General features: G+C 50.3%; 1 protein-coding gene across 1 annotated transcript; it reads left to right on the top strand.

The window, feature by feature from the left end:
* Positions 1-12,583: 12,583 nt before the first annotated feature.
* On the top strand, positions 12,584-44,113 carry LOC138252811 (endonuclease domain-containing 1 protein-like). Its single transcript, XM_069205769.1, has 2 exons — positions 12,584-12,916; positions 41,848-44,113. The coding sequence occupies exons 1-2, from the start codon at positions 12,608-12,610 to the stop codon at positions 42,394-42,396; spliced, it is 858 nt and encodes a 285-aa protein (XP_069061870.1). The 5' UTR covers positions 12,584-12,607; the 3' UTR covers positions 42,397-44,113.
* Positions 44,114-71,544: the final 27,431 nt, after the last annotated feature.

Here is a 71,544-nt window from a genome sequence, read left to right as displayed (position 1 = left end):
CTCTGCCAGGGTACTTCTTGCCCTGTACCCCCAGCTCCCTGCCTCTGCCAGGGTACTTCTTCCGCTGTACCCCAGGCACCCTGCCTCTGTAAGGGTACTTCTTCCTCTGTACCCCCCAGAACCCCAGGCTCCCTGCCCCTGTGAGGGTACTTCCACCCCTGTACCCTCAGGCTCCCTGTCCCAGACTGTACTTCTTCCCCAGTACCCCAGGCTCCCTGCCACAGCCAAGGTACTTCCTCCCCTGTACCCCAGGCTCCATGCCCCAGACAGGGTACTTCTTCCCCTGTAGCCTAGGCCCCCTGCCCCTGCCAGGGTACTTCTTCGCCTGTACCCCAGGCTCCCTGCCTCTGCCAGGGTACTTCCTCCCCTGGGAACTTCCTCCCCTGAATGCGGGCTCCCTGCCTCTGCCAGGGTACTTCTTCCCCTGTACCCCAGGCTCCCTGCCCCGGCCAGGGTACTTCTTCCCCTATACCTCAGGGTCCCTGCCTCTGCCACGGTACTTCATGCCCTGTACCCCAGGCTCCCTGCCCCTGCCAGGGTACTTCTTCCCTTGTACCCTGGGCTCCCTGCCCCGCCAGTGCACTTCCTCCCCTGCACTCCAGGCTCCCTGCCTCTGCCAGGGTACTTCATCCACTGTACCCCAGGCTCTCTGCCTCTGCCAGGATACTTCCTCCCCTGTACCCCGGGCTCCCTGCCTCTGCCAGGGTCCTTCCTCCCCTGTACCCAGGGCTCCCCGATTCTGCCAGGGCACTTCCTCCCCTCTACCCCAGGCTCTATGCCTCTGCCAGGGTACTTCCTCCCCTGTACCCCAGGCTCCCTGCCTCTGCCGGGGTACTTCTTCCCCTGTACCCCAGGATCCCTGCCCCCCTGTCAGGGTACTTCCGCCCCTGTACCCCAGGCTCCCTGTCCCTGCCAGGGTACTTCTTCCCCTGTACCCCAGGCTCCCTGTCCCTGCCAGGGTACTTCCTCCCCTGTACCCCAGGCTCCCTGCACCCCCGCCAGGGTACCTCATCCCCTGTACCCCAGGCTTCCTGTTCCTGCCAGGGTATTTTCTCCCCTGTACCCCAGGATCCCTGTTCCTGCCAGGATACTTCCTACCCTGTACCCCAGGCTCCCTGTCCCTGCCAGGATACTTCCTTTCCTGTACCCCAGGCTCCCTGCCTCTGCCAGGGTACTTCTTCCCCTGTAACCCAGGCTCCCTGTCCCTGCCAGGGTACTTCCTTCACTGTACCCCAGGCTCCATGTCCCTGCCAGGGTACTTCCTTTCCTGTACCCCAGGCCCCTTGTCCCTGCCAGGGTACTTCTTCCCCTGTACCCCAGACTCCCAGCCTCTGCCAGGGTACTTCATCCCCTGTACCTCAGGCTCCCTGTTCCTGCCAGGGTACTTCCTTTCCTGTACCCTAGGCTCCCTGCTCCTGCCAGGGTACTTCTTCCCCTGTAACCCAGGCTCCCTGCCCCGCCAGGGTACTTGCTTCCCTGTACCCCAGGCTCCCTGCCTCTGCCAGGGTACTTCCTCCCCTGTACCTCAGGCTCCCTGTTCCTGCCAGGGTACTTCCTTTCCTGTACCCTAGGCTCCCTGCTCCTGCCAGGGTACTTCTTCCCCTGTACCCCAGGCTCCCTGCCCCGCCAGGGTACTTCCTTCCCTGTACCCCAGGCTCCCTGCCTCTGCCAGGGTACTTCCTCCCCTGTACCCCAGGCTCCCTTTCCCTCCCAGGGTACCTCTTCCCCTGTACCCCAGGCTCCCTGCCTCTGCCAGGGTACTTCCTCTCCTGTACCCCAGGTTCCCTGTCCCTGCCAGGGTACTTCTCCCCCTGTACCCCAGGCTCCCTGTCCCTGCCAGGGTACTTCTTGCCCTGTACCCCAGGGTCCCTGCCCCTGCCAGGGTACTTCTTGCCCCGTACTCCAGGCTCCCTGCCCCCCCCAGGGTACTTCCTCCCCTGTACCCCAGGTTCCTACCTCCAAACCAGGGTACTTCCTTCCCTGTACCCCAGGCTCCCAGCCTGTCCTGCTTTCCTTCTATTATCTTATGACCGAGCTTACAGAACCTCTCTGGAATGCACTTCTTAGTTTAAAGAAGACATTTATTGTTATTAAGTTTCCACCACGAGGTTCCTGAAAGACGAAATTAGTAGATTGGAAGCCCACGTTTAAAAGTAGTTGCAGCAGTGAAAGCAAAATATATCAAAGTACTTCTCAGTTGCAATGTACACAGCAAATACATGTGATTATATTATAGCATAACTTCAAAGCAAGCATAAAAGTCAAAATTGCATCACCGTAGGGCCTATCCCTCTGCTTCATCTTTCTGGGACCTGCAACTTGATGACTCCGGTTCAACTGAGAGAAAGAGATTTTCTACCCAAACGGGGACAGGCAACTGACGTCCTTTCCTGTCTGAAGTCAAGATATTTCTCCTTTGCTGTTGCCCAGGGCCATCTTTCCAAAAACGTGCCCCCTCCTCTCAGACTCGGGAAAGGAAGGCAAGCCTTTGGAGACTGGCCAGATCTCCTAGACCCCTCCTCTTTCCAAGGGTGAGCAGAAAGGAAAACACCAAATGTGCGCTCTCTTATCAGCTAGACTTTGGTGTGAAAAACACAGCTTGGTCTATCATGTGGACAACACAGCTTGGAAAAACACAGCTCATCTGCAATGTCTCAACTGCAATGTCTAACTCCACGTTAAAGCCAATAGGCAGCTAACCTAAATACCAAATGTAATGTCTAATGCCATGTTAAAGCCAATAGGCAGCTAAACTGAATACAACATGTAATGTGCTACTGGTGAACATTGTGCAACTAATATGCGCAGTGGTGAAACACAAAGTCATTGGTCAAACACAATTAATAGCATACCACTGCCGCAGATAGGGTACTTCTTCCCCTGTACCCCAGGCTCCCTGTCCCTGCCAGGGTACTTCCTTCCCTGTACCCCAGGCTCCCTGCCCCTGCCAGGGTACTTCCTCCCCTGTACCCCAGGCTCCCTGCCCCTGCCCCTGCCAGGGTACTTCCTCCCCTGTACCCCAGGCTCACTGTCCCTGCCAGGGTACTTCCTTCACTGTACCCCAGGCTCCCTGCCTCTGCCAGGGTACTTCATCCCCTGTACCCTAGGTCCCTACCCCCACACCAGGGTACTTCCTTTCCTGTATCCCAGGCTCCCTGCCTCTGCCAGGGTACCTCCTCCCTGCAACCCAGGCTCCCTGCCTCTGCCAGGATACTTCCTCCCCTGTACCTCAGGCTACCTGTCCCTGCCAGGGTACTTCCTCCCCTGTACCCGAGGTCCCTACCCCCACACCAGAGTACTTCTTCCCCTGTACCCCAGGATCCCTTCCTCAGACAGGGTACTTCTTCCCCTGTACCCCAGGCTACCTGTCCGTGCCAGGGTAGTTCCTCCCCTGTCCCCCAGGCTCCCTGCCTCTTCCAGGGTACTTCCTCCCCTGTACCCCAGGCTACCTATCCCTGGCAGGGTACTTCGTCCCCTGTGCCCCAGGCTCCCTGCCTCTGCCAGGGTACTTCTTCCCCTGTACCCCAGGCTCCATGTCCCTGCCAGGGTTCTTCCTCCCCTGTACCCCAGCTCCCTACCCCCACACCAGGGTACTTCCTTCCCTGTACCCCAGGCTCCCTGCCTCTGCCAGGGTACTTCCTCCCCTGTACCCCAGGCCCCCTGCCTCTGGCAGGGTACTTCTTCCCCTGTATCCCAGGCTCCCTGCGTCTGCCAGAGTACTTCTTCCCCTGTACCCCAGGCTCCCTGCCTCTGCCAGGGTACTTCCTCCCCTGTACCTCAGGCTCCCTGCCCCCACCAGGGTACGTCTTCCCCTGTACCCCAGGCTCCCTGCGTCTTCCAAGGTACTTCCTCCCCTGTACCCCAGGCTACCTGTCCCTGGCAGGGTACTTCCTCCCCTGTACCCCAGGCTCCCTGCCCCCACCAGGGTACTTCTTCCCCTGTACCCAAGGCTCCCTGTCCCTGCCAGGGTACTTCCTCCCCTGTACCCCAGGTCCCTACCCCCACACCAGGGTACTTCATCCCCTGTACCCCAGGTCCCTACCCCCACACCAGGGTACTTCCTTTCCTGTATCCCAGGCTCCCTGCCTCTGCCAGGGTACTTCCTCCCTGCAACCCAGGCTCCCTGCCTCTGCCAGGGTACTTCCTCCCCTGTACCCCAGGTCCCTACCCCCACACCAGAGTACTTCTTCCCCTGTACCCCAGGATCCCTTCCCCAGACAGGGTACTTCTTCCCCTGTACCCCAGTCTACCTGTCCCTGCCAGGGTAGTTCCTCCCCTGTACCCCAGTCTCCCTGCCTCTGCCAGGATACTTCCTCCCCTGTACCCCAGGCTACCTGTCCCTGGCAGGGTACTTCCTCCCCTGTACCCCAGGCTCCCTGCCCCCACCAGGGTACTTCTTCCCCTGTACCCCAGGCTCCCTGTCCCTGCCAGGGTACTTCCTCCCCTGTACCCCAGGTCCCTACCCCCACACCAGGGTACTTCCTTCCCTGTACCCCAGGCTCCCTGCCTCTGCCAGGGTACTTCCTCCCCTGTACCCCAGGCCCCTTGCCTCTGCAAGGGTACTTCTTCCCCTGTACCCCAGGCTCCCTGCGTCTGCCAGGGTGCTTCTTCCCCTGTACCCCAGGCTCCCTGCCTCTGCCAGGGTACTTCCTCCCCTGTACCCCAGGCTCCCTGCCTCTGCCAGAGTACTTCCTCCCCTGTACCCCAGGCTCCCTGCCCCCACCAGGGTACTTCTTCCCCTGTACCCCAGGCTCCCTGCCTCTTCCAGGGTACTTCCTCCCCTGTACCCCAGGCTACCTATCCCTGGCAGGGTACTTCGTCCCCTGTGCCCCAGGCTCCCTGCCTCTGCCAGGGTACTTCTTCCCCTGTACCCCAGGCTCCATGTCCCTGCCAGGGTTCTTCCTCCCCTGTACCCCAGCTCCCTACCCCCACACCAGGGTACTTCCTTCCCTGTACCCCAGGCTCCCTGCCTCTGCCAGGGTACTTCCTCCCCTGTACCCCAGGCCCCCTGCCTCTGCCAGGGTACTTCTTCCCCTGTATCCCAGGCTCCCTGCGTCTGCCAGAGTACTTCTTCCCCTGTACCCCAGGCTCCCTGCCTCTGCCAGGGTACTTCCTCCCCTGTACCTCAGGCTCCCTGCCCCCACCAGGGTACGTCTTCCCCTGTACCCCAGGCTCCCTGCGTCTTCCAAGGTACTTCCTCCCCTGTACCCCAGGCTACCTGTCCCTGGCAGGGTACTTCCTCCCCTGTACCCCAGGCTCCCTGCCCCCACCAGGGTACTTCTTACCCTGTACCCAAGGCTCCCTGTCCCTGCCAGGGTACTTCCTCCCCTGTACCCCAGGTCCCTACCCCCACACCAGGGTACTTCATCCCCTGTACCCCAGGTCCCTACCCCCACACCAGGGTACTTCCTTTCCTGTATCCCAGGCTCCCTGCCTCTGCCAGGGTACTTCCTCCCTGCAACCCAGGCTCCCTGCCTCTGCCAGGGTACTTCCTCCCCTGTACCCCAGGTCCCTACCCCCACACCAGAGTACTTCTTCCCCTGTACCCCAGGATCCCTTCCCCAGACAGGGTACTTCTTCCCCTGTACCCCAGTCTACCTGTCCCTGCCAGGGTAGTTCCTCCCCTGTACCCCAGTCTCCCTGCCTCTGCCAGGATACTTCCTCCCCTGTACCCCAGGCTACCTGTCCCTGGCAGGGTACTTCCTCCCCTGTACCCCAGGCTCCCTGCCCCCACCAGGGTACTTCTTCCCCTGTACCCCAGGCTCCCTGTCCCTGCCAGGGTACTTCCTCCCCTGTACCCCAGGTCCCTACCCCCACACCAGGGTACTTCCTTCCCTGTACCCCAGGCTCCCTGCCTCTGCCAGGGTACTTCCTCCCCTGTACCCCAGGCCCCTTGCCTCTGCAAGGGTACTTCTTCCCCTGTACCCCAGGCTCCCTGCGTCTGCCAGGGTGCTTCTTCCCCTGTACCCCAGGCTCCCTGCCTCTGCCAGGGTACTTCCTCCCCTGTACCCCAGGCTCCCTGCCTCTGCCAGGGTACTTCCTCCCCTGTACCCCAGGCTCCCTGCCCCCACCAGGGTACTTCTTCCGATGTACCCCAGGCTCCCTGCGTCTGCCAGGGTGCTTCTTCCCCTGTCCCCCAGGCTCCCTGCCTCTGCCAGGGTACTTCCTCCCCTGTACCTCAGGCTCCCTGCCCCCAGCCGGGTTCTTCTTCCCCTGTACCCCAGGCTCCCTGTCCCTGCCAGGGTACTTCCTCCCCTGTACCCCAGGTCCCTACCCCCACACCAGGGTACTTCCTTCCCTGTACCCCAGGCTCCCTGCCTCTGCCAGGGTACTTCCTCCCCTGTACCCCAGGCCCCCTGCCTCTACCAGGGTACTTCTTCCCCTGTACCCCAGGCTCCCTGCGTCTGCCAGGGTACTTCCTCCCCTGTACCCCAGGCTCCCTGACTCTGCCAGGGTACTTCTTCCCCTGTACCCCAGGCTCCCTGCCTCTGCCAGGGTACTTCCTCCCTGTACCCCAGGCTCCCTGCCTCTGCTAGGGTACTTCCTCCCTTGTACTCCAGGCTCCCTGCCTCTGCCAGGCTACTTCCTCCCTTGTACCCCAGGCTCACTGTTCCTGCCAAGGTACTTCCTTCCCTGTATCCCAGGCTCCCTGTCCCTGCCAGGGTACTTTATCCCCTGTACCCCAGGCTCCCTGTCCCTGCCAGGGTACTTCCTTCCCTGTAGCCCAGGCCCCTTGCCTCTGCAAGGGTACTTCTTCCCCTGTACCCCAGGCTCCCTGCGTCTGCCAGGGTCCTTCTTCCCCTGTACCCCAGGCTCCCTGCCTCTGCCAGGGTACTTCCTCCCCTGTACCCCAGGCTCCCTGCCTCTGCCAGGGTACTTCCTCCCCTGTACCCCAGGTCCCTACCCCCACACCAGGGTACTTCCTCCCCTGTACCCCAGGTCCCTACCCCCACACCAGGGTACTTCCTTCCCTGTACCCCAGGCTCCCTGCCTCTGCCAGGGTACTTCCTCCCCTGTAGCCCAGGCCCCTTGCCTCTGCAAGGGTACTTCTTCCCCTGTACCCCAGGCTCCCTGCGTCTGCCAGGGTGCTTCTTCCCCTGTACCCCAGGCTCCATGCCTCTGCCAGGGTACTTCCTCCCCTGTACCCCAGGCTCCCTGCCTCTGCCAGGGTACTTCCTCCCCTGTACCCCAGGCTCCCTGCCCCCACCAGGGTACTTCTTCCCCTGTACCCCAGGCTCCCTGCGTCTGCCAGGGTGCTTCTTCCCCTGTACCCCAGGCTCCCTGCCTCTGCCAGGGTACTTCCTCCCCTGTACCTCAGGCTCCCTGCCCCCAGCCGGGTTCTTCTTCCCCTGTACCCCAGGCTCCCTGTCCCTGCCAGGGTACTTCCTCCCCTGTACCCCAGGTCCCTAACCCCACACCAGGGTACTTCCTTCCCTGTACCCCAGGCTCCCTGCCTCTGCCAGGGTACTTCCTCCCCTGTACCCCAGGCCCCCTGCCTCTACCAGGGTACTTCTTCCCCTGTAACCCAGGCTCCCTGCGTCTGCCAGGGTACTTCCTCCCCTGTACCCCAGGCTCCCTGACTCTGCCAGGGTACTTCTTCCCCTGTACCCCAGGCTCCCTGCCTCTGCCAGGGTACTTCCTCCCTGTACCCCAGGCTCCCTGCCTCTGCTAGGGTACTTCCTCCCTTGTACTCCAGGCTCCCTGCCTCTGCCAGGGTACTTCCTCCCTTGTACCCCAGGCTCACTGTTCCTGCCAAGGTACTTCCTCCCCTGTATCCCAGGCTCCCTGTCCCTGCCAGGGTACTTTATCCCCTGTACCCCAGGCTCCCTGTCCCTGCCAGGGTACTTCCTTCCCTGTACCCCAGGCTCCCTGCCCCTGCCAGGGTACTTCCTCCCCTGTACCCCAGGCTCCCTGCCCCTGCCAGGGTACTTCCTCCCCTGTACCCCAGGCTCCCTGTCCCTGCCAGGGTACTTCCTTCCCTGTACCCCAGGCTCCCTGCCTCTGCCAGGGTACTTCATCCCCTGTATCCTAGGTCCCTACCCCCACACCAGGGTACTTCCTTTCCTGTATCCCAGGCTCCCTGCTTCTGCCAGGGTACTTCCTCCCTGCAACCCAGGCTCCCTGCCTCTGCCAGGATACTTCCTCCCCTGTACCCCAGGCTACCTGTCCCTGCCAGGGTACTTCCTCCCCTGTACCCCAGGTCCCTACCCCCACACCAGAGTACTTCTTCCACTGTACCCCAGGATCCCTTCCTCAAACAGGGTACTTCTTCCCCTGTACCACAGGCTACCTGTCCGTGACAGGGTAGTTCCTCCCCTGTACCCCAGGCTCCCTGCCTCTTCCAGGGTACTTCCTCCCCTGTACCCCAGGCTACCTGTCCCTGGAAGGGTACTTCGTCCCCTGTGCCCCAGGCTCCCTGCCTCTGCCAGGGTACTTCTTCCCCTGTACCCCAGGCTCCCTATCCCTGCCAGGGTACTTCCTCCCCTGTACCCCAGGTCCCTACCCCCACACCAGGGTACTTCCTTCCCTGTACCCCAGGCTCCCTGCCTCTGCCAGGGTACTTCCTCCCCTGTACCCCAGGCCCCCTGCCTCTGCCAGGGTACTTCTTCCCCTGTATCCCAGGCTCCCTGCGTCTGCCAGAGTACTTCTTCCCCTGTACCCCAGGCTCCCTGCCTCTGCCAGGGTACTTCCTCCCCTGTACCTCAGGCTCCCTGCCCCCACCAGGGTACGTCTTCCCCTGTACCCCAGGCTCCCTGCGTCTTCCCGGGTACTTCCTCCCCTGTACCCCAGGCTCCCTGCGTCTTCCCGGGTACTTCCACCCCTGTACCCCAGGCTACCTGTCCCTGGCAGGGTACTTCCTCCCCTGTACCCCAGGCTCCCTGCCCCCACCAGGGTACTTCTTCCCCTGTTCCCAAGGCTCCCTGTCCCTGCCAGGTTACTTCCTCCCCTGTACCCCAGGCTCCCTGCCTCTGCCAGGGTACTTCCTCCCCTGTACCCCAGGCCCCCTGCCTCTGCCAGGGTACTTCTTCCCCTGTACCCCAGGCTCCCTGCGTCTGCCAGAGTACTTCTTCCCCTGTACCCCAGGCTCCCTGCCTCTGCCAGGGTACTTCCTCCCCTGTACCTCAGGCTCCCTGCCTCCACCAGGGTACGTCTTCCCCTGTACCCCAGGCTCCCTGCCTCTGCCAGGGTACTTCTTCCCCTGTACCCCAGGCTCCCTGCCTCTGACAGGGTACTTCCTCCCTGTACCCCAGTCTCCCTGCCTCTGCCAGGGTACTTCCTCCCTTGTACTCCAGGCTCCCTGCCTCTGCCAGGGTACTTCCTCCCCTGTACCCCAGGCTCACTGTTCCTGCCAGGGTACTTCCTCCCCTCTACCCCAGAATCCCTGCCTCTGCCAGGGTACTTCCTCCCTGTATCCCAGGCTCCCTGTCCCTGCCAGGGTACTTCATCCCCTGTACCCCAGGCTCCCTGTCCCTGCCAGGGTACTTCCTTCCCTGTACCCCAGGCTCCCTGCCTCTGCCAGGGTACTTCCTTCGCTGTACCCCAGGCTCCCTGCCTCTGCCAGGGTACTTCCGCCCCTGTACCCCAGGCTCCCTGCCCCTGCTAGGGTACTTCCTTCCCTGTACCTCAGGCTCCCTGCCAGGGTACTTCTTCCCCTGTACCCCAGGCTGCCTGTCCCTGCCAGAGTACTCCCTCCCCTGTACCCCAGGCTTCCTGCCTCTGCCAGGATACTCCCTCCCCTGTGCCCCAGGCTCCCTGCCTCTGCCAGGGTACTTCTTCCCCTGTACCCCAGGCTCCCTGCCCCCACCAGGGTGCTTCTTCCTCTGTACACCAGGCTTTCTGCCTCTGCCAGGGTACTTCATCCCCTGTACCCCAGGCTCCCTGCCAGGGTTCTTCTTCCGCTGTACCCAAGGCTCCCTGCTCCCCCGCCACGGTACTTCTTCCCTTGTACCCCAGGCTCCCTGTCCATGCCAGGGTACTTCATCTGGTGTACCCCAGGCTCCCTGTTTCTGCCAGGGTACTTCCTCCACTGTACCCCAGGCTCCCTGCCCCCACACCAGGTTATTTCCTCCCCTGTACCCCAGGTCCCTCCCCCCACACCAGGGTACTTCCTTCCCTGTACCCAAGGCTCCCTGCCCCCACCAGGGTGCTTCTGCCCCTGTACCCCAGGCTCCCTGCCTCTGCCAGGGTACTTCCTCCCCTGTACCCCAGGCTACCTGTCCCTGCCAGGGTACTTCTTCTCCTGTACCCCAGGCTCCCTGCCTCTGCCAGGGTACTTCTTCCCCTGTACCCCAGGCTCCCTGCCTCTGCCAGGGAACTTCTTCCCCTGCACACCAGGCTCCCTGACCCTGCCAGGGTACTTCTTCCCCTGTACCCCAGGCTCCCTGCCTCTGCCAGGGTACTTCTTCCCCTGCACACCAGGCTCCCTGTCCCTGGCAGGGTACTTCGTCCCCTATACCCCAGGCTACCTGTCCCTGCCAGGGTACTTCTTCCCCTGTACCTCAGGTGCCCTGCCCCTGCCAGGGTACTTTTTCCCCTGTACCCCAGGCCCCCTGCATCTGCCAGGGTACTTCTTCCCCTGTACCCCAGGCTCCCTCTCTCTGCCAGGGTACTTCTTCCCCTGTACCCCAGGCTCCCTGCCTCTGACAGGGTACTTCCTCCCCTGTACCCCAGGCTCCCTGCCTTCATACAGGGGAGCAGTCAGTGAAATAAGAGCCCCCACGAGGGTGTGTGAGAGACCCAGCCCTCTCCATGTGGACCGCTGAGCATTGTTGGAGATGGAAAAATACTGCAAAATGGTGCTTTAGGGGAGAGTTTTAAACTCATTCACCAGAGTTTGCTTCTTCCCTCTCTGCGTCCTGACATTGGCGCCTCCTTCCTTCCGTCCTCTCTCTTTTCTTTTACTCTTCATCGTTTCTCCATCTCACTCTCTCGTTCATATTTCCTGCCTTTGTTTTCTCTTCTTTCTTTCTTTCCTCTGTTCTTTATTAATTTCTGTGCTTCTTGCTATCTTTCCGCCCTTCTTTATTTTATTTCCTTTCCTTCTCCCATCTTCCCTGCATACCTTTCCTTCTTTAATGTGTTTTTTCATTATTGTCTCTGCTTTTCATTGCTCTTCCTTCTTTGTTCCTTTGCCTCTCATTCCTCCTCTCCATGTTTCTTTTACAATATTTCATCTTGTTTTCCTACTTTCCTTCTTTCTTTCTCTCTTTCTAGTTTTCTTTTATATCTTTGTTGTTACTTCTCCTCCTTCCTGCCTCCTCCTTTCTTCTTACTTTCTTTCCCTTTAGTTTTTTATTTTTCTTTCTCCTATTTTGCTCCCTTTCTTTTTCGCTTTCCTCTTGTCCACCTCCCTTTTCTTCCATTCTTTGTTTGTGCCTTGTTCCAGCTGCGCTTCTTTTCCTTCTGGACCTGTTTCCTTCTTTGCAGTCTTCTTTCCTTTCCTCTTTCTTCTTCTCTGACTCCATTACCCTCTCCAGTGGCATCCTTGCTTCCCCTTTCTCTCACGCATGCGCCCCTTTGGGACCCCTTTGCTCGACCCCAAAGCTTTGCTAATTATCTTCTTCCCTTTGGCATGTATTGGCTTCCATCTTGTGGCCTAGAAATCACAGATAAAAGACAATAATGGAGAATACAAAACAAGTAACTCTGGCCCCCGCTGAAGCTGCTATAGCGGGGGTCGCTCCGCCCCCAGTCTCCGCCTCTTCACAGCAGGGGGTGAGAGGGAGGGTTTAACCCCAGGGATTGGGATGCTCAGTGCTGGTTACCCCCAGTAAACCCGGTCCGCAGAGTTGTTCCCCATCCCATGGCGCGTAGCTCATATTTGCACGTCACTGCCAGGGGGCTACCAGGCAGCACAGGTAATTATGGGGGCAGAGTTTGCACCCCACACTTCAGAGGCACTGAAATAGCCGGATTTCTGTCATTCCTTCCATCAGGGCGATCAGGACCCTGTCATGTCACAAATACCGACATCAGATGTGAGTTGCCCGGGGTTCTCCTTGTCGCCAACGCTACTCTGCATCTACTCCAGCTGAGGAGGCTGGTACCCCACGACTCAGCTACATCCAACCACTGTGTCATGACCTGTCATCTAGAGCACCTGTGAGGGACTCATGACACAAGTCACCGGCACACACAACATACCAGGTCAGTCAGAATGAGAAGCAGATGGTCAGAGGCCTTAGCACAATGACCCTTCAGCTAGCAGGGGCCATGATCAGGGGCAGAGAACAGGGCAGACAAGCTGACCATGGAGCTGACCCTGCAGTATCTCAGAGGAGAAGACTGGTCTGGGAGATGGGAACGGGTTATACAAGGACTGCCGTAGGGTGAAGCCAACACCAAGGACCACAGATCACGTGCAAACCTTCTCAAGAGCACAAGCCGCTCGCCAACTTTGCAGCAACAGTCGAAGGTCTCTGTTTGCTCTCAGTATCTCCAGAAGGTCACTTGATGTTACTGTGGACCAAGCCAAGGCTCGCTGGTGGGAAATGCTGCTGCTTGAGCACCTGCAATGGAGATAACTTACAAAAACTGATATCTTTCCACGCTAAGGTCTGCACGAAAGAGCTGTGAGTTTGAATCTAACCAGGGGCAGCGAAGCAGGATGAACTCCTCGTTCTTGCAGGCATCGCTTCTTCTGGCGGCTCTCGCTGCCGGGTGCACTAACGCTGAGGTTGTTGATAATTTCCTTGAGATACCAGAATGTGTCAGATCATTTCACCAGAAGCTGGAGCCCACAGGCCTCAGTTCCAACCGCACTGCAAGCATCTGTCAGCGCCTTGATGGGCTCTACTTCTACGCCACGCTTTACGATGTCAGCAGACGGATCCCCCTCTACTCAGCTTATGTCTTGGAAGTGTCCAACACTTCCCGACCAGACATCTCCTCCAGCAACTGGTATCTGGAGCCAATGGTAGGTCTTCTGTTCTTTAATCCACTGTTGTTAAAAACATGAGGGCATGTACACTGGCGCACAGCTTAGAGGACAGAGGGAAAGGAAGCAGAATCTCATCTCTAGGGCTTAATGGGCAACAATACACTGATGATCTAGCCCACATTCATGACTCCTGCAGCATCACGGGAGAACCCAGTGCCCTCTTCATGCACAGATAGACTCCTTGAGAGTTGGGACTGAACTCCAAGATTCAATGCATCGTCAGATTAATGTGCTCTAGAACCTCCGGGAGATTCCAAACCCCAGGATCTAGGGCGGGAGAATTGAAGCACAATGATGATGCACACCAATATTCATTATTTCTAGAGCTTCAAGAGTCATTCTGAAACCGAGGCACCCTCATATTTAGTTTGAGGTGAGAAGATACTTGTAAAGATTTCCAAAGGAGTGGTCATTGGGATTTCGGGAGGATCCCAATATCTTGGTGATACACACCCAGATCCATAATTCCTGGAGCGTCAGGGGATACACCCCAATACCCTGATGATGTGTACCCAGGTTCATCATATATAGAGCTTGAGGGATTAAAGGAGAGGAACACTAGTCCCTCTTACAATACACATATTTGTACGCTGTAAAGCCTCAAGGGAACCCTGTTACCTGTAATGGCGCCAATATTCATGATACTTGGAGCTTCAGTGGTTTCAGGTGGGAACCCCAAAACCTATTATCTAACCCAGTCCATTATCTGAGGAGCTTAAGGTGGAACCCAGCAGCTTCATCATGTGCAACTAGATCTGTGACCTCCACTTCAGGGGTGGTCTAACAACTTCATTATTCGCAACCAGATTCGTAATCTGAGCTTCGGGATGGTCTAACACTTTCATGTTGTGTACCGAGATTGAGCATGGTGGAGACTGCAAGGCATATTCTAAATCAGACAGCTGCGCACTTCTAAGATGGTGCATTTTGATTGGCTGCAGGTGGGTTTAGAGCAACCAAGAGATTCAGTGCTAGTGCCTGAGACAAGCCTAATCACAGCATCAATCGGCTATCAGTGCACCCTGTCCCCGAGAGCAGCCTGTGAAGATCAGAGCTTTATCAAGAACTAGAACGTTCACCTCACTCGCAGGATGTGCCTGGAGTGGGCGTCATGACATTGGAGAAGACAACTCGAGAATCACTGACCCCCATAATGCTCATTCACTTCATCCTTCTCTATAAGAAAGGCTTTACATGCATAAGATTCCATTGCAGAAAAATGGCGTCCTGGGCACCTCAGCTTTGCCATGAAGTTAGAGAGTTAGCGCTCTAGCTGTTCATTTGGACTCCGATGAAGTTAGGGTCCCAGTAGGATAATGGGGAATGAACTTACAAGTGGTTGCAGCTGTTGAAAATACATGTCACTCCTGCAGGCCATTTGTCCCTGACATGAATGAGGAAGATGTTTGAGAGGTTATAAAAATGTGTCCTCATTAGAACACTGTCTCCAGGGAAACCCCTTTATAGGCGCTCCTTCTTGTGACTTTCCAAAACCAAACCAACCCATTTCAATAGGATAAAGATGACAGAATATAATCACCAAAAATCCCACCAGGTGTACTTCTTGAAACCTTGCATGTAAATAGTCCTCTGAAAAACAAACCATTGAACCAGCAATCTCATAATAGATTTTAAAACTCTCGCTGATTCCAGATCCCAAGTAAACATTCTAGATTTGTAATGTTTGTGATTCTTGGAGATAGAGGACTAGGCAAATAACCAGTTTTCACTCCACCCTGCATGGCCACTTCAATGGTCTGATTTTCAATTCACTATTTCCAAGTGCGGAAGCCACCTCTAGGTGGGTGTTGACGCAGTAGAGTAGTGTAGGAGGCTAGACTGGCTTGTAGTGGGTACCAGAGGTACTTACACCTTGTGCCATGTCCAATTATCCCTTATTAGTGTAGAAGAGGTGTTTCTAGCAGCTTTGGCTGATAGAAGGTAGCTTAGCAGAGCAGCTTAGGCTGAACTAGGAGACGTGTGAAGCTACTACAGTACAACTAGTGTCATATGCACAATATCATAAGAAAACACAATACACAGATATACTAAAAATAAAGGTACTTTTTTTATGACAATATGCCAAAGTATCTCAGTGAGTACCCTCAGTATGAGGATAGCAATTATACACAAGATATATGTACACAATACCAAAAATATGCAGTAATAGCAAAAGGAAGTAATGCAAGCAATGTAAAGTTACAGTAGATTGGAATAGGAGCACATAGGTATAGGGGCAACACAAACCATATACTCCAAAGTGGAATGCGAACCACGAATGGACCCCAAACCTATGTGTGCTTGTAGAGGGTCACCTGGACTATAAGAAAACAGTGAGGGTTAGAAAAATAGCCCACCCCAAGACCCTGAGAAGTAGGTGTAAAGTCCACCTATAACCCCCAGAGAGCACAGAAGTCGTGATAGGGTTTTTTTTGCAAGGAAGACCAACACCAGCAAAGCAACAACAGTGGATTTCCAGACCTGAGTACCTGTGAAACAAGGGGACCAAGTCCAAGAGTCGCGACAATGTCAAGAGTGGGCAGATGCCCAGGAAATGCCAGCTGAGGATGCAAAGATGCTGCCACCAGATGGAAGAAGCTTTGGTTTCTGCAAAAACGAAGAGGACTAGGAACTTCCCCTTTGGAGGACTGATGTCCCATGTCGTGAAGGAGCTTGCAGAGGTGTTCCCACCCAGAAATACCACAAACAAGCCTTGCTAGCTGCAAGGGTTGCAGTTATGGTTTTTGGATGCTGCTGTGGCCCAGGAGGGACCAGGATGTCGCCACTTGGATGAGGAGACAGAGGGGGCATCCAGCAAGTCAGGGAGCCCTCACAGAAGCAGGCAGCACCCGCAGAAGTATGGGAACAGGCACTTGGAAGAGGAGTAAACCAGAGTCCACCCCAAGTCAGAAAAGGGAGTCCCACAACGCCGGAGGACAACTCAGAAGGTTGTGCACTGCAGGTTAGAGTGTCGGGACCCAGGCTTGGCTGTGCACGAAGGAAATCCTGGAAGAGTGCACAGGAGCCGGAGCAGCTGCAAATCGCGGGGTACCCAGCAATGCAGACTAGCGTGGGGAGGCAAGGACTTACCTCCACCAAACTTGGACTGGAGAGTCACTGGACTGTGTGAGTCACTTGGATAGAGTTGCTGAGTTCCAGGGACCACGCTCGTCGTGCTGAGAGGGGACCCAGAGGACCGGTGATGCAGTCTTTTGATGCCTGCGGTTGCAGGGGGAAGATTCCGTCGATCCACAGGAAATTTTTTCAGAGATCCTGGTGCAAGAAGGAGGCAGGCTACCCACAGAGCATGAACCACCAGGAAACAGTCGAGAAGGCGGCAGGATGAGCGATACAAGGTTGCAGTAGTCGTCTTTGCTACTTTGTTGCGGTTTTGCAGGCGTCCTGAGCAGTCAGCGGTCGATCCTTTGGCAGAAGGTGAAGAGGGAGATGCAGAGGAACTCTGATGAGCTCTTGCATTCGGTATCTGAAGAATTCCCCAAAGCAGAGACCCTAAATAGCCAGAAAAGGAGGTTTGGCTACCTAGGAAGGAGGATAGGCTAGTAAGAAAGGTAAGAGCCTATCAGAACGAGTCTCTGACGTCACCTGATGGCACTGGCCACTCAGAGCTATCCAGTGTGCCAGCAACACCTCTGTTTCCAAGATGGCAGAGGTCTGGGGCACACTGGAGGAGCTCTGGGCACCTCCCCTGGGAGGTGCAGGTCAGGGGAGTGGTCACTCCCCTTTCCTTTGTCCAGTTTCGCACCAGAGCAGGGCTGGGGGATCCCTAAACCGGTGTAGACTGGCTTATGCAGAGATGGGCTACTCCTCCCCAGCCTTCACACCTATTTCCAAAGGGAGAGGGTGTCCCACCCTCTCTCAGAGGAAATCCTTTGTTCTGCCTCCCTGGGCCAGGGCTGCCTGGACCCCAGGGGGGCAGAAACCTGTCTGAGGGGTTGGCAGCAGCAGCAGCTGCAGTGCACACCCTGAAAAGGCAGTTTGGCAGTACCCGGGTTCTGTGCTAGAGACCCAGGGGATCATGGAATTGTCTCCAATTCCATGATCTTAGACATGTTACATGGCCATGTTCGGAGTTACCATTGTGACGCTATACATAGGTAGTGACCTATGTATAGTGCACACGTGTAATGGTGTCCCCGCACTCACAAAGTCAGGGGAATTTGCCCTGAACGATGTGGGGGCACCTTGGCTAGTGCCAGGGTGCCCACCCACTAAGTAACTTTGCACCCAACCTTCACCAGGTGAAGGTTAGACATATAGGTGACTTATAAGTAACTTAAGTGCAGTGGTAAAGGTTGTGAAATAACGTGGACGTTATTTCACTCAGGCTGCACTGGCAGGCCTGTGTAAGAATTGTCAGATCTCCCTATGGGTGGCAAAAGAAATGCTGCAGCCCACAGGGATCTCCTGGAACCCCAATACCCTGGGTACCTCAGTACCATATACTAGGGAATTATAAGGGTGTTCCAGTATGCCAATGTGAATTGGTGAAATTGGTCACTAGCCTATTAGTGACAAATTTGGAAAGCAGAGAGAGCATAACCACTGAGGTTCTGGTTAGCAGAGCCTCAGTGAGACAGTTAGTCACTACACAGGTAACACATTCAGGCACTCTTATGAGCACTGGGGCCCTGGCTGGCAGGGTCCCAGTGACACATAACAAACATACTGAAAACATAGGGTTTTCACTATGAGCACTGGGCCCTGGCTGGCAGGATCCCAGTGAGACAGTGAAAACTCCCTGACATATACTCACAAACAGGCCAAAGGTGGGGGTAACAAGGCTAGAAAGAGGCTAGTTTCTCACAAGTAGCCCCTCTGCTTTGCATCCGGTCCTCTGATGCTACCCTGGCCAATACCTACCAAGCTGTGCCCCCCGGAGTGCTCAGTTATGGTACCTCAAGTCTGGATCTCCAGAGTCTGAGTGGGGATCCAGTTGGCTTAAGATACAGGCCCATGTTCATGTTCTCAAGAGCCTTGGGGGGGGTAGAGCCATCTACACTCTAGTGATGCCTTCTTCTGACTATCTATATTTATTTATCTATTGAGGTTTCGTTTCAGCACGGAGAAGGCTCGAGGGGTGCTTTACAAATTAATATTCTGTAGATGGAAACCAATTGTTAGGCACAATTGAGGGGAAAAGGTAACTTGGAAGACAACATATTAACACCAGTTGTACAACAGAAAATGAGATCTCTTAGGACACAACAAAGGAACAGATTGAGACAGTGGCGACAGCACCGGTCGGTGTTTGGGAGAGCTTATCATGCTCATGCAAGTCTGGAAGTGATGCTGAAAAAAAAAGATTTTAGGTCTGAAGGTTGACATTGTTGTGATGGCTGCTGGGGCTACACATACCCTAGGGGCACTTCCTGAGAATTAAGAGATATTTAAGAGGTTTTATGGCAGATATATTCCCGGAGCTGCAACAACCTAAGATGGTCAGGTTCTCTGCAAACAGTTTGGAGTTCCTCTAAATGAGGTTTTGTGCTTGATGCATGCTCGTTTGGAAATGTTTCCTGATCCATTAGAAACACTTAAGAGAGACATGGATCAGAGAGTTGAATTTCTTATAGCGAGTAGCTAACCTGTGCAAGGTTGCAGCACGTTGTGTGGATTTCGGTCGAGATGCATCACAAATCGGTGCTGTTGCATGGTTCAGAGATGCGGCAAGCCGGCAGTGTGAGATCTGGATGCATTGAGTAGCCTAACTGCACAAGGTTGTGGCGCATTGCGTGGATTTGAGTCAATGCATCATGCAGCGGAGCCGTTGCGCCAGTTTTGAGCTGGGGCAAGCCTGCGGTGTGAGATCCGGATGCGTTGAGTAGCCAATCTGTGCAAGGTTGCCCACATTGCGTGGATTCGAGTCGAGATGCATCATGCATCAGAGCCGTTGCGCCAGTTTTGAGATGGGGCAAGCCTGCGGTGTGAGATCCAGATTCGTTGAGTAGCTAACCTGCACAAGGTTGCAGCACGTGTGTGGATTTGGATCGAGATGCATCACGCAGCGGATGCAAGATGGGGAAGGCCTGCAGTGTGAGATGGATGCATTGAGGAGCTAACCTCCACAAGGTTGTAGCACGTTGCGTGGATTTTAGTCGAGGTGCGTCACACATTGGTGCTGTTGCATGGTTCAGAGATGGGGCAAGCCTGCGGTGTGAGATCAGGATGCATCGAGTAGCGTAACTGTGCAAGGTTGCGGCGCATTGCATGGATTAGAGTTGAAATGCATCACGCAGCAGAGTTGTTGCGCCAGTTTCGAGATAGGGCAAGCCTGCGGTATGAGACACGGATACATTGAGCAGCCAACCTGTGCAAGGTTGCAGCACGTTGCGTGGATTTGGGTCGAGATGCGTCATGCAGCAGAGCTGTTGCGCGGTTCGAGATGGGGCAAGCCTGCGGTATGAAATCCAGATGCGTTGAGTATCCAACCTGCACAAGGTTGCATTACGTTGCGGGGATTTGGGTCGAGATGCGTCATGCAGTGGAGCTGTTGCATGGTTCTGAGATGGGGCAAGCCTACGGTGTGAGATCCACATGCCTTAAGTAGCCAACCTGACAGCAAAATGAAGTGCCGCTTTGAGAGACGCAGCTTCAGAGTTCATTCTGTTTGCTCTTACAATAGCTTCCAGTAGCTCTTCAGGCATATATCATACCTTAAGTGTTCCATCTTTGAAATGTACCTTAGATTCAGTGTGCGATTGTTAGTTCTGAGGAACAGACATCTTAGCTGCCTGCAGACAGACCTATTGATGTCAATACACTGAGTGGGCTTTGGGTCAGCCCCTTGCACGTGATTGGATGAACTGCACCGAGTGGGCTTTGGATCAGCCTCTTCCTCATGATTGGAGGGTTTTGTGGTCTATTTCAGCTGTGCGCTCCATGTTCTTGTGCTTGTCCCGCCCAGAAGCGTCACATAGTTCCAATCAGATGAGTTATGTGCTGACTTGAGAGGAGCCTAGAGGCAGTTTTAGCTCCATCGCCAAAGAGAGGGGGAGGCGGGGGGGCTTCCCATCAGCCCTTTGCTTACATTGTCTGTTCTTGTTTCTCACACTTTTCACTTTCTCACTTTTCACTTAACAGCAGAGACAGTGGGTCGCTCCCTTCAGTCACTTGCAAAGACTGCATCTCATGTGTGCATCCGCCTAAAGGGTAACCAGGATGAAGGGTAACCATCCTAAAGGGTAACCAGCCTGCCAGGCTCAGAAGTTTGAAGGCCCTTGTGTTTGTCAGTGATTGACAGCACCTATGTCTGCTTTAGGGTCACCACAGTCTTCCAGAACAATCAAGACCTCTCTTCAAAGCTTTATTGCACTCACAACTATAACCCACCTTTGCTATGTTTATTTGGCCTCTTGAAAGTAAGCACCATTTGTCAGAGCAACAAAACTGCATATTCAAATGTGCATGTGGAAGCCAGGCCCTTCAGCTGGTGAGGGATCCTTCAGGGACTTGTATCTGACTCAAGAGAGACACCAGGGAACACCTGAGGGTCTGCAGCTCTGCCTAGGACTTTAGGGACTTCAGGTAACGTCTTGGGGTGCTGCAGCTTATCCAAAGCCTTGTTTTCAAGCTCTTATGTGACTTTGTGGATTACAGGTTTGTGACTCAAGAGGGACTATCTAATAACTTGCAAAATATTGTGAAAGACTCTTCAAGCAGCTGCGTCAGACTCGGGAGGGACATTCAGTACCACCTTGCAGTACACCTCTCCATGGCGGGGCATGTGCTTCTTTGCTCTTTCCCTCTGTTTTCCTGCAAGGCCGCTTAATCCCATGTCTGTTCACACCTGTTTTTACATTTTTATTCCCTGTTCTAACCTGGCTGCGTGCAAGGTGAGAACAGTAAAATGGGCAGTGCATCAGGATGCATGCATGAGTATCTGCAGCCATCTTTGAATTGTGTTTTTTTATGTGCAAAACCCATTGTAAGATGGCCAGCCATGCGTGCATAATCAGCAAAAACCATTGCCAAAACCAATAGCCTTGGCAATCCGAGCCCTGTTGGATTTACCAATGCTTGTTTAAATCTCTATTATCGTTAGTGTCAATCTGTTTTCTGTTTCTTTGAATAACAGATGCAATATCACACATCACAAACACCCACTGCTGGTTTCTTGTGTGTGTTTGACTTCAGCCTATTGGGAAGATAAAATGTATCCACAATAAAAAGTTTAAAAATCCCTGGTAGGAAGTGCCCAAGACATGCACCGCTATATATCCCAAATTACACAAACGTGTTCCTAATGATATTTGCTTAAAAATATAGAAGGGAGAACTTCCTGTACCTAAAGCTTCTCACTCCTGTCTCTGGTGTGGGAAGGTTATTTTGTAACTTCATGTAAGAGCAGCCATGTTGAACCCCCCCTGACCTGTGCCATGTCTGCTCTTCACTCAGTCGCTCCACGCGTTCCTCTGCATTAGTCTTACTTAGACGTCATGACATAGATATATAGATTTATATAGATTACCTGGTGGTGGTCGCCACTAGGTAATATAGTTAGGACCTAGTTTCTATATAAAAGGCCTTTTTTTTCTCACCTATATCTTTGGCACTGCTTGATAAATCTTCACGAAACTTACCAAAACAAATTGCCTGTCCCATCAGATGCTGACTAGTAAGTTTCAGGGAGATCGGTCCAGGGGGTGAGAAAAAAGGGGGGGTTCCAAAACCCGTTTTCCAAATTCTTTTCCCATAGGGATTTTGAACAGCGATAACCCAAAAACTACTTGATGGAATTTTACTAAATTTTGCAGGAAGGTAGGTTCTTGTCCAAAATGAGTGCTGTTTTTGTTTTGGTGTAATTCAGCTCAGTAGTTTTAGAGAAAATCCAAATTGTATATCTAGGGACCTGAAGGATTCGCAACCACTCCCGATCGTGTGCAGAGATATGATTAACTGACAACACTTCAAAAACAGAAGTCACAGTGTTGTCCCAAAAGCCGAGTCCCCAAAAAAGTTAAAAGGCTAAAAAATATATATTTTTATTTTACGAGTGGAAGTGCGGTGAATCCGTGACTCCGCTCATAACATTTTTTTTTAAAAACAAAGCACTGTCTCCCGTGGTTCATTAGTCTAATGCCCCTGGGTGGTCCAAGTGGGCTCCGAGCCTCCTCCCTGCAGCCCTTGGACCACCACCTCCGCAGGGTTTTGTTTTGATATGTGCAGGGTGGGCGCTCAACGCCCTCCCACTGGCCCGGGGACCACCACATCCCCAGGGCTTTTAGAATGTGAGATATTAAAGCCTCAATAAACTCTATCTCTTTCCCTCTCACTTTCTATATCTCCTTCTCTCTTTCAATCAGTTTCTTACAGTCAGACACTTACACATCCACTCACAGACCCACTGACTCTCTCATGCACCCACTCACAAACCCGCGCACACACTGATGCACCCAGTAAAACACTGTTCTACGTGCTCTCACACGCAGACAGACAATCTGACAGCTACTCTCACCCCCAGATATACCCTCTCTGACCTATTCTCACACCCATAGAAGCCGCAGCCAACCCCTGCCGTGCACGGCCAAAGCGCTGTGCACATCGAGGTTTTGAGTGATTAGGGGGTGTTGGCCGCAGGGTTTGGCTGCAGGCCAGGTGTAGGAGGCTGGACTGGCTTGTAGTGAGTACCAAGGGGTACTTGCACCTTGCACCAGGCCCAGTTATCCCTTATTAGTGTATAGGGTGTCTAGCAGCTTAGGCTGATAGATAATGGTAGCTTAGCAGAGCAGCTTAGGCTGAACTAGGAGACGTGTGAAGCTACTACAGTACCACTTAGTGTCATATGCACAATATCATAAGAAAACACAATACACAGTTATACTAAAAATAAAGGTACTTTATTTTTATGACAATATGCCAAAGTATCTTAGAGTGTACCCTCAGTGAGAGGATAGGAAATATACACAAGATATATATACACAATAGCAAAAATATGCAGTATAGTCTTAGAAAACAGTGCAAACAATGTATAGTTACAATAGGATGCAATGGGGAAACATAGGGATAGGGGCAACACAAACCATATACTCCAAAGGTGGAATGCGAACCACGAATGGACCCCAAACCTATGTCACCTTGTAGAGGGTCGCTGGGACTATTAGAAAATAGTGAGAGTTAGAAAAATAACCCTCCCCAAGACCCTGAAAAGTGAGTGCAAAGTGCACTAAAGTTCCCCTAAGGACAAAGTAGTCGTGTTAGAGGAATAATGCAGGAAAGACACAAACCAGCAATGCAACAACTGTGGATTTCCAATCTAGGGTACCTGTGGAACAAGGGGACCAAGTCCAAAAGTCACAAGCAAGTCGGAGATGGGCAGATGCCCAGGAAATGCCAGCTGCGGGTGCAAAGAAGCTTCTACTGGACAGAAGAAGCTGAGGTTTCTGCAGGAACAAAAAGGGCTAGAGACTTCCCCTTTGGTGGACGGATCCCGCTCGCCGTGGAGAGTCGTGCAGAAGTGTTTTACCGCCGAAAGAACGCCAACAAGCCTTGCTAGCTGCAAATCGTGCGGTTAGCGTTTTTGGACGCTGCTGAGGCCCAGGAGGGACCAGGAGGTCGCAAATTGGACCTGAAGAGAAAGGGGACGTCGAGCAAGACAAAGAGCCCTCACTGAAGCAGGTAGCACCTGGAGAAGTGCCAGAAACAGGCACTACGAGGATGTGTGAAACGGTGCTCGCCGAAGTTGCACAAAGGAGTCCCACGTCGCCGGAGACCAACTTAGAAAGTCGTGCAATGCAGGTTAGAGTGCCGTGGACCCAGGCTTGGCTGTGCACAAAGGATTTCCGCCGGAAGTGCACAGGGGCTGGAGTAGCTGCAAAGTCGCGGTTCCCAGCAATGCAGCCCAGCGAGGTGAGGCAAGGACTTACCTCCACCAAACTTGGACTGAAGAGTCACTGGACTGTGGGGGTCACTTGGACAGAGTCGCTGGATTCGAGGGACCTCGCTCGTCGTGCTGAGAGGAGACCCAAGGGACCGGTAATGCAGCTTTTTGGTGCCTGCGGTTGCAGGGGGAAGATTCCGTCGACCCACGGGAGATTTCTTCGGAGCTTCTGGTGCAGAGAGGAGGCAGACTACCCCCACAGCATGCACCACCAGGAAAACAGTCGAGAAGGCGGCAGGATCAGCGTTACAGAGTTGCAGTAGTCGTCTTTGCTACTATGTTGCAGGTTTGCAGGCTTCCAGCGCGGTCAGCAGTCGTTTCCTTATCAGAAGGTGAAGAGAGAGATGCAGAGGAACTCGGATGAGCTCTTGCATTCGTTATCTAAAGTTTCCCCAGAGACAGAGACCCTAAATAGCCAGAAAAGAGGGTTTGGCTACCTAGGAGAGAGGATAGGCTACTAACACCTGAAGGAGCCTATCAGCAGGAGTCTCTGACGTCACCTGGTGGCACTGGCCACTCAGAGCAGTCCAGTGTGCCAGCAGCACCTCTGTTTCCAAGATGGCAGAGGTCTGGAGCACACTGGAGGAGCTCTGGACACCTCCCAGGGGAGGTGCAGGTCAGGGGAGTGGTCACTCCCCTTTCCTTTGTCCAGTTTCGCGCCAGAGCAGGGGCTAAGGGGTCCCTGAACCGGTGTAGACTGGCTTATGCAGAATTGGGCACATCTGTGCCCAACAAAGCATTTCCAGAGGCTGGGGGAGGCTACTCCTCCCCTGCCTTCACACCATTTTCCAAAGGGAGAGGGTGTCACACCCTCTCTCAGAGGAAGTTCTTTGTTCTGCCATCCTGGGCCAGGCCTGGCTGGACCCCAGGAGGGCAGATGCCTGGCTGAGGGGTTGGCAGCAGCAGCAGCTGCAGTGAAACCCCAGGAAGGGCAGTTTGGCAGTACCAGGGTCTGTGCTACAGACCACTGGGATCATGGAATTGTACCAACAATGCCAGGATGGCATAGAGGGGGCAATTCCATGATCATAGACATGTTACATGGCCATATTCGGAGTTACCATTGTGAAGCTACATATAGGTAGTGACCTATATGTAGTGCACGCGTGTAATGGTGTCCCCGCACTCACAAAGTTCAGGGAATTGGCTCTGAACAATGTGGGGGCACCTTGGCTAGTGCCAGGGTGCCCTCACACTAAGTAACTTTGCACCTAACCTTTACCAGGTAAAGGTTAGACATATAGGTGACTTATAAGTTACTTAAGTGCAGTGAAAAATGGCTGTGAAATAACGTGGACGTTATTTCACTCAGGCTGCAGTGGCAGGCCTGTGTAAGAATTGTCAGAGCTCCCTATGGGTGGCAAAAGAAATGCTGCAGCCCATAGGGATCTCCTGGAACCCCAATACCCTGGGTACCTCAGTACCATATACTAGGGAATTATAAGGGTGTTCCAGTAAGCCAATGTAAATTGGTAAAAATGGTCACTAGCCTGTTAGTGACAATTTGGAAAGAAATGAGAGAGCATAACCACTGAGGTTCTGATTAGCAGAGCCTCAGTGAGACAGTTAGTCACTACACAGGTAACACATTCAGGCACACTTATGAGCACTGGGGCCCTGGGTTACCAGGGTCCCAGTGACACATACAACTAAAACAACATATATACAGTGAAAAATGGGGGTAACATGCCAGGCAAGATGGTACTTTCCTACACAACCCCCCCCAAACGAAGGACAATAAGACTAGCCATGACCTGATGAGTCTTCATTGTCTAAGTGGAAATATCTGGAGAGTCCATCTGCATTGGAGTGGCTACTCCCAGGTCTATGTTCCACTGTATAGTCCATTCCCTGTAGGGATATGGACCACCTCAACAATTTAGGATTTTCACCTTTCATTTGTTTTAGCCAAAGTAGAGGTTTGTGGTCTGTCTGAACAATGAAGTGAGTGCCAAACAGGTATGGCCTCAACTTCTTCAGAGCCCAGACCACAGCAAAGGCCTCCCTCTCAATGGCAGACCAACGCTTTTCTCTAGGGGTCAACCTTCTACTAATAAAAGCAACAGGTTGATCCTGGCCCTCAGAATTAAGTTGTGATAGGACTGCCCCTACTCCTAATTCAGATGCATCAGTTTGGACATAGAATTTTTTAGAGTAACAAGGGCTTTTCAGGACAGGTGCAGAGCACATGGCCTGCTTCAGCTCCTCAAAAGCTTTCTGACAGTTTGCTGTCTATAATACCTTTTTAGGCATTTTCTTGGATGTGAGGTCATTAAGAGGGGCTGCAATGGAGCCATAGTTCTTAATGAACCTCCTGTAATACCCAGTGAGGCCTAGGAAGGCTCTCACCTGAGTCTGAGTGGTAGGGGGAACCCAATCAATAATTGTTTGGATTTTCCCCTGAAGTGGTGCAATCTGTTCCCCACCAACAAGGTGTCCCAGATAAACCACCTTACCCTGCCCTATCTGGCACTTTGAAGCCTTGATAGTGAGGCCTGCCTTTTGCAGGGCCTCCAAAACTTTCCATAGGTGGACCAGGTGATCATCCCAGCTGGAGCTAAAGACAGCTATATCGTCCAAATATGCTGCACTGAAAGCTTCCAGCCCTTGCAGGACTGTGTTCACCAACCTCTGAAAAGTGGCAGGTGCATTTTTCAAACCAAAAGGCATTACAGTAAACTGGTAATGTCCTAAAATGGTAGAAAATGCAGTCTTAGGTTTAGCATCTTCTGATAATTTGATCTGCCAATACCCTGCAGTCAAATCAAAAGTGCTTAGATACTTGGCAGATGCCAGTGTATCTATAAGCTCATCTGCCCTGGGTATAGGGTGAGCATCAGTTTTGGTTACCAAGTTGAGACCTCTATAATCTACACAAAACCGCATTTCCTTCTTTCCATCTTTGGAATGGGGTTTTGGTACCAGTACCACAGGAGAAGCCCATGGACTGTCAGAGTGCTCAACTACTCCTAGTTCTAACATTTTCTGGACCTCTTGCTTTATGCAGTCCCTGACATGGTCAGGCTGCCTATAGATCTTACTTTTGACAGGTAAACTGTCTCCAGTATCTATAGTGTGCTCACACCAAGAAGTGGTACCTGGCACAGTAGAGAAGAGTTCAGAGAATTGATCTAGGAGATTTATGCAATTATCTTTCTGCTCAGCAGTAAGACAATCAGCCAAAACTACACCTTCCACAAGAGCATCTTGTTCTGTGGAAGAGAAGAGATCAGGTAGAGGATCACTGTCTTCTTCCTGTCCCTCATCAGTTGCCATGAGCAGGGTGAGATCAGCCCTGTCATAGTAGGGTTTCAGGCGGTTGACATGGAGCACCCTAAGGGGACTCCTGGCAGTGCCTAAGTCAACTAAATAGGTGACTTCTCCCTTCTTTTCAACAATTGTGTGGGGACCACTCCACTTATCTTGGAGTGCTCTTGGGGCCACAGGCTCCAAGACCCACACTTTCTGTCCTGGTTGGTACTGAACCAAAACAGCCTTCTGATCATGCCATTGCTTCTGGAGCTCTTGGCTGGCCTGAAGGTTTTTACTGGCCTTTTTCATGTACTCAGCCATCCTTGATCTGAGGCCAAGTACATAGTCCACAATATCCTGCTTAGGAGCTTTTAAAGGTTGTTCCCAACCCTCCTTTACAAGTGTGAGTGGACCCCTAACAGGGTGTCCAAAAAGAAGTTCAACGGGGCTGAAGCCCACTCCTTTCTGGGGTACCTCCCTGTAGGCAAAAAGGAGGCATGGTAGAAGGATATCCCATCTCCTGCGGAGTTTTTCAGGGAGACCCATAATCATGCCTTTGAGAGTTTTATTAAATCTCTCCACCAGTCCATTTGTTTGTGGATGATAGGGTGTTGTGAACTTGTACGTTACACCACACTCCTTCCACATGGCCTTTAAGTATGCAGACATGAAATTGCTTCCCCTGTCTGATACTACTTCCTTTGGGAAGCCCACCCTGGAAAATATTCCCAGGAGGGCTTTTGCCACTGCAGGAGCTGTAGTGGTCCTTAAAGGAATAGCTTCAGGATATCTTGTGGCATGGTCCACTACCACCAAGATAAACCTATTGCCTGAAGCAGTAGGAGGGTCAAGGGGGCCAACTATGTCAACCCCTACCCTTTCAAAGGGAACCCCAACCACAGGCAGTGGGATAAGGGGTGCCTTTGGGGTGCCACCTGTCTTGCCACTGGCTTGACAGGTTTCACAGGACTTACAAAATTCCTTTGTGTCCTCAGACATTCTAGGCCAATGAAACAGGGGAACAAGCCTGTCCCAAGTTTTCATTTGTCCTAGATGCCCAGCTAAGGGAATGTCATGTGCCAGTGTTAGGAGGAACTTTCTGTACTCCTGAGGAATCACTAATCTCCTGGCAGCTCCAGGTTTAGGATCCCTATGCTCAGTGTACAAGAGGTTGTCCTCCCAGTAAACTCTGTGAGAGTCACTGACATCCCCATTAGCCTGTTTGACAGCTTGCTGTCTGAGACCCTCTAATGTGGGACAGGTTTGCTGTGCCACACTCAGCTCCTCTCTGGCAGGCCCCCCTTCACCCAAAAGCTCAGCAGTGTCTGCTTCCAGCTCCTCTGGTGTAGGTTCTGCACAGGGAGGGAATTCTTCTTCCTCAGAAGTAGAATCCACTGTAGAGGGAGGGATAGTAGGAAGTGGTTTGCTTCTACTAGCCCTAGCTTTAGGGAGCACTTGGTCCATTGTTCCAGGATCCAAGCTTCCCTGTCCTTTTTGCTTTTTGGCCTGAGCCCTTGTCAAAGCAAAAATATGCCCTGGGATGCCCAGCATTGCTGCATGGGCCTCCAACTCCACATCTGACCAAGCTGATGTCTCCAAATCATTCCCTAATAGACAGTCTACAGGTAAATCTGAAGCTACCACAACTTTCTTTGGACCAGTAACCCCCCCCCAGTTGAGATTAACAACAGCCATGGGGTGGCTAAGTGTGTTGTTGTGAGCATCGGAACTGGTGACCAAGTAGGTGTTGTTCAGGGTGGACCAGTTTCTCTATGACCATAGTCACACTGGCACCAGTGTCCCTGTAGGCCTGAACCTCAACACCATTTATTAGGGGTAGCTGCTTGTACTTATCCATATTAAGGGGACAAGCAACTAAGGTGGCTAAATCAATAGCCCCCTCAGAGACTAACACAGCCTCTGTGGCCTCCCTAACAAGGCCAACCCCAACTAAATTACCAAAAGTGAGCCCAGCTACTCCCTTGGATTGGCTATTAGTAGGTTTGCTCCCACCACCACTGCTATTAGTAGGGACACTAGGTGTAGCAGTAGGGGTTGTAGTGGTAGGAGCATTGGTGCCTTTCTTTGGACAACTGGGATCTGTTGTCCAATGGCCTTTTATTTTACATAAATAGCACCATGGTTTCTTTTCCTTGTTCTGATTAAAAGAGGATTTGGACCCACCACCCCCACCAGAGTGTTTTTGTGGGCCTGATGAAGACTCATTTTTAGATTTGTCCCCACCCTTGTCTGAAGACTTACCATCCTTCTTTTTGTTGCCATCTTTGTCACCCCCTGTATGAACTTTTCTGTTCACTCTTGTTCTGACCCATTTGTCTGCCTTCATTCCCAATTCTTGGGGAGAGGTCAGATCAGAGTCCACAAAGTACTGGTGCAACAAATCAGACACACAATTATTAAGAATATGCTCTCTCAGGATTAAGTTATACAGGCTGTCATAATCAGTAACTTTACTGCCATGTAACCACCCCTCCAAGGCCTTCACTGAATGGTCAATGAAATCAACCCAGTCTTGTGAAGACTCCTTTTTAGTCTCTCTGAACTTTATCCTGTACTGTTCAGTGGTTAAGCCATAACCATCCAGGAGTGCATTCTTAAGAACTTGGTAATTATTAGCATCATTTTCTTTCACAGTAAGGAGCCTATCCCTACCTTTTCCACTAAATGATAGCCATAGGATAGCAGCCTACTGCCTTTGAGGGACATCCTGTACAACACAGGCCCTCTCAAGTGCAGCAAACCACTTGTTAACGTCATCCCCCTCCTTATAAGGGGGAACTATCTTGTGCAGATTCCTGGAATCATGCTCTTTTGCAGGATGACTATGGGGAATACTGCTGCTGCCACCATGGGTATCTAAACCCAACTTCTGCCTTTCCTTCTCTAATTCAAAAGACTGTCTATCCAAATCCAGCTGTTGCTTTTTAAGCTTCAGTCTGGTTTGTTCCACCCTCAACTTATTGAGTTCCCTCTCTAACATTCTGTCATCAGGGTTGGTGGGAGGGACATTCCTAGAAACAGAGCTATGATGGGAATGAACAGAAGGAGACCTGTCCCTTACAGAAGCCACCCTAACAGCTTGGTTAACAGAAACATTACTACCAGTATGGTGAGAATAAATGCTTTTGCTATGATGTGAGACAACACTATTTGTGTGGTGTGGCTCATCATCATTCCCAACTATGCTAGACTGTCTAGTAATGGGCAGGCTAGGAAGTTTCTTTCCTGAATCTTTTCCTGGGGGAGTCCCTGAATCAGATTGAGAACTATTAGGTACTTTTTCAACAGATGAGGCACCTATGGCCTTATCCTGTTCTCTAAGCATGTTAAGTAACAGTTCCAAGGAAGGATTCTTCCCTACACTCAAACCTCTCTCTATACAGAGACTCCTTGCTCTTTTCCAGCTAAGGTTGTCATATGCAAGTTTGGACAGATCAACATTTTGGCCTGTGCCAGACATTTTTAGAGAGAGTTAAAGTGATAGAAAAAGAGAAAAAAGTTTTCAGAACTTTTTGGAAAGACAGAAAAAAACTTTTTAAACTTTTTAGAACTTTTTAGAAAGTTAGAAGTACTTTTCAGCACTTAGAAAAGAGTGAAAAGAGGAAATGCAAAACTTTTTGGCTATGTGTATATACACTGACCTTGTTTTGTATATTTTTCTCTTATGAAAAGTACAATGACAAGAGTGGTAAGTAGTCTCAAAGCACTGATCCCACCACTGCACAACCAATGTAGGAGGCTGGACTGGCTTGTAGTGAGTACCAAGGGGTACTTGCACCTTGCACCAGGCCCAGTTATCCCTTATTAGTGTATAGGGTGTCTAGCAGCTTAGGCTGATAGATAATGGTAGCTTAGCAGAGCAGCTTAGGCTGAACTAGGAGACGTGTGAAGCTACTACAGTACCACTTAGTGTCATATGCACAATATCATAAGAAAACACAATACACAGTTATACTAAAAATAAAGGTACTTTATTTTTATGACAATATGCCAAAGTATCTTAGAGTGTACCCTCAGTGAGAGGATAGGAAATATACACAAGATATATATACACAATAGCAAAAATATGCAGTATAGTCTTAGAAAACAGTGCAAACAATGTATAGTTACAATAGGATGCAATGGGGAAACATAGGGATAGGGGCAACACAAACCATATACTCCAAAAGTGGAATGCGAACCACGAATGGACCCCAAACCTATGTGACCTTGTAGAGGGTCGCTGGGACTATTAGAAAATAGTGAGAGTTAGAAAAATAACCCTCCCTAAAACCCTGAAAAGTGAGTGCAAAGTGCACTAAAGTTCCCCTAAGGACAAAGTAGTCGTGTTAGAGGAATAATGCAGGAAAGACACAAACCAGCAATGCAAAAACTGTGGATTTCCAATCTAGGGTACCTGTGGAACAAGGGGACCAAGTCCAAAAGTCACAAGCAAGTCGGAGATGGGCAGATGCCCAGGAAATGCCAGCTGCGGGTGCAAAGAAGCTTCTACTGGACAGAAGAAGCTGAGGTTTCTGCAGGAACGAAAAGGGCTAGAGACTTCCCCTTTGGTGGACGGATCCCTCTCGCCGTTGAGAGTCGTGCAGAAGTGTTTTCCCGCCGAAAGAACGCCAACAAGCCTTGCTAGCTGCAAATCGTGCAGTTAGCGTTTTTGGACGCTGCTGAGGCCCAGGAGGGACCAGGAGGTCGCAAATTGGACCTGAAGAGAGAGGGGACGTCGAGCAAGACAAAGAGCCCTCACTGAAGCAGGTAGCACCCGGAGAAGTTCCAGAAACAGGCACTATGAGGATGCGTGAAACAGTGCTCGCCGAAGTTGCACAAAGGAGTCCCACGTCGCCGGAGACCAACTTAGAAAGTCGTGCAATGCAGGTTAGAGTGCCGTGGACCCAGGCTTGGCTGTGCACAAAGGATTTCCGCCGGAAGTGCACAGGGGCCGGAGTAGCTACAAAGTTGCGGTTCCCAGCAATGCAGCCCAGCGAGGTGAGGCAAGGACTTACCTCCACCAAACTTGGACTGAAGAGTCACTGGACTGTGGGGGTCACTTGGACAGAGTTGCTGGATTCGAGGGACCTCGCTCGTTATGCTGAGAGGAGACCCAAGGGACCGGTAATGCAGCTTTTTGGTGCCTGCGGTTGCAGGGGGAAGATTCCGTCGACCCACGGGAGATTTCTTCGGAGCTTCTGGTGCAGAGAGGAGGCAGACTACCCCCACAGCATGCACAAGCAGGAAAACAGTCGAGAAGGCGGCAGGATCAGCGTTACAGAGTTGCAGTAGTCGTCTTTGCTACTATGTTGCAGGTTTGCAGGCTTCCAGCGCGGTCAGCAGTCGTTTCCTTATCAGAAGGTGAAGAGAGAGATGCAGAGGAACTCGGATGAGCTCTTGCATTCGTTATCTAAAGTTTCCCCAGAGACAGAGACCCTAAATAGCCAGAAAAGAGGGTTTGGCTACCTAGGAGAGAGGATAGGCTACTAACACCTGAAGGAGCCTATCAGCAGGAGTCTCTGATGTCACCTGGTGGCACTGGCCACTCAGAGCAGTCCAGTGTGCCAGCAGCACCTCTGTTTCCAAGATGGCAGAGGTCTGGAGCACACTGGAGGAGCTCTGGACACCTCCCAGGGGAGGTGCAGGTCAGGGGAGTGGTCACTCCCCTTTCCTTTGTCCAGTTTCGCGCCAGAGCAGGGGCTAAGGGGTCCCTGAACCGGTGTAGACTGGCTTATGCAGAATTGGGCACATCTGTGCCCAACAAAGCATTTCCAGAGGCTGGGGGAGGCTACTCCTCCCCTGCCTTCACACCATTTTCCAAAGGGAGAGGGTGTCACACCCTCTCTCAGAGGAAGTTCTTTGTTCTGCCATCCTGGGCCAGGCCTGGCTGGACCCCAGGAGGGCAGATGCCTGGCTGAGGGGTTGGCAGCAGCAGCAGCTGCAGTGAAACCCCAGGAAGGGCAGTTTGGCAGTACCAGGGTCTGTGCTACAGACCACTGGGATCATGGAATTGTACCAACAATGCCAGGATGGCATAGAGGGGGCAATTCCATGATCATAGACATGTTACATGGCCATATTCGGAGTTACCATTGTGAAGCTACATATAGGTAGTGACCTATATGTAGTGCACGCGTGTAATGGTGTCCCCGCACTCACAAAGTTCAGGGAATTGGCTCTGAACAATGTGGGGGCACCTTGGCTAGTGCCAGGGTGCCCTCACACTAAGTAACTTTGCACCTAACCTTTACCAGGTAAAGGTTAGACATATAGGTGACTTATAAGTTACTTAAGTGCAGTGAAAAATGGCTGTGAAATAACGTGGACGTTATTTCACTCAGGCTGCAGTGGCAGGCCTGTGTAAGAATTGTCAGAGCTCCCTATGGGTGGCAAAAGAAATGCTGCAGCCCATAGGGATCTCCTGGAACCCCAATACCCTGGGTACCTCAGTACCATATACTAGGGAATTATAAGGGTGTTCCAGTAAGCCAATGTAAATTGGTAAAAATGGTCACTAGCCTGTTAGTGACAATTTGGAAAGAAATGAGAGAGCATAACCACTGAGGTTCTGATTAGCAGAGCCTCAGTGAGACAGTTAGTCACTACACAGGTAACACATTCAGGCACACTTATGAGCACTGGGGCCCTGGGTTACCAGGGTCCCAGTGACACATACAACTAAAACAACATATATACAGTGAAAAATGGGGGTAACATGCCAGGCAAGATGGTACTTTCCTACACCAGGTCTTGAAGGCAACCTCTCCTGCGCACGGGTGAAAGCTGTGCACAGTGCAAGGTTCGGTGCTTATAAGAGGTTGGCATCAGGGCAAAGGCCGTGCACATCGGTGGTTCAATTAATGTATTGTAATTAAAATTACTATATGCTAAAAAAACAAAGGTTACAGGGACGTTATAGCGAGGCTCATATTTTAACCGCAGCAAACCCAAACTCACCAGTTGTAGTTAGAGTTACCTCAATTACCTAAACCTCACGCCCTCCCCGTGCATTGCTAATTACCCTACAAATTACGGCACCCATGGCATCTTTCATAACAACATTGATAATATCAATGTAATATTTGTAGTAAAAAAAATTATGAAAACAATGTGCATGGTGAGGGTGCTAGTTATAGTTACCTCAGAGCATGAGTTATAGGTACTTGAGATAACTCTAACTATAACTGGTGAATGTCTGTGGTTTGGTACGGTTAAAATGTGAGCCTAACTAGAACGTCCCTGTAACCTTTGTTTGTTTCAGTGAATATATATATAAATCGGTAAGCCCATAATTTTTTAGTTTTCAATAGCAACAGTTCCCTTAGGGAATCAGTCAAAGTACAAAAAAGAGGAAAAAAGTCTTAACTAGTTTTAAGACCAGATCATAATTTCGAAAACCAGGAATGAGAATTGAGCAGGGAATGAAAGAGGGTTATCATGCAATTAGTTTATTAATTGCATATTATTAGAGAGACTCAGCGATACAGTGGTCACAACTGGGTGACAGAGCGAGCAGTGATAAGTGAGTGAAAATAAAAAAAGTGCATCAGATAAAAGCACAAAGACATTTGGCTCCTTTATTTAAATTTTGTAGAATATAATGTTACTCAGTTACTGTACTCATTCTTCTCAATTAGTCTTGCTAGGACGTCATGATGTTGATGCACATCTCATGTTCCCTCCACCGACCCTTACCCTGTCTGCTCTTTACTCAGTTACTGTACTCTTTCCTCTGCATTAGTCTTTCTTGGACGTCATGATGTTGCATGCACATCTCATGTTCATTCCACCTACCCTTACTCTGTCTGCTCTTTACTCAGTCATTGTGTAGGAGGCTGGACTGGCTTGTAGTGAGTACCAAGGGGTACTTGCACCTTGCACCAGGCCCAGTTATCCCTTATTAGTGTATAGGTGTAGGAGGCTGGACTGGCTTGTAGTGAGTACCAAGGGGTACTTGCACCTTGCACCAGGCCCAGGTATCCCTTATTAGTGTATAGGGTGTCTAGCAGCATAGGCTGATAGATAATGGTAGCTTAGCAGAGCAGCTTAGGCTGAACTAGGAGACGTGTGAAGCTACCACAGTACCACAAGTGTCACTTGCACAATATCATAAGAAAACACAATACACAGTTATACTAAAAATAAAGGTACTTTATTTTTATGACAATATGCCAAAGTATCTTAGAGTGTACCCTCAGTGAGAGGATAGGAAATATACACAAGTTACATGTACACAATACCAAAAATATGCAGTATAGTCTTAGAAAACAGTGCAAACAATGTATAGTTACAATAGGATGCAATGGGGACACATAGGGATAGGGGCAACACAAACCATATACTCCAAAAGTGGAATGTGAACCACGAATGGACCCCAAACCTATGTGACCTTGTAGAGGGTCGCTGGGACTATTAGAAAATAGTGAGGGTTAGAAAAATAGCCCTCCCCAAGACCCTGAAAAGTGAGTGCAAAGTGCACTGAAGTTCCCCAAAAGACAAAGAAGTCGTGATAGAGGAATAATGCAGGAAAGACACAAACCAACAATGCAACAACTGTGGATTTCCAATCTAGGGTACCTGTGGAACAAGGGGACCAAGTCCAAAAGTCACAAGCAAGTCGGAGATGGGTAGATGCCCAGGAAATGCCAGCTGTGGGTGCAAAGAAGCTTCTACTGGACAGAAGAAGCTGCAGTTTCTGCAGGAACGAAAAGGACTAGAGACTTCCCCTTTGGTGGACGGATCCCTCTCGCCGTGGAGAGTCGTGCAGAAGTGTTTTCCCGCCGAAAAAACGCCAACAAGGCTTGCTAGCTGCAAATCGTGCGGTTAGCGTTTTTGGATGCTGCTGCGGCCCAGGAGGGACCAGGAGGTCGCAAATTGGACCAGGAGATAGAGGGGACGTCGAGCAAGACAAGGAGCCCTCTTTGCAGCAGGTAGCACCCGGAGAAGTGCCCGAAACCGGCACTACGAGGATGCATGAAACGGTGCTTGCCGAAGTTGCACAAAGGAGTCCCACGTCGCCGGAGACCAACTTAGAAAGTCGTGCAATGCAGGTTAGAGTGCCGTGGACCCAGGCTTGGCTGTGCACAAAGGATTTCCGCCGGATGTGCACGGAAGCCGGGGTAGTTGCAAAAGTTGCGGTTTCCAACAATGCAGTCTGGCGTGGGGAGGCAAGGACTTACCTCCACCAAACTTGGACTGAAGAGTCACTGGACTGTGGGAGTCACTTGGACAGAGTTGCTGGATTCAAGGGACCTCGCTGGTCGTGCTGAGAGGAGACCCAAGGGACCGGTAATGCAGCTTTTTGGTGCCTGCGGTAGCAGGGGGAAGATTCCGTCGACCCACGGGAGATTTCTTCGGAGCTTCTAGTGCAGAGAGGAGGCAGACTACCCCCACAGCATGCACCACCAGGAAAACAGTCGAGAAGGCGGCAGGATCAGCGTTACAGAGTTGCAGTAGTCGTCTTTGCTACTATGTTGCAGTTTTGCAGGCTTCCAGCGCGGTCAGCAGTCGATTCCTTGGCAGAAGGTGAAGAGAGAGATGCAGAGGAACTCTGATGAGCTCTTGCATTCGCTATCTAAAGTTTCCCCAGAGACAGAGACCCTAAATAGCCAGAAAAGAGGGTTTGGCTACTTAGGAGAGAGGATAGGCTACTAACACCTGAAGGAGCCTATCAGAAGGAGTCTCTGATGTCACCTGGTGGCACTGGCCACTCAGAGCAGTCCAGTGTGCTGGTAGCACCTCTGTTTCCAAGATGGCAGAGGTCTGGAGCATACTGGAGGAGCTCTGGACACCTCCCAGGGGAGGTGCAGGTCAGGGGAGTGGTCACTCCCCTTTCCTTTGTCCAGTTTCGCGCCAGAGCAGGGGCTAAGGGGTCCCTGAACCGGTGTAGACTGGCTTATGCAGAATTGGGCACATCTGTGCCCAAGAAAGCATTTCCAGAGGCTGGGGGAGGCTACTCCTCCCCTGCCTTCACACCATTTTCCAAAGGGAGAGGGTGTAACACCCTCTCTCAGAGGAAGTCCTTTGTTCTGCCATCCTGGGACAAGCCTGGCTTGACCCCAGGGGGGCAGAAACCTGTCTGAGGGGTTGGCAGCAGCAGCAGCTGCAGTGAAACCCCAGGAAAGGCAGTTTGGCAGTACCAGGGTCTGTGCTACAGACCACTGGGGTCATGGAATTGTCCCAATAATGCCATGATGGCATAGAGGGGGCAATTCCATGATCTTAGACATGTTACATGGCCATATTCGGAGTTACCATTGTGAAGCTACATATAGGTACTGACCTATATGTAGTGCACGCGTGTAATGGTGTCCCGCACTCACAAAGTTCAGGGAATTGGCCCTGAACAATGTGGGGGCACCTTGGCTAGTGCCAGGGTGCCCTCACACTAAGTAACTTTGCACCTAACCTTTACCAGGTAAAGGTTAGACATATAGGTGACTTATAAGTTACTTAAGTGCAGTGTAAAATGGCTGTGAAATAACGTGGACGTTATTTCACTCAGGCTGCAGTGGCAGGCCTGTGTAAGAATTGTCAGAGCTCCCTATGGGTGGCAAAAGAAATGCTGCAGCCCATAGGGATCTCCTGGAACCCCAATACCCTGGGTACCTCAGTACCATATACTAGGGAATTATAAGGGTGTTCCAGTAAGCCAATGTAAATTGGTAAAAATGGTCACTAGCCTGTTAGTGACAATTTGTACAGAGAGAGCATAACCACTGAGGTTCTGGTTAGCAGAGCCTCAGTGAGACAGTTAGGCACCACACAGGGAACACATACATATAGGCCACAAACTTATGAGCACTGGGGTCCTGACTAGCAGGGTCCCAGTGACACATAACAAACATACTGAAAACATAGGGTTTTCACTATGAGCACTGGGCCCTGGCTAGCAGGATCCCAGTGAGACAGTGAAAACACCCTGACATACACTCACAAACAGTCCAAAAGTGGGGGTAACAAGGCTAGAAAGAGGCTACTTTCTCACAATAGGGTGTCTAGCAGCATAGGCTGTTAGATAATGGTAGCTTAGCAGAGCAGCTTAGGCTGAACTAGGAGACGAGTGAAGCTCCTACAGTACCACTAGTGTCACTTGCACAATATCATAAGAAAACACAATACACAGATATACTAAAAATAAAGGTACTTTATTTTTATGACAATATGCCTAAGTATCTCAGTGAGTACCCTCAGTATGAGGATAGCAATTATACACAAGTTATATGTACACAATACCAAAAATATGCAGTATAGTCTTAGAAAACAGTGCAAACAATGTATAGTTACAATAGGATGCAATGGGGACACATAGGGATAGGGGCAACACAAACCATATACTCCAAAAGTGGAATGCGAACCACGAATGGACCCCAAACCTATGTGACCTTGTAGAGGGTCGCTGGGACTATTAGAAAATAGTTAGGGTTAGAAAAATAGCCCACCCCAAGACCCTGAAAAGTGAGTGCAAAGTGCACTAAAGTTCCCCAAAGGACAAAGAAGTTGTGATAAGGGAATACTGCAGGAAAGACACAAACCAGCAATGTAACAACAATGGATTTCCAAACGAGGGTACCTGTGGAACAAGGGGACCAAGTCCAAAAGTCACAAGCAAGTCGGAGATGGGTAGATGCCCAAGAAATGCCAACGGTGGATGCAAAGAACCTGCTACTGGACAGTAGAAACTTAGGATTCTGCAGGAACGACAAGGGCTAGAAACTTCCCCTTTAGAGGATGGATCCCCCACGCCGTGGAGAGTCGTGCAGAAGTGTTTTCCCGTGGAAATACAGCCAACAAGCCTTGCTAGCTGTAAATTGTGCGAAAAAGGTTTTTGGACGCCGCTGTGGCCCAGGAGGGACCAGGATGTTGCAAATTGCGTCAGGAGAGAGAGGGGACATCGAGCAAGACAAGGAGCCCTCTCAGCAGCAGGTAGCACCCGGAGAAGTGCCAGAAACAGGCACTACGAGGATGCGTGAAACGGTGCTCGCTGAAGTTGCACAAAGGAGTCCCACGTCGCCGGAGACCAACTTAGAAAGTCGTGCAATGCAGGTTAGAGTGCCGTGGAACCAGGCTTGGCTGTGCACAAAGGATTTCTGCCGGAAGTGCACAGGGGTCGGAGTAGCTGCAAAAGTCGCGGTTCCCAGCAATGCAGTCTGGTGTGGGGAGGCAAGGACTTACCTCCACCAAACTTGGACTGAAGAGTCAGTGGACTGTGGGAGTCACTTGGACAGAGTTGCTGGATTCAAGGGACCTCGCTCGTTGTGCTGAGAGGAGACCCAAGGGACCGGTAATGCAGCTTTTTGGTGCCTGCGGTTGCAGGGGGAAGATTCCGTCGACCCACGGGAGATTTCTTCGGAGCTTCTAGTGCAGAGAGGAGGCAGACTACCCCCACAGCATGCACCACCAGGAAAACAGTCGAGAAGGCGGCAGGATCAGCGTTACAGAGTTGCAGTAGTCATCTTAGCTACTATGTTGCAGTTTTGCAGGCTTCCAGCGCGGTCAGCAGTCGATTCCTTGGCAGAAGGTGAAGAGAGAGATGCAGAGGAACTCTGATGAGCTCTTGCATTCGTTATCTACAGTTTCCCCAGAGACAGAGACCCTAAATAGCCAGAAAAGAGGGTTTGGCTACCTAGGAGAGAGGATAGGCTAGCAACACCTGAAGGAGCCTATCAGAAGGAGTCTCTGACGTCACCTGGTGGCACTGGCCACTCAGAGCAGTCCAGTGTGCCAGCAGCACCTCTGTTTCCAAGATGGCAGAGGTCTGGAGCACACTGGAGGAGCTCTGGACACCTCCCAGGGGAGGTGCAGGTCAGGGGAGTGGTCACTCCCCTTTCCTTTGTCCAGTTTCGCGCCAGAGCAGGGCTAAGGGGTCCCCTGAACCGGTGTAGACTGGCTTATGCAGAATTGGGCACATCTGTGCCCATGAAAGCATTTCCAGAGGCTGGGGGAGGCTACCCCTCCCCTGCCTTCACACCATTTTCCAAGGGGAGAGGGTGTAACACCCTCTCTCAGAGGAAGTCCTTTGTTCTGCCATCCTGGGACAAGCCTGGCTTGACCCCAGGGGGGCAGAAACCTGTCTGAGGGGTTGGCAGCAGCTGCAGTGAAACCCCAGGGAAGGCAGTTTGGCAGTACCAGGGTCTGTGCTACAGACCACTGGGATCATGGGATTGTGCCAACTATGCCAGGATGGCATAGAGGGGGCAATTCCATGATCATAGACATGTTACATGGCCATATTCGGAGTTACCATTGTGAAGCTACATATAGGTAGTGACCTATACGTAGTGCACGCGTGTAATGGTGTCCCCGTACTCACAAAGTCCGGGGAATTGGCCCTGAACAATGTGGGGGCACCTTGGCTAGTGCCAGGGTGCCCTCACACTAAGTAACTTTGCACCTAACCTTTACCAGGTAAAGGTTAGACATATAGGTGACTTATAAGTTACTTAAGTGCAGTGTAAAATGGCTGTGAAATAACGTGGACGTTATTTCACTCAGGCTGCAGTGGCAGGCCCGTGTAAGAATTGTCAGAGCTCCCTATGGGTGGCAAAAGAAATGCTGCAGCCCATAGGGATCTCCTGGAACCCCAATACCCTGGGTACCTCAGTACCATATACTAGGGAATTATAAGGGTGTTCCAGTAAGCCAATGTAAATTGGTAAAATTGGTCACTAGCCTGTTAGTGACAATTTGAAAGAAATGAGAGAGCATAACCACTGAGGTTCTGGTTAGCAGAGCCTCAGTGAGACAGTTAGGCACCACACAGGGAACACATACATATAGGCCACAAACTTATGAGCACTGGGGTCCTGACTAGCAGGGTCCCAGTGACACATAACAAACACACTGAAAACATAGGGTCTTCACTATGAGCACTGGGCCCTGGCTAGCAGGATCCCAGTGAGACAGTGAAAACACCCTGACATACACTCACAAACAGGCCAAAAGTGGGGGTAACAAGGCTAGAAAGAGGCTACTTTCTCACACACTGTACTCATTCTTCTGCTTGAGTCTTGCTTGTACGTCGTGATGTTGCTTGCACATCTCATGTTCACTCCACGTACCTTGTCTGCTTTTTACTCAGTCGTTGTACTCATTCTTCTGCATTAGTCTTGCTTAGACGCCCTGATGTTGCCTTCACATCTCATGTTCACTCCACGTACCCTGTCTGCTCCTTACTCAGTTGCTGTACTCATTCTTCTGCATTAATCTTGCTTGGACGCCCTGATGTTGCATGCACATCTAATGTTCACTCTACATACCCGTACCCTGTCTTCTCTTTACTCAGTCACTGTATTCATTCTTCTGCATTAGTCTTGCTTAGACATTGTGATGTTGCCTTCACATCTCATGTTCACTCCACGTACCCTGTCTGCTCCTTACTCAGTTGCTGTACTCAATCTTCTGCATTAATCTTGCATGGACGTCATGATGTTGCATGCACATCTAATGTTCACTCCACATACCCGTACCCTGTCTTCTCTTTACTCAGTCACTGTACTCATTCTTCTACATCAGTCTTGCTTAGACATTGTGATGTTGCATGCACATCGCATGTTCACTCCATGTACCCGTACTCTGTCTGCTCTCTACTCAGTCACTGTACTCATTCATCTGCATTAGTCTTGCATGGATGTCATGATGTTGCATGCACATCTCACGTTCGCTCCACCGACCCTTGCCTTGCCTGCTCTTTACTCATAGATCCGCCATTGACTCCAGCAATCTCCTCACTTGGATGTCTCTTCCTCCATTTCAGCTCTCGGACCTCAATAGCACCAACATGGAGAAGCCGTCAAGCAGCGTCCTCCGGGAACACCTAGAACTTATTACTGAAAACCAGGCTGTGAATGATGACTACAGGAACTCTGGGTACACCCGGGGTCACCTGAACCCCAGCCAGCACCACAGCAGCAAAGCACAGCTTGCCACATTCACCTACACCAACATGGCGCCCCAGGAGTCCAAGCTGAACAGCGGCACGTGGAACCAGTACGAGACCCATCTGAAGGTCAACGTCCTGCCCGCTTGCAGCAAAACCCACGTACTTATGGGTGTCGTACCATCTGGGTCGCAGCCAGGACAGGGGGTGTGGATCAAGGAGCGTGTGAACGTACCACTCTACTTTTGGAGTGCCTACTGCTGCATGCACAAGGGCGGTGGGTGGGTGGCGGAGGCACGGCTGGGGCTGAACGCCAATCCCTATGTGGTGAAGACCCTGACAGTGCCTCATCTGGAGGAAGTTCTGAGCTGGGAGTTTGGCCAGAGTGTCATCATATTTCCAAACCACTGCTCCTCTGAGGTATAGGTGGAGATGCTGCCTTTAACTTACTGCTTGTAACACCTTCTACATCTCCATGGCCGGCATCTCTGCCTCAGTGCTTTCCATGCTCTACCAGTGCTCCCACCTCCACAGGGTGTAGGTTCAGGTGTCCATAGCTGCTTTTTACTAAGTCTTTGTCGTCTCCTCAACCCAATGTGTGATTCCTCTTCAATCTCTCTATATTCTGCCCCCCTCAGTACTTCCCATCCTCAACCAGTGAACCACCTCTTGGGGTTGGGTGCAAACTCCCAGCACCCACAGCTGTGTCTTTCTCAATCCACATCACATCTCCCAAACCCACCCCTCATGTCCGTGACAGTTCTGAGATCTCCATACTCTGCACAGCCACCTCTTCATCCTCAGCCGCAGCAGCACTGGGGTGTGGGTGCAGATCCTGCAGACCCCAGAGCTGTGTTCTGCGCCCCAGTCACCCACGTCCCGTGTCTGCTTATACCACTGTGACACTCCTGTAGGATCTGCGCTCTGCAGACCCCAGTCTCCATCCTCCGAAACCGGTGCCACCTTGTTGGAGGTGTAGATGGTATGTCCACCATACCAGTATCCTTCATCGTCACCAGCCACCCGCCTCCACCGTCCAAGACTGTCCTCTCTGTGCATTCACCCTCTAAAGTCCCCATTTTGAAGTAGTGAAAGAGGGTTGTCCTCCTTTGCCTCTACCCATACTCCCCCACACTCCCGAGTCTTATCGATGTATTGTGTTCTGGATAACTGAACATCTAACCACTGCCCACCTCACCGTCACCAGGGGCAGAGATGGAAACGCAGATCCCATAACTGTACCACTCAGAGACTCCGATCGTCCTACCAACACTTACACATCCTCTTCTGTGTCTGTACTCTGCCCTCGGCTTATCCCATACTCCACCAGGAACCCCTTGAATCCAAGCGTGTATCACTCACTGCATCAGCCTCCACCCAGCCTACATCAGAATCTACCACCTACACCAGCACCACCTTCAACCATAACCCAGGCTACCTCAGCCTCCACCAGGATAGTGCTCTCTGTACATCCTTTTCCACCAGGATTGGCCAGAAGCCCCACCCACGCTACCTGAGCCTCCACCAGGACTCTACTCTCTGCATATACACCAGGACCCCCCAACCCCGAAGCCCACCCACCCTACCTCAGCCTCTACCAGGATTGTACTCTCTGTACATCCAACAGGACCCCCCAGAAACTCTAGCCACCCTTCCTCAGCCTCTACCATGTCTGCTCTCTTGGTACATCAGCACAGCCTCCACCATCCTCTGCCAGGACCACAGGGATGAAGACGGTGCAGGGGGGTGTACACCCCACAGCACCACCCAAGCGCATAGCAAGAAGCGGTCAGTGTGTTCTGGGATCAGCAGTGTGGTGATCTCATACATTCTACATTCCATGCTATACATAGGATGTGGAATGAGAGATCCTCGGGGGGGATTCCAGAAGGCACAGTTGTAGAGAGCAGTCAGAGCGGTCAATGACTGTGGCCAATAAAGATCCCACTTCATTGAATTGATCATCAGATTTCATTCTCATTTTTATCACCACAAGCAGCCTCTAGGGGAGAATTGCTCTCACTCAGCCCATGCACACCTCCCACCCCCTGGCACTTGGCCCTGCTGTTGTACACCCTTGTTAAAAGCAGTCTATCGCCACTGTGTCTGAGGAGGCTGCGTGACCCATGACCTCCAGGTCCGTACATACAAACCTCTCTTGTGTTTGTATCACTGTCTACTACTCTGTCGGTAGCACCAATAATCTCAGTCTATCAGCTCTCTCCTGTGTCAGTAGCACCAATAATCTCAGTCTATCAGCTCCCTCCTGTGTCAGTACTACCAATAATCTCAGTCTATCAGTTCTCACCTGTGTCAGTACTAACATTAAACTCGGTCTATCAGTTCTCACCTGTGTCAGTAGCACCAATAATCTCAGTCTATCAGTTCTCACCTGTGTCAGTACAACCAATAATCTCAGTCTATCAGCTCTCTCCTGTGTCAGTACTACCAATAATCTCGGTCTTTCAGTTCTCTCCTGTTTCAGTACAACCAATAATCTCGATCTATCAGTTCTCTCCTGTGTCAGTACAACCAATAATCTCGGCCTATCAGTTCTCCCCTGTGTCAGTACTACCAATAATCTCGGTCTATCAATTCTCTCCTGTGTCAGTACTACCAATAATCTCAGTCTATCAGTTCTCTCCTGTGTCAATAGCACCAATAATCTCAGTCTATCAGTTCTCTCCTGTGTCAGTACAACCAATAATCTCGGTCTATCAGTTCTCTCCTGTGTCAGTACAACCAATAATCTTGGTCTATCAGTTCTCTCCTGTGTCAGTACTACCAATAATCTCAGTCTATCAGTTCTCGCCTGTGTCAGTACAACCAATAATCTCAGTCTATCAGTTCTCTCCTGTGTCAATAGCACCAATAATCTCAGTCTATCAGTTCTCACCTGTGTCAGTACGACCAATAATCTCAGTCTATCAGTTCCCTCCTGTGTCAGTACTACCAATAATCTCAGTCTATCAGTTCCCTCCTGTGTCAGTACTACCAATAATCTTGGTCTATCAGTTCCCTCCTGTGTCAGTACTATCAATCATCTTGGTCTATCAGTTCTCTCCTGTGTCAGTACAACCAATAATCTCAGTCTATCAGTTCTCTCCTGTGTCAGTAGCACCAATAATCTTGGTCTATCAGCTCTCACCTGTGTCAGTAGCACCAATAATCTCAGTCTATCAGTTCTCGCCTGTGTCAGTAGCACTAATAATCTCAGTCTATCAATTCTCTCCTGTGTCAATAGCACCAATAATCTCAGTCTATCAGTTCCCTCCTGTGTCAGTACTATCAATAATCTTGGTCTATCAGTTCTCTCCTGTGTCAGTACAACCAATAATCTCAGTCTATCAGTTCTCTCCTGTGTCAGTACAACCAATAATCTCAGTCTATCAGCTCCCTCCTGTGTCAGTACTACCAATAATCTCAGTCTATCAGTTCTCACCTGTGTCAGTACTACCAATAATCTCAGTCTATCAGTTCTCGCCTGTGTCAGTACAACCAATAATCTCACTATCAGTTCTCTCCTGTGTCAGTACAACCAATAATCTTGGTCTATCAGTTATCTCCTGTGTAGGTAGCACCAATAATCTCAGTCTATCAGTTCTCACCTGTGTCAGTACGACCAATAATCTCGGTCTATCAGTTCCCTCCTGTGTCAGTACTATCAGTAATCTTGGTCTATCAGTTCTCTCCTGTGTCAGTACAACCAATAATCTCAGTCTATCAATTCTCTCCTGTGTCAGTACAACCAATAATCTCAGTCTATCAGTTCTCAACCTGTGTCAGTACAACCAATAATCTCAGTCTATCAGTTCCCTCCTGTGTCAGTACTACCAATAATCTCGGTCTATCAGTTCTCTCCTGTGTCAGTACAACCAATAATCTTGGTCTATCAGTTCTCTCCTGTCAGTACAACCAATAATCTCAGTCTATCAGTTCTCGCCTGTGTCAGTACAACCAATAATCTCAGTCTATCAGTTCTCTCCTGTGTCAATAGCACCAATAATCTCGGTCTATCAGTTCTCTCCTGTGTCAGTACTACCAATAATCTCGGTCTATCAGTTCTCTCCTGTGTCAGTACAACCAATAATCTTGGTCTATCAGTTCTCTCCTGTCAGTACAACCAATAATCTCAGTCTATCAGTTCTCGCTTGTGTCAGTACAACCAATAATCTCAGTCTATCAGTTCTCTCCTGTGTCAGTACTACCAATAATCTCGGTCTATCAGTTCTCTCCTGTGTCAGTACTACCAATAATCTCGGTCTATCAATTCTCTCCTGTGTCAGTAGCACCAATAATCTCAGTCTATCAGTTCCCTCCTGTGTCAGTACAACCAATAATCTCGGTCTATCAGTTCTCTCCTGTGTCAGTAGCACCAATAATCTCAGTCTATCAGTTCCCTCCTGTGTCAGTACAACCAATAATCTCGGTCTATCAGTTCTCTCCTGTGTCAGTAGCACCAATAATCTCAGTCTATCAGTTCCCTCCTGTGTCAGTACTACCAATAATCTCGGTCTATCAGTTCTCTCCTGTGTCAGTAGCACCAATAATCTCAGTCTATCAGTTCCCTCCTGTGTCAGTACAACCAATAATCTCGGTCTATCAGTTCTCTCCTGTGTCAGTAGCACCAATAATCTCAGTCTATCAGTTCCCTCCTGTGTCAGTACAACCAATAATCTCGGTCTATCAGTTCTCTCCTGTGTCAGTACAACCAATAATCTCAGTCTATCAGTTCTCTCCTGTGTCAGTACTACCAATAATCTCGGTCTGTCAGTTCTCTCCTGTGTCAGTACAACCAATAATCTCGGTCTATCAGTTCTCTTCTGTGTCAGTAGCAACAATAATCTCAGTCTATCAGTTCTCTCCTGTGTCAGTACAACCAATAATCTCAGTCTATCAGTTCTCTCCTGTGTCAGTACAACCAATAATCTTGGTCTATCAGTTCTCTCCTGTGTCAGTACAACTAATAATCTAAGTCTATCAATTCTCTCCTGTGTCAGTAGCACCAATAATCTCAGTCTATCAGTTCTCTCCTGTGTCAGTACTACCAATAATATCAGTCTATCAATTCTCTCCTGTGTCAGTACTATCAATAATCTCAGTCTATCAATTCTCTCCTGTGTCAGTAGCACCAATAATCTCAGTCTATCAGTTCTCACCTGTGTCAGTACTACCAATAATCTCAGTCTATCAATTCTCTCCTGTGTCAGTACAACCAATAATCTCGGTCTATCAGTTCTCTCCTGTGTCAGTACAACCAATAATCTTGGTCTATCAATTCTCTCCTGTGTCAGTACAACCAATAATCTTGGTCTATCAGTTCTCACCTGTGTCAGTACTACCAATAATCTCGGTCTATCAGTTCTCGCCTGTGTCAGTACTACCAATAATCTCGGTCTATCAATTCTCTCCTGTGTCAATAGCACCAATAATCTCGGTCTATCAGTTCTCGCCTGTGTCAGTAGCACCAATAATCTCAGTCTATCAGTTCTCTCCTGTGTCAGTACTACCAATAATCTCAGTCTATCAATTCTCGCCTGTCAGTAGCACCAATAATCTCAGTCTATCAGTTCGGTCCTGTGTCAATAGCACCAATAATCTTGGTCTATCAGCTCTCACCTGTGTCAGTACTACCAATCATCTCGTGTGTGTACCAACAAGGTTTACCTGGGTCCGTAATACGAATGCTCTCTTTGGTGTGTAATGTGCTGCTGGGTTTGTAACATCAGCGCTCTCCTCGTCCAGTCATTCAACCCTTTCCTGGGTCTGTAATATCAGTACTCTGTGCCTGGGGTCTGTAGTAACAATAATCTATTGTGTGTAATAGCAGTGCTGTTCTGTGTCTGTAGGAGTAACACTCTGATTATTGCAGCAACGCTTGTCTAGGTCTGTAATGTGGAAGCTCTCTTGGGTCTGTAATGTAGGTGCTCTGCTGGGTTTACAACACCAGTGCACTCGGCCTGTAATTCGGCCCTTTCCTGCGGCTGTAATACCAGTGCTCTGCAGGGTTTGTAATACCAGTGCACTAGTCCTGTAATTCGACCCTTTCCTGCGGCTGTAATACCAGTGCTCTGCAGGGTTTGTAATACCAGTGCACTCTGCCTGTAATTCGAACCTTTTCTAGGACTGTAATACCAGTGCTCTGCAGGGTTTGTAATACAAGTGCACTCGGCCTGTAATTCGACCCTTTCCTGGCGCTGTAATACCAGTGCTCTGCAGGGTTTGTAATACCAGTGCACTCTGGATCCGGCCACCACACCCCTGGATTAATGTGATCTGGCAGACTTTGCCACTGCTGTGGATTTCTACACTCACCACATGACCCCAGCTGCATTATTTCAGGTTTCCATAAATATTGTGAGTCGTCACTGAAAACGTTTCACATGACCGTCTAAAGGGGGGGCAGTGGTGTCCAGACCTGTGAATGTGTCTCATTAATGTCAGCGAGGATGTGTTCTGTAGGACACAAAGACCAAACACATTTAATCATAACTCAGAGGTGAACCCCAGAGTGCTTTCCAGGAACAGTAATAGGTCCATTAAGTAAATCTGAGCCTGGGGAGAAGGTGTGAGCGGTATTGGGGCACACAGAATATTAGGAATGCATTGTTAATAAAAATGAGTGTCTATGTGTCACTTTGCTCTGTGATCAGCACAGAAAGAACAGTGTCAATAAAATAGAGTTGAATCCATAAATATACGCTTTATTTCTCCAACAATGCATGTTTCACTGTAGCCTCTTTAGGTCTCGGTTCCATCAGTAGGCAGAGCTCTTGTTGCCAATAGGTTGCATATACAGGGAGTGCAGAATTATTAGGCAAATGAGTATTTTGACCACATCATCCTCTTTATGCATGTTGTCTTACTCCAAGCTGTATAGGCTCGAAAGCCTACTACCAATTAAGCATATTAGGTGATGTGCATCTCTGTAATGAGAAGGGGTGTGGTCTAATGACATCAACACCCTATATCAGGTGTGCATAATTATTAGGCAACTTCCTTTCCTTTGGCAAAATGGGTCAAAAGAAGGATTTGACAGGCTCAGAAAAGTCAAAAATAGTGAGATATCTTGCAGAGGGATGCAGCACTCTTAAAATTGCAAAGCTTCTGAAGCGTGATCATCGAACAATCAAGCGTTTCATTCAAAATAGTCAACAGGGTCGCAAGAAGCGTGTGGAAAAACCAAGGCGCAAAATAACTGCCCATGAACTGAGAAAAGTCAAGCGTGCAGCTGCCACGATGCCACTTGCCACCAGTTTGGCCATATTTCAGAGCTGCAACATCATTGGAGTGCCCAAAAGCACAAGGTGTGCAATACTCAGAGACATGGCCAAGGTAAGAAAGGCTGAAAGATGACCACCACTGAACAAGACACACAAGCTGAAACGTCAAGACTGGGCCAAGAAATATCTCAAGACTGATTTTTCTAAGGTTTTATGGACTGATGAAATGAGAGTGAGTCTTGATGGGCCAGATGGATGGGCCCGTGGCTGGATTGGTAAAGGGCAGAGAGCTCCAGTCCGACTCAGACGCCAGCAAGGTGGAGGTGGAGTACTGGTTTGGGCTGGTATCATCAAAGATGAGCTTGTGGGGCCTTTTCGGGTTGAGGATGGAGTCAAGCTCAACTCCCAGTCCTACTGCCAGTTCCTGGAAGACATCTTCTTCAAGCAGTGGTACAGGAAGAAGTCTGCATCCTTCAAGAAAAACATGATTTTCATGCAGGACAATGCTCCATCACACGCGTCCAAGTACTCCACAGCGTGGCTGGCAAGAAAGGGTATAAAAGAAGGAAATCTAATGACATGGCCTCCTTGTTCACCTGATCTGAACCCCATTGAGAACCTGTGGTCCATCATCAAATGTGAGATTTACAAGGAGGGAAAACAGTACACCTCTCTGAACAGTGTCTGGGAGGCTGTGGGTGCTGCTGCACGCAATGTTGATGGTGAACAGATCAAAACACTGACAGAATCCATGGATGGCAGGCTTTTGAGTGTCCTTGCAAAGAAAGGTGGCTATATTGGTCACTGATTTGTTTTTGTTTTGTTTTTGAATGTCAGAAATGTATATTTGTGAATGTTGAGATGTTATATTGGTTCCACTGGTAATGATAAATAATTGAAATGGGTATATATTTTTTTTTGTTAAGTTGCCTAATAATTATGCACAGTGATAGTCACCTGCACACACAGATATCCCCCTAACATAGCTAAAACTAAAAACAAGCTAAAAACTACTTCCAAAAATATTCAGTTTTGATATTAATGAGTTTTTTGGGTTCATTGAGAACATGGTTGTTGTTCAATAATAAAATTAATCCTCAAAAATACAACTTGCCTAATAATTCTGCACTCCCTGTACTTAGAGTGGGCTTGGGGGCAGCGCCTTCTTCCTGATTGGATGCGTTCCCTTCCTGTGCTTCTGTTTGTCCCGCCCACGAGCAGACATGTCTCACAGTGTTCACAGTGGATGTGTATCCTTCCACTGCTGCTGTCAGACGTGATTTGCATGGGAGGGACTATTTTCTCTCCATATCACTACCTGCTCCACCCTCATCGGCTGTGAAACAAAGTTGTAGACAGCTGCAGGATACCTCAGAAGTTTTCAAATTAAAGCTTTTTTCGGAGCAGGGGAGTGTTTTATCGGAGAGATGTTTTTGAGCCTATTGTGACCTTTAGTGGACAACTGCAGAACTGCAATACAGCAAAGTAACATGGAGGTGGACTCCAGTACACAGGGTACCATTGATGTGTGCATGCAAACTTTAACTGCGAGGCTACCACACCCTCCACACTGCCAATAGTTTGTACTTTTTTAGAAAATTGTTTCAAATCCTTTACTTTCAATGTCATAAACATGTGAGTCCAAGCAATGGGGTCAGCACTGAACCGGTCATAAGGAGTTGTGTGTTTTCACTTCCATTGCTAGCAGTGACAGCTTGAGCCCAGCACAAATATACACATTACATATTACAAATATTTCATAGCTAATATAAATGAAACATATATAGATAGATCAAAGCCTTCTATTTTTCACACACAAGACATAAGAAAGCCAACATGGCCAACTCTCAAAAGATAGAAAGGGGATTAGGAAAGAGTGAGACAATTTGGGGCATATGTAGGAGTCTCTAGCACCATCTTTGCGCTGATGTATTGTCATTTTTCTGACACTAAGGCGGCACTAAAGTGCTTTTCTCCTGCACCATATTTACAAAGTGGCACAATTCATCACTGTCACTGTGCCATTTTTGGCGTAATTTTTAACACCTGTTCAGAACAGGCATTAAAATGACGCTCCCAATGACCTAGGGACCTCCTTGCACTCTGTTGCACTAGAGTAAAAAAGAATTACACTAGTGTAGCAAAGTGCCGAAAATGTTGGCGCTATTGTGCTAACGACCACTATGGTGCGCCATATTATAAATACGGAGCAACCCTGGTGTCGTTAGGTGCCGGTCCGGAGCACCAGATGATATGCCACGTTTTCTTAAATGTGGGCCTTTGTTACTGACAAATTCAATATCTATTTATCTATTGAACATTTGAATGAACTGAAAAAAACCCACCTAGGGGCATATTTATCAAAGGGTTTGCATCACCTTTGCACCATGCAGGGCGACGACAAACCTAGAGTGAGTTTACCAAGCCATACAAGGCCACCTTGCGCGGCCCTGCGTGGCGTGGTAAATCTGGAGCAATGCAAGGCAGAGCAAATCAGTGAACTGGTCCTGGTCAGTGAACTGCTCTGCCTCCCGTAGCTCCACCTGCTAAGTAGAACCCTCGTTCCTCATTCCTCTGAACTCTTGACCCCTGTCAGGAGTTCGAGGCCCTCCTCCACCCACAGGTTTCTGCCTGCACCTCATCCCTGGTGTCTAGTGGGAGAGCTCTGCTTTCCTACTAGGCGGCCTATCTCCTCCTTTTCTCTGCTTCTCTTTCTGTGTGCTGTCTCTTCCGTGTCTAACTCCCTGTGCCCCTTTTTTGCTGTTCGCTTTCCTCTGTGCTCTTTTTTACTTTTGCTTTACTTCTGTGCTTTTCCCTCCCCTCTCTCTCACTCTCGCTCTCCCCCTCTCTCTCTCCCCTGCCGCTGCTGCCCCTGCGGCCCCACCCCCCTCCTCTCTCTCACGCCGCACTCCCGCCGCTACTGCCCCCGCGGCTCTGCCCCCTTTTTTGTGTCGTTTTTGCCCCCGCTCCCACCTCCCAACTGTCCTCTCCCCACCTACTTAATGTGGGCCAAAGGCGCACCAAAGGCAAGCCCGTCTGCGCCCTCCGCACCTGGACCGTGCCCAGCGCCGGAACCCCTGGCTCTCCCCCCCCCACTGCCGCTACACTCGTCTGCATTATGACACCATCACCATCCATGCCCTCAACATCGGCCACTCACCTGCCTGCCATCAAGCCAAACCACAGCTCACCTGCGGACCCTTCTATTGCTGGAACTGCACCTTCATCAGCCTCCACGCCAACGACCCACCCACCAAGACAGGATGCAACCATCTCAGATGCATCTTACTCAACACCCACTCCATCCACAAACACGCCGTCGAACTTTGGAATCTACTCGACTCGCCATAGCCATCCCGGACGGCTACAAGATCACCCACAAGGACCACTCCAACAAACCAGAAGGAGGCATCGCCATCGTCCACAAGAACACCCTCAGGATCATGACCAGCCCCGAAGACACCCTCAGCACCGCCGAACACCTGCACTTCCAGATCCACAACGACCCAAACACCATCCTCCGAGGGACCCTCGTTTACAGCCCTCCCAGCCCTGGACAGCAGTTCAGCGACTCCATCACCGACGTCATCAGCATGCACGCTCTCGCATCCACAGACTACATACTCCTTGGGGACTTGAACTTCCACCTCGAGAACACCACCGATAACAACTCTACCACCCTTCTCGAGAACCTCTCCAACCTCGGCCTCAAACAGCTCGTCACAACACCCACCCACTCTGCAGGACACACTCAACCCCATTTTCTCTGCCAGCAAACACGTCTCCTTCAGCCACACCACCGAACTCCACCGGACAGACCACCACTGCATCCACTTCTCCTTCGAGAAACCACAACACACCATCACCCGCAACCGATTCCCCATCGCAGATGGAACAAGGTCACCGAAGACCAACTGATCACTACCCTCTCCCGGAACCCAACCATCGACACCACCGACACTGACACAGCTGCCCGCAACGTTAGGCAATGGACGACTGTGCCAACACTCTCGCCCAGATCAAAAATCTTTCCAACAGACACCGACAGAAAGGCCTTCTGGCTCACCGCCAAGAATCTAAGCAAACATGCAGAAGACTCGAAAAGAAGTGGCGCCAAGATCAGACACTGGACAACCACACAGCCTTTAAAAACGCCATCCGTAGACACCACTAACTCATCCGAACCGCCAAGAGAACTGCCTTCAAAGAACACATCAACAACAATGCACACAGCCACAAGGAGCTCTTCAACATCGAGAAAGAGCTCTCCAACCCTGGCTCCAACGTCAACGACATCCCACCAACACAAGACCTCTGCGACTCCCTAGCTACCTACTTCCACAGCAAGATCGCAGATATCCATGACAGCTTCAGCACTCAGACTCCCCTATCAACCACCAACGCCAAAGACTCACCACCCACCAGCCTCCTGCTCTCCTAGACCCACGTCAACGAAAACAACACCATTGAAATCATGAACACCATCCACTTCGGCTCACCATCCGAACCCTGCTCTCACCACATCTTCAAAAAAGCAAGCTCCGTCATTGCACCCCAACTCCAGAAGATCATCAACAGTTCCTTTGAGTCCGCCACCTTCCCAGAGAGCTGGAAACACGCCGAGATCAACGCCGTTCTCAAGAAACCTACGGCACACCCAAAGGACCTCAAGAACTTCTGGCCCATCTTCCTGCTTCCCTTCCCGGCAAAAGTCATAGAGAAAATTGTCAACAAACAACTGACCTGTTTCCCTGAGGAAAACAGCACTCTGGACCCATCCCAATCCGGATTCCACTGCAACCACAGCATCGAAACTGCCCTCATCGCCACCACTGATGACATCAGAACCATATTGGACAATGATGAAACCGCAGCCCTCATCCTCCTGGACATCTAAGCTGCGTTCAACACAGTCTGCCACCACACCCTACGCACACACCTCAGCGACGCAGGAATCCGCGACAGAGCCCTGGACTGGATCACCTCCTTTCTCACCGGCAGAACTCAGAGAGTCCGCCTCCCTCCATTCCACTCTGAAGCTACCAAAATCATCTGCGGCGTACCCCAGGGTTCGTCCCTCAGCCCAACCCTATTCAGCATCTACATGGCTCCGTCCGCTAACATCGCCCAATCTCACAACCTCAACATCATCTCATACGCCGATGACACCCGGCTGATCCTTTCCCTCACCAAGGACACCGCCAAGACCAACCTCCACAAAAGAATGAAGGCCATTGGCGAATGGATGAAGAACAGCTGCCTTAAACTGAATTCCGACAAGACTGAGGTCCTCATCTTCGGCTCCAGCCCCTCCACATGGGACGACTCCTAGTGGCCTGCCACACTGGGAACCGCACCAACACCCACCCACGATGCATGCAACCTGGGATTCATCCTGGACTCTTCACTATCTATGACCCAGCATGTCAACGCAAAATCTTCCTCCTGCTTCAACACCCTCCGCATGCTTCAGAAGATCTACAAATGGATCCCCACTGAAACCAGAAGAACAGTCACCAAAGCCCTCGTAAGCAGCAAACTGGACTACGGCAATGCCCTCTACGCAGGAATCACAGCCAAACTCCAGAAAAGACTGCAACGCATCCAGAACACCTCCGCACGCCACATCCTGGACTGCCACATCACAGCCCACCTGAAAGACCTGCTGTAGGAGGCTGGACTGGCTTGTGGTGAGTACCAAGGGGTACTTACACCTTGCACCAGGCCCAGGTATCCCTTATTATTGTATAGGGTGTCTAGCAGCTTAGGCTGATAGATAATGGTAGCTTAGCAGAGCAGCTTAGGCTGAACTAGGAGACGAGTGAAGCTCCTACAGTACCACTAGTGTCACTTGCACAATATCATAAGAAAACACAATACACAGATATACTAAAAATAAAGGTACTTTATTTTTATGACAATATGCCAAAGTATCTCAGTGAGTACCCTCAGTATGAGGATAGCAAATATACACAAGATATATGTACACAATACCAAAAATATGCAGTATAGTCTTAGAAAACAGTGCAAACAAAGTATAGATACAATAGGATGCAATGGGGACACATAGGGATAGGGGCAACACAAACCATATACTCCAAAAGTGGAATGCGAACCACGAATGGACCCCAAACCTATGTGACCTTGTAGAGGGTCGCTGGGACTATTAGAAAATAGTAAGGGTTAGAAAAATAGCCCACCCCAAGACCCTGAAAAGTGAGTGCAAAGTGCACTAAAGTTCCCCAAAGGACAAAGAAGTCGTGATAGGGGAATTCTGCAGGAAAGACACAAACCAGCAATGCAACAACAATGGATTTCCAAACGAGGGTACCTGTGGAACAAGGGGACCAAGTCCAAAAGTCACAAGCAAGTCGGAGATGGGCAGATGCCCAAGAAATGCCAACGGTGGGTGCAAAGAAGCTGCTACTGGAGAGTAGAAGCTTGGGATTCTGCAGGAACAACAAGGGCTATAAACTTCCTCCTTGGAGGATGGATCCCTCACGCCATGGAGAGTTGTGCGGAAGTGTTTTCCTGTGGAAATACAGCCAACAAGCCTTGCTAGCTGCAAATCGTGCGGTAAGGGTTTTTGCGTGCTGCTGTGGCCCAGGAGGGACCAGGATGTCGCCAATTGCGTCTGGGGACAGAGAGGGCGTCGAGCAAGACAAGGAGCCCTCTCAGAAGCAGGCAGCACTCACAGAAGTGCCGGAACAGGCACTTCGAAGAAGAGTGAAACGGTGCTCACCTGAAGTTGCACAAAGGAGTCCCACGCCGCCGGAGGACAACTTAGAAAGTCGTGCAATGCAGGTTAGAGTGCCGTGGACCCAGGCTTGGCTGTGCACAAAGGATTTCCACCGGAAGTGCACGGAAGCCGGAGTAGCTGCAAAAGACGCGGTTCCCAGCAATGCAGTCTGGCGTAGGGAGGCAAGGACTTACCTCCACCAAACTTGGACTGAAGAGTCACTGGACTGTGGGAGTCACTTGGACAGAGTTGCTGGAATCAAGGGACCTCGCTCGTCGTGCTGAGAGGAGACCCAGAGAACCGGTAATGCAGTTCTTTGGTGCCTGCGGTTGCAGGGGGAAGATTCCGTCGACCCACGGGAGATTTCTTCGGAGCGTCTAGTGCAGAGAGGAGGCAGACTACCCCCACAGCATGCACCACCAGGAAAACAGTCGAGAAGGCGGCAGGATCAGCGTTACAGAGTTGCAGTAGTCGTCTTCGCTACTTTGTTGCAGTTTTACAGGCTTCCAGCACGGTCAGCAGTCGATTCCTTGGCAGAAGGTGAAGAGAGAGATGCAGCGGAACTCTGATGAGCTCTTGCATTCGTTATCTAAGGAATTCCCCAAAGCAGAGACCCTAAATAGCCAGAAAAGAGGGTTTGGCTACTTAGGAGAGAGGATAGGCTAGCAACACCTGAAGGAGCCTATCAGAAGGAGTCTCTGACATCACCTGCTGGCACTGGCCACTCAGAGCATTCCAGTGTGCCAGCAGCTCCTCTGTTTCCAAGATGGCAGAGGTCTGAAGCCCACTGGAGGAGCTCTGGACACCTCCCAGGGAAGGTGCAGGTCAGGGGAGTGGTCACTCCCCTTTCCTTTGTCCAGTTTCGCGCCAGAGCAGGGCTAAGGGGTCCCTGAACCGGTGTAGACTGGCTTATGCAGAAATGGGCACCATCTGTGCCCATGAAAGCATTTCCAGAGGCTGGGGGAGGCTACTCCTCCCAAGCCCTAACACCTTTTTCCAAAGGGAGAGGGTGTAACACCCTCTCTCTGTGGAAGTCCTTTGTTCTGCCTTCCTGGGCCAAGCCTGGCTGTACCCCAGGAGGGCAGAAACCTGTCTGAGGGGTTGGCAGCAGCAGCAGCTGCAGTGAAACCCCTGAAAAGGCAGTTTGGCAGTACCCGGGTCTGAGCTACAGACCTGTGGGATGATGGGATTGTACCAACAATGCCAGGATGACATAGAGGGGGCAATTCCATGATCTTAGACATGTTACATGGCCATATTCGGAGTTACCATTGTGAAGCTACACATAGGTAGTGACCTATGTGTAGTGCACGCGTGTAATGGTGTCCCCGCACTCACAAAGTCCGGGGAATTTGCCCTGAACAATGTGGGGGCACCTTGGCTAGTGCCAGGGTGGCCACACACTAGGTAACTTAGCACCCAACCTTTACCAGGTAAAGGTTAGACATATACACAGGCCTGTGTAAGAATTGTCAGAGCTCCCTATGGGTGGCAAAAGAAATGCTGCAGCCCATAGGGATCTCCTGGAACCCTAATACCCTGGGTACCTCAGTACCATATACTAGGGAATTATAAGGGTGTTCCAGTATGCCAATGTGAATTGGTAAAATTGGTCACTAGCCTGTTAGTGACAATTTGGAAAGAAATGAGAGAGCATAACCACTGAGGTTCTGATTAGCAGAGCCTCAGTGAGACAGTTAGTCATATACACAGGTAATACAGTCAGGCACACTTATGAGCACTGGGGCCCTGGCTGGCAGGGTCCCAGTGACACATACAACTAAAACAACATATATACAGTGAAAAATGGAGGTAACATGCCAGGTAAGATGGTACTTTCCTACACCTGCATTGGCTCTCCTTCTACACCCGACCCGACAGCTTTCCTCCGCCGACCCTGCCCTCGGTACCGTCCCACGCATCCGCAGAACAACCACCGGCGGCAGATCATTCTCACACCTCACTGCCAAGACGAGGAACACTATTCCCACCCACCTGCGTCAGAACAAGGACCTCCTTACCTTCAGGAGACATCTCAAGACTTGGCTGTTTGGGCAGTAGCAACCCCCCCCCCCAGTGACTGGAGACCCTCATGGGTGACTAGTGCACTTTACAAATTCCCTGATTGATTGATTGAATCACTGCCTTGCATTACTCTGCGCTGGGAAGGTGTTCCATGGGTGGAGCGTGGGTGTTCCCACGCATTCACCCATGTATTTTGGGCATTCACAGATTTACCTTGTGTGGTAACCTGGGCGTGTGTCAAAATACTATGCCTCCCCAGGGGAGGCGTAACAATGGGAAATATGTTTATTTCTCCTTCTTGTTTCCTCTTCCTTAATGTCCTGCATTCTGCAACACACATAGAAATAGGAAAAAGCCTCCCAGGATTGTTTTTGTGCAGGATGGTATTGTAGGAGGCTGGCCTGGCTGGTAGTGGGTACCAAGGGGTACTTACGTACCAGGTCCAGTTATCCCTTATTAGTGTAGAAGAGGTGTTTCTAGCAGCTTAGGCTGATAGAAGGTAGCTATAGCAGAGCAGCTTAGGCTGAACTAGGAGACATGCAAAGCTCCCACTATACCACTGGTATCATATGCACTTATCATAAGAAAACACAATACACAGAAGTACTAAAAATAAAGGTACTTTATTTTTATGACAATATGCCAAAAGTATCTCAGTGAGTACCCTCAGTATGAGGATGCCAAATATACACAAGATATATGTACACAATACCAAAAATATGCAGTAATAGCAAAAGGAAGTAATGCAAGCAATGTAAAGTTACAATAGATTGCAATAGGAGCACATAAGTATAGGGGCAACACAAACCATATCCTCCAAAAGTGGAAGGCAAACCACGAATGGACCCCAAACCTATGTGAGCTTGTAGAGGGTCGCTGAGACTGTAAGAAAACAGTGAGGGTTAGAAAAATAGCCCACCCCAAGACCCTGAAAAGTAGGTGTAAAGTGCATCTATATTCCCCAGAGAGCACAGAAGTTGTGATAGGGGAATTCTGCAAGGAAGACCAACACCAGCAATGCAACCAAAGTGGATTTCTGGACGACAGTACCTGTGGAACAAGGGGATCAAGTTCAAGAGTTGCGACAAAGTCGAGATTGGGCAGATGCCCAGGAAATGCCAGCTGAGGGTGCAAAGAAGCTGCCACCTGATGGTAGAAGCTGTGGATTCTGCAAGAACGAAGAGGGCTAGAAACTTCCCCTTTGGAGGATGGATGTCCCACGTCGTGAAGAGTCGTGCAGAAGTGTTTTCCGGCAGAAAGACCGCAAACAAGCCTTGCTAGCTGCAAGGGTCGCGGTTAGGGTTTTTGGATGCTGCTGTGGCCCAGGAGGGACCAGGATGTCGCCAATTGCGTGAGGAGACAGAGGGGGCGTCCAGCAAGACAAGGAGCCCACTCAGAAGCAAGCAGAACCCGGAGAAGTGCAAGAAAAGGCACTACGAAGTGGAGTGAAATGGTGCTCACCCGAAGTTGCGCAAGAGAGTGCCACACCACCAGAGGACAACTCAGGAGGTCGTGCAATGCAGGTTAGAGTGCCGTGGACCCAGGCTTGGCTGTGCATAAAGGAAATCCTGGAAAAGTGCACAGGAGCCGGAGTAGCTGCAAAACACGCGGTTCTCAGCAATGCAGTCTGGCGTGGGGAGGCAAGGACTTACCTCCACCAAACTTGGATTGAAGAGTCACTGGACTGTGGGAGTCACTTGGACAGAGTTGCTGAGTTCAAGGGACCTCGCTCGTCGTGCTGAGAGACCCAGAGGACCGGTGATGCAGTTCTTTGGTGCCTACGGTTACAGGGGAAAGATTCCGTCGACCCACAGGAGATTTCTTCGGAGCTTCTAGTGCAGAGAGGAGGCAGACTACCCCCACAGCATGCACCACCAGGAAAACAGTCGAGAAGGCGGCAGGATCAGCGTTACAAGGTTGCAGTAGTCGTCTTTGCTACTTTGTTGCAGTTTTGCAGGCTTCCAGCATGGTCAGCAGTCGATTCCTTGGCAGAAGGTGAAGAGAGAGATGCAGAGGAACTCTGATGCAGCTCTTGCATTCATTATCTAAGGAATTCCCCAAAGCAGAGACCCTATATAGCCAGAAAAGAGGGTTTGGCTACTTAGGAGAGAGGATAGGCTAGCAACACCTGAAGGAGCCTATCAGAAGGAGTCTCTGAAGTCACCTGCTGGCACTGGCCACTCAGAGCAGTCCAGTGTGCCAGCAGCACCTCTGTTTCCAAGATGGCAGAGGTCTGGAGCACACTGGAGGAGCTCTGGGCACCTCCGAGGGGAGGTGCAGGTCAGGGGAGTGGTCACTCCCCTTTCCTTTGTCCAGTTTCGCGCCAGAGCACGGCTGAGGGATCCCTGAACCGGTGCAGACTGGCTTATGCAGGGATGGGCACCATCTGTGCCCATCAAAGCATTTCCAGAGGCTGGGGGAGGCTGCTCCTCCCCACCCCTGACACCTTTTTCCAAAGGGAGAGGTTGTAACACCCTCTCTCTGAGGAAGTCCTTTGTTCTGCCTTCCTGGGCCAAGCCTGGCTGGACCCCAGGAGGGCAGAAACCTGTCTGAGGGGTTGGCAGCAGCTGCAGTGAAACCCCGGGAAAGGTAGTTTGGCAGTACCGGGGTCTGAGCTAGAGACTCGGGGGATCATGGAATTGTCTCCCCAATGCCAGAATGGCATTGGGGTGACAATTCCATGATCCTAGACATGTTACATGGCCATGTTCGGTGTTACCATTGTGACGCTATACATATGTCGTGACATATGTATAGTGCGCACGTGTAATGGTGTCCCCGCACTCACAAAGTCCGGGGAATTTGCCCTGAACAATGTGAGCTGTAGGAGGCTGGACTGGCTTGTAGTGAGTACCAAGGGGTACTTACACCTTGCACCAGGCCCAGGTATCCCTTATTAGTGTATAGGGTGTCTAGCAGCTTAGGCTGATAGATAATGGTAGCTTAGCAGAGCAGCTTAGGCTGAACTAGGAGACGAGTGAAGCTCCTACAGTACCACTAGTGTCACTTGCACAATATCATAAGAAAACACAATACACAGATATACTAAAAATAAAGGTACTTTATTTTTATGACAATATGCCAAAGTATCTCAGTGAGTACCCTCAGTATGAAGATAGCAAATATACACAAGATATATGTACACAATACCAAAAATATGCAGTATAGTCTTACAAAACAGTGCAAACAATGTATAGTTACAATAGGATGCAATGGGGACACATAGGGATAGGGGCAACACAAACCATATACTCCAAAAGTGGAATGCGAACCACGAATGGACTCCAAACCTATGTGGCCTTGTAGAGGGTCGCTGGGACTGTAAGAAAACAGTTAGGGTTAGAAAAATAGCCCACCCCAAGACCCTGAAAAGTGAGTGCAAAGTGCACTAAAGTTCCCCAAAGGACATAGAAGTCGTGATAGGGGAATTCTGCAGGAAAGACACAAACCAGCAATGCAACAACGATGGATTTCCAAACGAGGGTACCTGTGGAACAAGGGGACCAAGTCCAAAAGTCACAAGCAAGTCGGAGATGGGCAGATGCCCAGGAAATGCCAGCTGTGGGTGCAAAGAAGCTGCTACTGGACAGTAGAAGCTGAGGATTCTGCAGGAACGACAAGGGTTCGAGACTTCCCCTTTAGAGGATGGATCCCTCAAGCCGTGGAGAGTCGTGCAGAAGTGTTTTCCTGAAGAAAGACCGCCAACAAGCCTTGCTAGCTGCAAATCGTGCAGTAAGGGTTTTTGTGTGCTGCTGTGGCCCAGGAGGGACCAGGATGTCGCCAATTGCGTCTAGGGACAGAGGGGGCGTCGTGCAAGACAAGGATCCCTCTCAGAAGCAGGCAGCACCCGCAGAAGTGCTGAAACAGGCACTACAAAGAGGAGTGAAACGGTGCTCACCCGAAGTTGCACAAAGGAGTCCCACGCCGCCGGAGGACAACTTAGAAAGTCGTGCAATGCAGGTTAGAGTGCCGTAGACCCAGGCGTGGCTGCGCACAAAGGATTTCCGCCGGAAGTGCACAGAGGCCGGAGTAGCTGCAAAAGACGCGGTTCCAAGCAATGCAGTCTGGCGTGGGGAGGCAAGGACTTACCTCCACCAAACTTGGACTGAAGAGTAACTGGACTGTGGGAGTCACTTGGACAGAGTTGCTGGAATCAAGGGACCTTGCTCGTCGTGCTGAGAGGAGACCCAGAGTACCGATAATGCAGTTCTTTGGTGCCTGCAGTTGCAGGGGGAAGATTCCGTCGACCCACGGGAGATTTCTTCAGAGCTTCTAGTGCAGAGAGGAGGCAGACTACCCCCACAGCATGCACCACCAGGAAAACAGTTGAGAAGGCGGCAGGATCAGCGTTACAGAGTTGCAGTAGTCGTCTTTGCTACTTTGTTGCAGTTTTGCAGGCTTCCAGCGCGGTCAGCAGTCGTTTCCTTGGCAGAAGGTGAAGAGAGAGATGCAGAGGAACTCTGATGAGCTCTTGCATTCGTTATCTAAGGAATTCCCCAAAGCAGAGACCCTAAATAGCCAGAAAAGAGGGTTTGGCTACTTAGGAGAGAGGATAGGCTAGCAACAACTGAAGGAGCCTGTCAGAAGGAGTCTCTGACGTCACCTGCTGGCCTTGGCCACTCAGAGCAGTCCAGTGTGCCAGCAGCACCTCTGTTTCCAAGAAGGCAGAGGTCTGGAGCACACTGGAGGAGCTCTGGGCACCTCCCAGGGGAGGTACAGGTCAGGGGAGTGGTCACTACCCTTTCCTTTGTCCAGTTTTGCGAAAGAGCAGGGCTAAGGAGTCCCTGAACCGGTGTAGTCTGGCTTATGCAGAAATGGGCACCGTCTGTGCCCATGAAAGCATTTCCAGAGGCTGGGGGAGGCTACTCCTCCCCTGCCTTCACACCTTTTACCAAAGGGAGAGGGTGTAACACCCTGTCTCTGAGGAAGTCCTTTGTTCTGCCTTCCTGGGCCAAGCCTGGCTGGACCCCAGGAGGGCAGAAACCTGTCTGAGGGGTTGGCAGCAGCAGCAGCTGCAGTGAAACCCCTGAAAAGGCAGTTTGGCAGTACCCGGGTCTGAGCTACAGACCCGTGGGATCATGGGATTGTGCCAACAATGCCAGGATGGCATAGAGGGGGCAATTCCATGATCTTAGACATGTTACATGGCCTTATTCGGAGTTACCATTGTGAAGCTACACATAGGTAGTGACCTATGTGTAGTGCACGCGTGTAATGGTGTCCCGACACTCACAAAGTCCGGGGAATTTGCCATGAACGATGTGGGAGCACTCTGGCTAGTGCCAGGGTGCCCACACACTAAGTAACTTAGCACCCAACCTTTACTAAGTAAAGGTTAGACATATAGGTGACTTATAAGTTACTTAAGTGCAGTGAAAATGGCTGTGAAATAATGTGTGCATTATTTCACTCAGGCTGCAGTGGCAGGCCTGTGTAAGAATTGTCAGAGCTCCCTATGGGTGGCAAAAGAAATGCTGCAGCCCATAGGGATCTCCTGGAACCCCAATACCCTGGGGACCTTAGTACCATATACTAGGGAATTATAAGGGTGTTCCAGTATGCCAATGTAAATTGGTGAAATTGGTCACTAGCCTGTTAGTGACAATTTGGAAAGAAATGAGAGAGCATAACCACTGAGGTTCTGGATAGCAGAGCCTCAGTGAGACAGTTAGGCATCACACAGGGAACACATACATATAGGTCACAAATTTATGAGCACTGGGGTCCTGACTAGCAGGGTCCCAGTGACACATAACAAACATACTGAAAACATAGGGTTTTCACTATGAGCACTGGGCCCTGGCTGGCAGGATCCCAGTGAGATAGTGAAAACACCCTGACATACACTCATAAACAGGCCAAAAGTGGGGGTAATAAGGCTAGAACGAGGCTACTTTCTCACAGGAGCACCTTGGCTAGTGCCAGGGTGCCCAAACACTAAGTAACTTAGCACCCAACCTTTACCAGGTAAAGGTTAGACATATAGGTGACTTATAAGTTACTTAAGTGCAGTGGTAAATGGCTGTGAAATAACGTGGACGTTATTTCACTCAGGCTGCAGTGGCAGGCCTGTGTAAGAATTGTCAGATCTCCCTATGGGTGGCACAAGAAATGCTGCAGCCCATAGGGATCTCCTGGAACCCCAATACCCTGGGTACCTCAGTACCATATACTAGGGAATTATAAGGGTGTTCCAGTATGCCAATGTGAATTGGTGAAATTGGTCACTAGCCTGTTAGTGACAATTTGGAAAGAGAATGAGAGAGCTTAACCACTGAGGTTCTGGATAGCAGAGCCTCAGTGAGACTGTGAGAAGGTAGCCTCTTTCTAGCCTTGTTACCCCCACTTTTGGCCTGTTTGTGAGTGTATGTCAGGGTGTTTGTCACTGTTTTCACTGTCTCACTGGGATCCTGATAGCCAGGCCTCAGTGCTCATAGTGAAAACACTATGGTTTCAGTATGTTTGTTATGTGTCACTGGGATCCTGCTGGTCAGGACCCCAGTGCTCATAGGTTTGTGGCCTATATGTATGTGTCACTGGGACCCTGTCACACAGGGCCCCAGTGCTCATAGGTGTGCATGTATATGTTCCCTGTGTGGTGCCTAACTGTCTCACTGAGGCTCTGCTAACCAGAACCTCAGTGGTTATGCTCTCTCATTACTTTCAAATTGTCACTAACAGGCTAGTGACCAATTTTACCAATTTACATTGGCTTACTGGAACACCCTTATAATTCCCTAGTATATGGTACTGAGGTCCCAGGGTATTGGGGTTCCAGGAGATCCCTATGGGCTGCAGCATTTCTTTTGCCACCCATAGGGAGCTCTGACAATTCTTACACAGGTCTGCCACTGCAGCCTGAGTGAAATAACGTCCACGTTATTTCACAGCCATTTTACACTGCACTTAAGTAACTTATAAGTCACCTATATGTCTAACCTTTACCTGGTAAAGGTTAGGTGCAAAGTTACTTAGTGTGAGGGCACCCTGGCACTAGCCAAGGTGCCCCCACATTGTTCAGAGCCAATTCACTGAACTTTGTGAGTGCGGGGACACCATTACACGCGTGCACTACATATAGGTCACTACCTATATGTAGCTTCACCATGGTAACTCCGAATATGGCCATGTCACATGTCTATGATCATGGAATTGCCCCCTCTATGCCATCCTGGCATTGTTGGTACAATTCCATGATCCCAGTGGTCTGTAGCACAGACCCTGGTACTGCCAGACTGCCCTTCCTGGGGTTTCACTGCAGCTGCTGCTGCTGCCAACCCCTCAGACAGGCAGCTGCCCTCCTGGGGTCCAGCCAGGCCTGGCCCAGGATGGCAGAACAAAGAACTTCCTCTGAGAGAGGGTGTGACACCCTCTCCCTTTGGAAAATGGTGTGAAGGCAGGGGAGCAGTAGCCTCCCCCAGCCTCTGGAAATGCTTTGTTGGGCACAGATGTGCCCAATTCTGCATAAGCCAGTCTACACCGGTTCAGGGACCCCTTAGCCCCTGCTCTGGCGCGAAACTGGACAAAGGAAAGGGGAGTGACCACTCCCCTGACCTGCACCTCCCCTGGGAGGTGTCCAGAGCTCCTCCAGTGTGCTCCAGACCTCTGCCATCTTGGAAACAGAGGTGCTGCTGGCACACTGGACTGCTCTGAGTGGCCAGTGCCACCAGGTGACGTCAGAGACTCCTTGTGATAGGCTCCTTCAGGTGTTAGTAGCCTTTCCTCTCTCCTAGGTAGCCAAACCCTCTTTTCTGGCTATTTAGGGTCTCTGTCTCTGGGGAAACTTTAGATAACGAATGCATGAGCTCAGCCGAGTTCCTCTGCATCTCTCTCTTCACCTTCTGATAAGGAAACGACCGCTGACCGCGCTGGAAGCCTGCAAACCTGCAACATAGTAGCAAAGACGACTACTGCAACTCTGTAACGCTGATCCTGCCGCCTTCTCGACTGTTTTCCTGCTTGTGCATGCTGTGGGGGTAGCCTGCCTCCTCCCTGCACCAGAAGCTCCGAAGAAATCTCCCGTGGGTCGACGGAATCTTCCCCCTGCAACCGCAGGCACCAAAAAGCTGCATTACCGGTCCCTTGGGTCTCCTCTCAGCACGACGAGCGAGGTCCCTCGAATCCAGCGACACCGTCCAAGTGACCCCCACAGTCCAGTGACTCTTCAGCCCAAGTTTGGTGGAGGTAAGTCCTTGCCTCACCTCACTGGGCTGCATTGCTGGGAACCGCGACTTTGCAAGCTACTCCGCCCCCTGTGCACTTCCGGCGGAAATCCTTCGTGCACAGCCAAGCCTGGGTCCACGGCACTCTAACCTGCATTGCACGACTTTCTAAGTTGGTCTCCGGCGACGTGGGACTCCTTTGTGCAACTTCGGCGAGCACCGTTTCACGCATCCTCGTAGTGCCTGTTTCTGGCACTTCTCCGGGTGCTACCTGCTTCAGTGAGGGCTCCTTGTCTTGCTCGACGTCCCCTCTCTCTGCAGGTCCAATTTGCCACCTCCTGTCCCTCCTGGGCCCCAGCAGCGTCCAAAAACGCCAAACGCACGATTTGCGTGTAGCAAGGCTTGTTGGCGTCCATCCGGCGGGAAAACACTTCTGCACGACTCTCCAAGGCGTGGGGGATCCATCCTCCAAAGGGGAAGTCTCTAGCCCTTGTCGTTCCTGCAGTATTCACAGTTCTTCAGCCTAGTAAGAGCTTCTTTGCACCAACCGCTGGCATTTCTTGGGCATCTGCCCATCTCCGAGTTGCTTGTGACTTTTGGACTTGGTCCCCTTGTTCCACAGGTACCCTCAGTCAGGAATCCATCGTTGTTGCATTGCTGATTTGTGTTTTCCTTGCATTTTCCCTCTAACACGACTATTTTGTCCTTAGGGGAACTTTGGTGCACTTTGCACTCACTTTTCAGGGTCTTGGGGAGGGTTATTTTTCTAACTCTCACTATTTTCTAATAGTCCCAGCGACCCTCTACAAGGTCACATAGGTTTGGGGTCCATTCGTGGTTCGCATTCCACTTCTGGAGTATATGGTTTGTGTTGCCCCTATCCCTATGTTTCCCCATTGCATCCTATTGTAACTATACATTGTTTGCACTGTTTTCTAAGACTATACTGCATATTTTTGCTATTGTGTATATATATCTTGTGTATATTTCCTATCCTCTCACTGAGGGTACACTCTAAGATACTTTGGCATATTGTCATAAAAATAAAGTACCTTTATTTTTAGTATAACTGTGTATTGTGTTTTCTTATGATATTGTGCATATGACACTAAGTGGTACTGTAGTAGCTTCACACGTCTCCTAGTTCAGCCTAAGCTGCTCTGCTAAGCTACCATTATCTATCAGCCTAAGCTGCTAGACACCCTATACACTAATAAGGGATAACTGGGCCTGGTGCAAGGTGCAAGTACCCCTTGGTACTCACTACAAGCCAGTCCAGCCTCCTACATTGGTTGTGCAGCGGTGGGATAAGTGCTTTGAGACTACTTACCACTCTTGTCATTGTACTTTTCATAAGAGAAAAATATACAAAACAAGGTCAGTGTATATACACATAGCCAAAAAGTTTTGCATTTCCTCTTTTCACTCTTTTCTAAGTGCTGAAAAGTACTTCTAAACTTTCAAAAAGTTCTTAAAAGTTTAAAAAGTTTTTTCTGTCTTTCCAAAAAGTTCTGAAAACTTTTTTCTCTTTGCCTATCACTTTAACTCTCTCTAAAAATGTCTGGCACAGGCCAAAAAGTTGAACTGTCCAAACTTGCATATGATCACCTTAGCTGGAAAGGAGCAAGGAGTCTCTGCATAGAGAGAGGTTTGAGTGTAGGGAAGAATCCTTCCTTAGAACTGTTAATTAATATGCTTAGAGTACAGGATAAGGCCATAAGTGCCCAATCTGTAGAAAAAGTAGCTAATGGTTCTCAATCTGATCCAGGGACTCCCCCAGGAAAAGGTTCAGGAAAGAAACTTCTCAGCCTGCCCATTACTAGACAGTCTAGCATAGTTGGTACAGAGGTTGAATCACATCATACTGATGATGTGCTCTCACATTATGCTGGTAGCCAAGCTGTTAGGGTGCCCCTTGTAAGGGACAGGTCTCCTTCTGTTCATTCCCATCATACCTCTGTATATAGAAATGTCCCTCCCACCCACCCTGATGACAGATTGTTAGAAAGGGAGCTCAATAGATTGAGAGTGGAACAAACCAGACTGAAGCTCAAGAAGCAACAGCTGGATTTGGATAGACAGTCTTTAGAAATAGAGAGGGAAAGACAGAAGTTGGGTTTAGATACCCATGGTGGCAGCAGCAGTATTCCCCATAGTCATCCTGCAAAAGAGCATGATTCCAGGAATCTGCACAAGATAGTTCCCCCTTATAAGGAGGGGGATGACATTAACAAGTGGTTTGCTGCACTTGAGAGGGCCTGTGCTGTACAGGATGTCCCTCAAAGGCAGTGGGCTGCTATCCTATGGCTATCATTTAGTGGAAAGGGTAGGGATAGACTCCTTACTGTGAAAGAAAGTGATGCCAATAATTTTACAGTTCTTAAGAATGCACTCTTGGATGGTTATGGCTTAACCACTGAACAGTACAGGATAAAGTTCAGAGAGACCAAAAAGGAGTCTTCACAAGACTGGGTTGATTTCATTGACCATTCAGTGAAGGCCTTGGAGGGGTGGTTACATGGCAGTAAAGTTACTGATTATGAAAGCCTGCATAACACAATCCTGAGAGAGCATATACTTAATAATTGTGTGTCTGATTTGTTGCACCAGTACCTGGTAGACTCTGATCTGACCTCTCCCCAAGAATTGGGAAAGAAGGCAGACAAATGGGTCAGAACAAGGGTGAACAGAAAAGTTCATACAGGGGGTGACAAAGATGGCAATAAGAAGAAAGATGGTGAAAAATCTCAAGATAAGCATGGGGATAAGGGTAAAACCAAAGATCCCACTTCAAATCTTAAACACTCTTCAGAGGGTGGGGATAAAACAAATTCTTCCTCTTCTTCCCAACCTGCACACATTAAAAAGCCTTGGTGCTTTGTGTGTAAAAACAGAGGCCATAGGCCAGGGGATAAGTCCTGTCCAGGTAAACCCCCTGAGCCTACCACCACTAATACATCAAGCTCTAGTGCCCCTAGCAGTAGTGATACTAGTGGTGGGACTGCTGGCAACAGTCAAGCAAAGGGTGTAGTTGGGTTCACTTATGGGTCCATAGTGGAAACTGATGTAATCAGTCCCAAGACAGTTTCTGTCACACCTAGTGGCATTGGCCTTGCCACACTGGCTGCTTGTCCCCTTACAATGGATAAGTACAGGCAGACAGTTTCAATAAATGGTGTTGAGGCCTTGGCCTACAGGGACACAGGTGCCAGTTTCACTTTGGTGACTGAAAACCTAGTGCCTCCTGAACAACACATCATTGGACAACAGTATAAGATTATTGATGTCCATAACTCCACTAAGTTTCTTCCCTTAGCTATAATTCAGTTTAGTTGGGGTGGAGTTACTGGCCCTAAGCAGGTGGTGGTATCACCTAGCTTACCTGTAGACTGTCTCTTAGGTAATGACCTAGATGCCTCAGGTTGGGCTGATGTAGAGTTTTATGCCCATGCAGCCATGCTGGGCATCCCTGAGGAATTGTTCCCTCTCATTTCAAGTGAAATGAAAAAGCAAAGGAGAGAAGGCCTGAAAACTCAGGATCCCTCTCCAGCAACAGGTAAAAAGGGTATCACAGTATCCCCTAACCACCCTACCATTCAGGATACTATTCCTGTGGTGGGAGAAACCTCTCCTGGGGTGGCACCTGTTCCAAGGGAATCATCAGCTGGCAAAGCTGGACTCCCTGAGGTGGAAGTACCTCTCTGTGGGATAACTAACATTGGTGAGAAAAAGAGCACCATTTTAGTTAACATGGAGCATCCCTCCAACCCTCCCAGAGAAACTTTAGTGCAGAAACTCTGCACTGCCTCACAACACTTAGGACAGAATCCCTGCCCTAGTGTGGAGCTGATAGGACAGCATCCCTGCCCTGCTCCAACCCAAGAGAAACAGCATCCCTGTTCTCTCTTCCAGCCATATGGACAAAGTTTTTGCCCAGCTATGGCTTTTCTGAGACAGCATCCCTGTCTGGCATTTCCATCACTACAAATAGGTTCAGTGGACAATTCCCACTGCTCTAAACTAAAACTTACTGATAGAAACTCTGAAAATACATCTTCACATTGTTGCTTAGCTAAAAAACTTCAAACAGGGTGGTTTACATCCCCACAGGGAAGTAACCATATAGTGGATGATAAAGGGAGTAACCAGTCTATTGCAGAGCTACTCTCTACTTATCACCACTTAGACAATAAAGTCTCAACTGGCCAAGGTTAGCCTTATTGTCCTTCGTTTGGGGGGGGGGTTGTGTGAGAAGGTAGCCTCTTTCTAGCCTTGTTACCCCCACTTTTGGCCTTTTTGTGAGTGTATGTCAGGGTGTTTGTCACTGTTTTCACTGTCTCACTGGGATCCTGATAGCCAGGCCTCAGTGCTCATAGTGAAAACACTATGGTTTCAGTATGTTTGTTATGTGTCACTGGGATCCTGCTGGTCAGGACCCCAGTGCTCATAGGTTTGTGGCCTATATGTATGTGTCACTGGGACCCTGTCACACAGGGCCCCAGTGCTCATAGGTGTGCATGTATATGTTCCCTGTGTGGTGCCTAACTGTCTCACTGAGGCTCTGCTAACCAGAACCTCAGTGGTTATGCTCTCTCATTACTTTCAAATTGTCACTAACAGGCTAGTGACCAATTTTACCAATTTACATTGGCTTACTGGAACACCCTTATAATTCCCTAGTACAGGGAGTGCAGAATTATTAGGCAAATGAGTATTTTGACCACATCATCCTCTTTATGCATGTCGTCTTACTCCAAGCTGTATAGGCTCGAAAGCCTACTACCAATTAAGCATATTAGGTGATGTGCATCTCTGTAATGAGAAGGGGTGTGGTCTAATGACATCAACACCCTATATCAGGTGTGCATAATTATTAGGCAACTTCCTTTCCTTTGGCAAAATGGGTCAAAAGAAGGACTTGACAGGCTCAGAAAAGTAAAAAATAGTGAGATATCTTGCAGAGGGATGCAGCACTCTTAAAATTGCAAAGCTTCTGAAGCGTGATCATCGAACAATCAAGCGTTTCTTTCAAAATAGTCATCAGGGTCGCAAGAAGCGTGTGGAAAAACCAAGGCGCAAAATTACTGCCCATGAACTGAGAAAAGTCAAGCGTGCAGCTGCCACGATGCCACTTGCCACCAGTTTGGCCATATTTCAGAGCTGCAACATCACTGGAGTGCCCAAAAGCACAAGGTGTGCAATACTCAGAGACATGGCCAAGGTAAGAAAGGCTGAAAGACGACCACCACTGAACAAGACACACAAGCTGAAACGTCAAGACTGGGCCAAGAAATATCTCAAGACTGATTTTTCTAAGGTTTTATGGACTGATGAAATGAGAGTGAGTCTTGATGGGCCAGATGGATGGGCCCGTGGCTGGATTGGTAAAGAGCAGAGAGCTCCAGTCCGACTCAGACGCCAGCAA

The sequence above is a fragment of the Pleurodeles waltl genome, chromosome 1_2 (genome assembly GCF_031143425.1).
Source record: "Pleurodeles waltl isolate 20211129_DDA chromosome 1_2, aPleWal1.hap1.20221129, whole genome shotgun sequence".
Lineage (NCBI taxonomy): Eukaryota > Metazoa > Chordata > Amphibia > Caudata > Salamandridae > Pleurodeles > Pleurodeles waltl.
The sequence above is the reverse complement of the archived record's forward strand: the minus strand, read 5'-3'. Positions and strand labels throughout refer to the sequence as shown.

Excerpts from the sequence above, each read along its gene's own strand:
- LOC138252811 (XM_069205769.1), top strand. The coding sequence starts at position 12,608 with ATGAACTCCTCGTTCTTGCAGGCATCGCTTCTTCTGGCGGCTCTCGCT. Across the intron at positions 12,917-41,847 it reads ACTGGTATCTGGAGCCAATG|CTCTCGGACCTCAATAGCAC; the intron begins GTAGGTCTTCTG and ends CCTCCATTTCAG.